Source organism: Myxocyprinus asiaticus, chromosome 32 (genome assembly GCF_019703515.2).
Source record: "Myxocyprinus asiaticus isolate MX2 ecotype Aquarium Trade chromosome 32, UBuf_Myxa_2, whole genome shotgun sequence".
NCBI lineage: Eukaryota > Metazoa > Chordata > Actinopteri > Cypriniformes > Catostomidae > Myxocyprinus > Myxocyprinus asiaticus.
The window spans coordinates 44,875,550-44,947,638 of NC_059375.1; the positions used below are offsets into that span (position 1 = coordinate 44,875,550).

Here is a 72,089-nt window from a genome sequence, read left to right on the forward strand (position 1 = left end):
TTTATTGTTAATTATTACTCATTTTGCCATTTTGTAATTTTTGTTCCTTTATGTTGTAAATAGTTCAGTAGTTTAATGTTATTCTGAAGGTTTGAAGTTTTATTTCTATTAGTTTTATCACCTTCATCTAAAACTTTTATGTGGTATATAGTTCAATCATGTATGCATGACTCAGTTGTAATTTTTGTGTATTGTACTTAATAAATACTTGTTTAAAATTTTAATTGCAAAACACCATTTTTTTTATTTATTTATTTTTTTTATTTTTTTTACAGTTTCAAACTAGGACTAAAAACTTATTTAAAAAAATGCAGTCTTTCCAAGCAGACATACAGCTATCTATTTTATCATTTATTGCAACACGTGTATTTTATCTGGCATTTTTAAAGAAAATATATAACTCAACTTGTCCTTACCTCAGTGCAACAGGAAGTCTCTGCTTGGGTTCAATGGACACCTGGTAAGTTGTTGTTTGCCTTGTGAGGTCGGCTCCAACCAGAGAAAAACATGATCCATCTGCTCTGCACTCATCTTGAAGTACTTCAGGTACCGGTCACGGTCAAGGCAAAGTTCTGAGACAAGATGGTAATATGCACCAAATTCTCTCCTGCAATGGTTGACTGAGTGAACTCAAAGTCTGCATCTCATCCTTCTCCATAACCTTCTTAGCAACAGATACAGCGTGATAGCCTTTCGTCTGTCAACAACTCGCACTAGACGCAAAACAAAGAGAATCACAATACTGATAAAGCCTTTTCAGTAACTTAAACAACGTTTGCATTTAAAATCAAAATAATGGCGAACTACTTACCCATTGTTGTATTTGTGGTATACAGAAGCTACAGGTTCAGTTGCACACTGCAGACACATCTTATGTGAATGCACAATCAAGCGCATGCTGCTTCCACTCCGCCTAAGCACCGCATCTGCACTGCTTACGCATTGCTACGCATCTAGTGTAAAACGGGCATCAGTCTGTACCTCGTCAATGGCAGGGTGAGAGGGGATTCTCTTGGAAGATGCACCTACAGTTAATTTTGCTCACCAGTTGATTACATGATCACAGATTTAGATCTATTCTCTTTCAAAGCATTCATGGTCAAACCAATAACACCCCTATCTGATCATAGCCAAATTACAAAAAAATATTAACATGCATCCACAACCCAGTAAGCTGTATAACATTAAACAGCATTACAGATGGGTCCAAAGCAACACTGAAAAATACCTGACAGCAACTGGCCACCCCAAAGTATGTTCACTCGTAGATAACCTTATAGAAACCATTTATCCTCACAATGGAGATGGCGTAAAGCTGGCTGTAGAAAATATAAATTAAATTTGATTATTTGGCAACAATATCTATCCTTAAAACTACTAAGAAAATTCATAAGCAAAAACAAAAGAATGAAAAATGATTTGATTCGGACTGTAAAATGATGAGGAAAAATTTAAGACAACTCACAAACTCCAATTCATTATTGTGAAAAACTTAAAAAGTATAAAATTGGGGGGCCTGGGTAGCTCAGTGGTAAAAGACGCTGGCTACCACACTTGGAGTTCGCTAGTTCAAATCCCAGGGTGTGCTGAGTGACTCCAGCCAGGGAGGGTAGAGTCACATGGGGTAACTTCCTCGTGGTCGCTATAATGTGGTTCATTATCAGTGGGGTGCGTGGTGAGTTGAGCGTGATTGCAGCGGTGGATGGCATGAAGCCTCCACACGCACTATGTCTCTGTGGCAATGTGCTCAACAAGCCACGTGATAAGATGTGCAGGTTGACGGTCTCGGACGCGGAGGCAACTGGGATTCATCCTCCGCCACCTGGACTGAGGCAAATCCCTACACAACCACAAGGACTCAAAAAGCACATTGGGAATTGGGCATTCCAAATTGGGAGAAAAAGAAATGAAAGTATAAAATTACACTCAGAAAGAAGAGAGAAGAGTGCATCCAAAATCAGATCAAAACAATTGAATAATCTATACATTCAAACAGCTTCTGGGACAGTTGCAATCTCCTGAATAAAAAGCACCATAAATAAATAACCATACAAAATGGCTAATACAAACAAAAACTTCATAGCAAAATAAACATGAATACAGAACAAACCCATATATATGAAAAACTAAACCATATGGAATACACAATTGGAAAGTACCAAAACCCATTAGACTACCCAATCACAGAAAAATTATTAATTGATAAAATACTGGCCCTGCCAGCCAAAAAGGCAAGTGGACCAGATGGCATTCTAAACGAAATGCTCAAAAATACAAACCACAAATTTAGATTGGCCATTTTAAAACTCTTCAACTTCGTTCTGAGTGTTGGTCATTTCCCTGACACCTGGAATAGAGCACTCATAATGCCCATTTTCAAGAGTGGAGACAAATCTGACCCAAACAATTACAGAGTTATCCGTGTAAGCAATAATCTGGGGAAGCTGTTTTGCAGCATCATCAACACAAGACTCTTACACTTCCTTACAGGGCACGATGTCTTAAGCAAAAGTCAGATTGGATTCTTACCAAATTATAGAGTATCAGACCATATCTTCACCCTACATACCCTGATTGACAAATACACCAACCAAAACAAAACCAAATTATTTGCTTGCTTTGTAGATTTCCAGAAGGACTTTGATTCAATTTAGCATGAAGTCTACTGTATAAACTTACAACATAATAAAAACAATGTATTCAAACAATCAATGTGCAATCAAAACATGGAAATAAATGAACAGATTTCTTCACTCAAGGGCGAGGTGTGAGACAGGGCTGCCCACTATCACCGACCCTCTTCAATATATACATTAATGAATTAGCGAAATTACTAGAACAATCAGCAGCTCCTGGCCTCACACTACATGACTCCACTATAAAGTTCCTCCTGTATGCAGATGATCTGGTCCTGCTGTCTCCAACAGAAGAGGGTCTACAGCAGAACCTGGACATCCTGTATCAGTTCTGTCAGACCTGGGCCCTGACTATTAACCCTAACAAAACTAAAATACTAACATTTCATAAAAGACCCAGATGTCAAGGAAAGAGACACAATTTCACCCTTGTTATGACTAAAATTGAACATTCCACAAACTACACATATCTAGGGTTGAAAATAAGTTAAACTTGAAACCTCAGCTTGGCCGTGAATTAACTGAAAGAGAAAGCAAGAAGGGCTTTCTATGCCATCAAAAAATCTTTACAATTTGAAATATCAATTAGAATCTGGCTCAAAATATTCTAGTCGAAGTGTGGGGTCCTCTGCTGAATCATGAATTTGACAAATGGGACAAAAACCCGATTGAAACCCTGCATGCAGAGTTTTGTAAGAGTATCCTCAGAGTGCAGAGGAACAACCAAACAATGCATGCAGTTCGGAATTAGGACAATACCCTTTATTGATTTGCATTGAGAAACGAGCCATCAAATTTTCGAAACATCTTAAAATGAGCGACCCCAACTTATTATTTTAAAGCCCTTAAAAACCATGAAATGAATATTGAAAAAAGCCCGTCCTTCAGATGGTCCTGAGGCTGCAAAAACAGACAAACACAACTAACATGATTAACAGCAGACTGCCTCATGACACTGACACCCTCATCCACAAAATTCATGCCCAGAAACACACACACACACAGAAATGTGAAGCATATAATTTTATAAAAGCACTTTTTTAAGTCGTTATGTCAATGAAGTTATGAAATTGTCTCTAACTTTCCACAGATGCGGTTAGCAAGTGATTTAATCACAGTAAAATCATGTTAACACACATATTATGTCTTGTGTCTATACTTTTGAAACAGTGAGTATTTTAATGTTTACAGATTGACCCCATTGACTTCCATTGTAAGTGTCTCACTGGAACACACATTTGTGCTTTTTTTAAAGAAACACACACACAAACACACACACACATACACACACACAATTCTACAACCCCAATTCTGAAAAAATTGGGACAGTATGAAAAATGCTAATAAAAACAAAAATGAGTGATTTGTAAATTATATTCATACTTTGCTATATTGAAAGCTCTACAACTACACATTATATGATGTTTTACCTTTTTTTTTTATGTACAATAATTTCAAATCAGATGCTTGCAACCCACTCCTAAAAAGTTTGGACAGTCGAGTGTTTACCACTGTGAAACACCACCATTTAATCTAATAACACTTATTAAGCATTTGGGCACTGAAGACACAAGTTTAAGATTAGAAAGAAGATTAGAAAGTGGAATTTTCCAGGTCATCAGCTGAGCAATTGTATGGGGTCTTCGTTGCCAGATGGTGTGCTTCATAATGCACCACATATTCTCAACTGGAGATGGTTAGGACTGCAGGCAGGGCAATCTAGCACCCGTACTCTCTGTTTACACAGCCATGCACTTGTAATCCAGGCAGTATTTGGTTTGAAGTTGTCCTGCTGGAAAATGCTCCAAAATTTATACATATCTGTCTGCATTAATGGTGTCCCTCACAGATGTGCAAGTTACCCATGCCATCAGCACTGATACACCCCTGGCCCATACAGACACTGGCTTTTGGACCTGACCCTAATAACAGCTTGGGTTGTCCATTTCCTCTTTGGCCCGGAGAACACGACGGCTGTGTTTTTCAAAACCTATTTGAAATGTGGACTCTTTGGACCAAAAAACATGATTCCACTGTTCTACTTTCCATCTAAGATGAGACCGAGCCCAGAGAATTCGGCAGTGCTTCTGGACAGTGTTGATGTATGGCTTCTCCTTTACATAGTAAAGTCTTAACTTGCATCTGTGGATGCAGCGGCGAGTGGTGTTGACTAACAAAGGTTTACTAACATTATCCCAAGCCCATGTTTCATGATATCAATTACAGATGAATGATGTTTTTTAAGACAATGACATCTGAGGGATCAAAGATCACGCACTTTCAGAAGTTGTTTTCGTCTTGCCCTTTATGCACCGAGATTTGACCAGATTGTTTGAATCTTTTAACTATATTGTGCACTTACAATTTGTCTTTGAGGAACATTGTTCTCAAAGTGCTGGATTATTTGCTCCTTATATACTATGACACGATTGCCTCACCTGTTTAACATCTCCTGTTTCACATCACCTTGTTATTTCAGTCTTAAATTGCCCCTGTCTCAACTTTTGACAGCAGCAAAGGGTGAATATCATTTACAAATCACTACTTTTTGTTTTTAATGTCATTTTTCAAAATGTCCCAACTTTTTCAGAATTGGGGTTGTACATTATATGTTCATTTATCTTTTATTTAGTCATTTTATAATTTGTTCTCATCTGTTCAAGATTCATTGTAAACATTGCAAATGCTTTGGCAATACATTGTAACATTTGTCATGCCAATAAAACACATTTGAACTGAACTGAGAGAGAGAGAGAGAGACAGAGAGAGAAACAGAGAGAAATAGAGAGAGACAGAGAGAGAAAGAATTTGGATTTTAACACTCCTTTATTAAAACATTTTTAACATTTTTAACAAAACAATCACATTATGGCAACAGAAACAAAAATCCTAAAAACAATAAAAAATAAATAAAATAAAAAAACATATGATTACAAAATTAAAACTAAATTGTGCTCTTCATCAACTGTACATAAAATTCCACCAATACCCCAAAAATCATTAAAAACAAACAGATTAATTGTCATTTTGTAAAAAGCAAACTCTGCTTTAATTCTAGCAGCTATTAGGGCTTTAAAAGTAAAATCAGGGTCTACTGAATTTCCCCCCCTTAATTTCCATTTTCTTGTCAACCATATTGCCAACTTTGCTTCACCCACTATAAAGTTTATCAGAGAAATGTTCTTTCTCTCTGACGCAACATATTTGGGTCCAAATATAAAATGTATTGCGCTAAACACTTCCCCAAATTTCCTAAACCATTCCCCCAAAGTCTGAAACAACCCTTTTAGTCTAAAACAGTTTAAAAAAACATGGTCTACAGCCTCTTCAAAAGTACAAAATGGACACCCCTTTTCCACAGTGGAATCGATGTGTGCCACACAGTGCGTTTCTCTATGGGAATCTTATACAGGGACTTCCAGCAGCCCCTAGGGGACGAGTCTGACCCAAATAGATCTAGCCATTTTGATTCCTTCAGCTTCTTTAGGGAGGCTTGATGAGACACTTTCACACGTTACATACATTGCTTTCTTAGAGGTTTCCTCAAACTTTGTTAGTTCTGGAGTTCTGAAATTGAGAATCGAGTCCTCCTTTGGTTGTTCCTCAATAGCAGCAAAAACCTTTATCTCTGGATAAAAAGACAGCCTTCCTCCTCCAGCTGAGATATCTTGTTGGCCTCAGTAACTTGTCTAAGGACCGAAGGTAAAAAATAATACATTTCATTAAGTACCATCTTCATGAACCTGACAGACTTAATGCCCGTCAGGCAACACATCTCCTCAGGACTTTTCCAGGTTTCACCAGCTCTCAGATCTGATATTTTGGTACAACAAGCTTTTGCCATTATAGTCCTTAAACTCTTAAGGTATAACACCTTAGCTTCTATCAGGGGATTACTGAAAAGTGGTTCAAATTTTATCCAGTCTCCAAGATCTGAAAAGTCTTTCCACAATTTAAAAGTGGATCTCCATGCTTTTAAAAACGACTGATGGAAAAACGAAGTGCCACTCATATCCAAGTCTGTCAGCCTTTTTAAAAACAACTCTTATTTAAAAATGTCCATTTTTTGCAGCAAAGCGCAGGCTGTATCAATCCAATTTGATCCTCTAGAATATAGCAGTCTCTGTGCAGCTTGAAGTCTGAAGGTCATGAGTCGGCTTTGTACATCCATTAATCCGTGCCCACCTTCATGAATGGGCAAAAAAAGCACAGCCGCCTTCATCCAATGACATCCAGACCAAAAAAAATCAATTAGTCTCTTTTGTATCTCGTGAACAACATCCTCTGGTGGATTAAGCACAGTCATTTTATGCCAGAGCATGGAGGCAACTGGATTATTGGCAACCAAAACCCTTCCCCTATATGATAGCTGAGGTAGCACCCAGTTCCATCTAGACAACTTGGCACATACCTTTTCCACCATACCCTCCCAGTTCTTTCTCTGATACCCCTCCTTTCCTAAATGGACACCAAGAGTTTTTAGCCCTTCACTACCCCATTCAACTCTACCTGGAAGTATAGGGAGATTTCTCTCTTGCCAGCACCCTTTAATAAATCCTTCACTTTTTTCCCAGTTGACTTTTGCAGATGAGGCCTTTTCATAGATTTTTAAACTTTCTTTTAACACTCTTACATCATTATCATTTTTTATAAAAACCTATCATCAGCATATACAGATACATTAACAGGCCTGTTTTCAAACCCTTTAATAAAAAAACCTTGCAAATTTTTCCTTAACTGACAAAGCAAGGGTTCAATTGCCAGAGAATATAGTTGCCCTGATAAAGGACAACCTTGTCTAGATCAATTACATCTCTTAATAAAAAAAAAAGATTGTCCATTATAGTTCTGTTGGGTACACAGTAGGTCTGGCTTTTATGTACCACATACCCAAGGTATTGCTTTAGTCTATTTGAAAAACACTTTGCAAGAATCTTATAGTCTGTGCATAATAAAGCAACTGGTCTCCAGTTTTTTAAAAGACCAAGGTCACCCTTCTTGGGCAGTAAAGACAGTATAGCTCTTTTACAACTTGTTGGTAATTCCTTCTTTTCAAAAGAAACTTTAAAAACCTCTAACATGTCTTCTTTAAATAAGTCCCAAAGATGTTTATAAAATTCTGCAGAAAGTCCATCAATACCAGGGGCCCGACCAACAGAAAGTTGTTGAACTGCTTTTGACAATTCCTGTATTTGTATCTCAGAGTCCAATTTCTTTTGCTGCTCAGCACTCAATTTAGGCAAATCCTTAAGTAAAAAGTCCATACTAGGGCCATCACACTCTTGTGCTCCAAACAGTTCATTATAAAAGTCCATTGCAAGTGTCCGCATCTCTTTTGGATCAGACGTCAAAGTTCCATTAGTTTGTTTCAGATGTAGCTTCTTTTCTTTCTAGACTAAAAAGAAAGAACTAGGAGCGTCCATGTCCTGCAATGAGGAAAAAAGGGCTCTGATTAAAGCTCCTTTTGCATGTTCATGAAGAAGAGAACCTAAAGCATTCTTTTTTTCTTCAACATTCCCACATCTGCTAAATTATTGTTACTTACACTCATTTCAAGTTGTTCAATGTCTCTTTCAAGTTCTCTAATAGTTTTTTTAAACAAACTATTATTGTGAGCGGTATAATTTTGACAGAAAATTCTTATTTGGGTTTTCCCCACCTCCCACCATTGTACAATATCATCATATTCACTTTTTGTTCTCTCCATTCATGCCACAATAAAACAAACTTTTCACAAAAAAACCACATCATGCAATAATTTAACATTAAAATGCCAATAAAAACTAGAGCGTTGTGATTTTTTTCAAACTTATTTCAAATAAACACAAATGATGATCAGAAAAAACATTCGGAGAAATAATAGATTTTAAAACTCTATTATTCCTGTTTCTACTAATATAAAACCTATCTAAACTTGCTGAACTAATATGTGCATTGGACACTTTAACCCAGGTGTACTGTCTTGCCTTTGGATGCTGTTCTCTCCATACGTCAAATAAATCATAATCTCTAATAATATTACTTAAAACATTTACTGAGGGAGGGCAGGGTTCCTCTCCATTTCTATCTAAAGTAAAATCTAGGGTACAATTCCAGTCACCACCTAAAATTAAAAAAGCATTCTTATCAAATTGCCTTAAACCATCTTGTACTTTATTAAAAACCTAGTTCTCTCTGCTCCAATATTTGGAGCATAGGATATTAACAAGTACAAACAATTGGCCCATTATATCAACTTGAACAGCTAAACACCGTCCTCTTTCTATCTCACAAGAAGAAACAACAGTCATATTTAAATTTTTCCCAAATAAAATAGCAACACCCCCACTTACATTAGAGCCATGACTAAAAAAGATATTTCCTTCCCACAACATTTTCCAGTCTATTTCATTTGTCATGTCACTATGAGTTTCTTGTAAAAAACTAATATTAATGTTGTTAGTCTGAATATATTCTGATAAAACTGCCCTTTTATTTCTATCCCTCCCTCCATTAATATGAATTGTTCCTAATTTTAAGCTCTCCATGAAAAGAGGGAAAAGAAAAAGAACAAGAAGAGAGAAGGAAAACAATCTAAGACAAGACAGAAGATTTACCCCTTGTGACATTAACATGGTTTGGTTAGTCTTTTAGTTGAGGTTTTCCCTCTCCGTAAATTTGTGACAATGTTCTTCAATCTAAACCATTTCCTTCTACTAAGCTCATCAAACCCCACAGACTTCTGTATTTTTCCCACTGAAATCAAAAACTTATTGATGTCTGGGAAAAACTTTCACACTTCAACTGTTCTGCCAAAAGTTTCATCTAAGAAATCATTAATTTCTTTTACAGTGTAGAGCTGTTCATCTCCACACTGAGAAGGGATGTCCGACATTTCAGAAATGTTATCATCATCACCTATCTCTTCCATACCATCACTAGTTCCTGTCTCCTCTATCTGTGAAAGAGAAGACTGTTCTGCACTTGCATTCTTGAGGCCGAGATGATGTTCTCAAAGCCAATCTGTTCACCCACAGCCACGAGCACATCTTCCACAGACGCACCGGCATCAGGCACACACTTGACTCCATGACGGAGTGAAAGAGAAGAATTCCACTCACTCGGGTGAGGTTCCATCTCCACACCCCGCCACGAGGTCGGAAAACAAACAAACAAGCAAGCAAGCAAGCAAACAAACACACACACACAAAATAAATAAATAAAATAAAAATAAATAAATAACAAACCAACCCAAAAAAGAAATAGGAGAAAGAAAAACGAAAAAAAAAAAAAAAACAGTCGCTCTTCTCACCCGTAAAATGCTCACACACCCAACAATCCCAACATGCAAAGCAAGAGAGAGAGAGAGAGAGAGAGAGAGAGAGACAGGGCAGTTCACAGCTTCTATATTATTCTTAACTCAGAAGACTGCACACAGTGAAAATAATGTGGACGATGATTCAGATATTTCCATTATTACATGTAGTTTATGTATTTGTCTAATCAATGGATGTTATCGATAACTTTAGAACTGTATTTTAGTTGCATAAGAACGTTATGCGCACATTTATGTCTCAGAAATGCTGCCTAGCTTGGATATGAGAGTTTCAAGGTACTAAAAAATAATAAATAAATACAATAATGTATACTTAATCAAATGTGTTTATTCTTGTTGGAAGGTTTTTTTTAAATTATTTTTTTATGAAAATATATTGTAAACATGACAAAAAGAATGAAGACTTAATGTATCTACTGTATACACACAGTTTTTTTTTAAAGAATATCTATTATTATTATCTAAAGTAAGGTACAAGAAAGAAAAAAGTACATATGATAAAGACTCTGACAGCTTCTCAACATCCTTGCCAGTGCCTGAATTAGTGTTCACGACATTCTACCTGTGTCCCAAATGCCGCAGTATGCACTTACAATATACACTATGCACTCAGCCATGCAGTGTATGAATTTTAAAGTGTAGCATCGTCCCGAATGGAACACTTAAAGATTTTTTACTACACGGTAGCATTCGCTGTTTAACAGCTGATGAAAGTGATGTTTCAAATGCATGTGATATGTTGCCGTTAGCTTTAGCTTGTTAGCCAACCTCAGTTCACCACTTATATCTCAAATAACGTACATATACACACAGCGTGGTGAGGCATTCAACTTATATTTGTAAGGGGCTGTCTTCACTAAAGTTTCAGAATACATGACGACATTTCCGGTGAGGGGAAAATAGTGAGCAACGATGCTCCCTGGTTTTTACGGTGCATTGTGGGATTTTTTTTTAGGGAGCGAACCATTTTGCGCTTGAAACAGCCTTTAAAATGTCTGACTCACCTGAGCAGTGCCCTGACTACTGAACTATGGAGCTGATTGAGACGCACCCAAGGTGTAAACTAAAGCAGTGAATGTGATGATCAGTTAGTATTATGTAAGTTATGTCTGATTTCTTTTGAGATTTTAAAGTCAGACACACCTGCGACAGTGCAGATGTTGGCATTAGCTGGCTGTGGCCTCCTTTCAGGATTTAATCACCATGTGAACACAGATGGCGGACACAAGGATTATTCACTAATCTCACTGTCATCTGGCGTGTGAAGTCTCGATCTGTCCTCAGAATCTCTCAACAGCAAAAACAAAAACTGCCACTGACAGACACAGATTTACTTGTGAGAGTGTTTTTTATGTTATGGTATATCTGTATAAAAACGTTTAATGGTAAAAACCCGGTCCTAAAAGCTCAAAGAAAATGATGAAATGTTGAACTAGTAGATGATAATTAATTTTTTTTAAAAGTACATTTTGAGTAAAGATGCTGACTATCACACCTGGAGTCACAAGTTCGAATCCAGGGCGTGCTGAGTGAAGGTCTCCTAAGCAACCAAACTGGCCCGGTTGCTAGGGAGGTTAGAGTCACATGGGGTAACCTCCTCGTGATCGCTATAATGTGGTTCACTCTCGGTGGGGCGCGTGGTGAGTTGTGAGTGGATGCCGTGGAAAATAGCGTGAGGCCTCCACATGCGCTACGTCTCCACGGTAACGCGCTCAACAAGCCACATGATAAAATGCGCGGATTGACGGTCTCAGACACGGAGGCAACTGAGATTCATCCTCCGCCACCCAGATTGAGGCGAGTCACTACACCACCACGAGGACTTAGAGCGCATTGGGAATTGGGCATTCCAAATTGGGGAGAAAAAAAAAAGAACATTTTGATTCAAGTCTTTAATGTGTTACAATAAATTTATTTTGTAAAGAGATTAAGAATCAGCAGGTCAATCAACATCACTCTACTCATCTATAAGTGATATCTGTCAAGTTTTTCTGTGCCACAGACAGTAACAGTTCAACACAAGGTTGGTAAAATTTATTTTTAAAGTGGTGCTGTACTCATTTCATGTCTACTTAAATGTGGTAAACTGTGCAATTAAGATCTAGTAAAAGTAGATTCAACTGAAGTTTATTGAACCATAAATGTGAAACTGCAGGAATACCAGAATCTCTGTGACACAAGCGTAAAACTAAAGCAATGCACAGATCCTTAATGAACAGACTTTAGTAGCTTCACTTTCTGCAATAACTGGAGTCTGTAGTGAGCTAAACGCTTATTAGTAAAATAAATACAAATATTGTTTGTAATTACACAAGATATGGATAATAATAATAATAATAACAACAGCTTTTTACTGTCTGATGGTTTAAACATGTAATTGAGCTGAGAGCAAACTGAATGTTTTAACTAAATGCAGCTACATTTTCTTCTTGATGTTTCCCATCAAAACAGTCTCATGTCTCGATGTCTGCTGATGTTTACTTCTTTCGGTTTCCGCTGCCGTTGGCGAGAATCATCACCAGTCGCATGAAGATGTTTATAGTGTCCATGTAGATGCCCATACATCTGTAGAATAACAGCCACAAGCACATTACAGTGATGAAACAGTTGTAGAATTAATAAAAGATCACATTCAGTCACACTCTGCTGCACATTTAAATGATGGACAGAGTTCATGTAAACTGATTAGATTTGCTTCCACGTGTTCACAGAAAAAACATACATGTTAATGGGGTCGTATTTCTGAACACCGTACAGAGGATGCGTCTCAGCGTACTTCTTTCTGCGTGTCATACAGCAGGAACATGCTGAACAGAACCAGACCTCCATAAACCGCCACCGAGTACAGACTGGCCCAAGGCGCAGAGGTGGGTGGCAGGAACATGGAGCCTTTGGAGGAGAAACATCGTTTCATCAAACCACAAACAGATCAAAGTGCCTCATTAAACTGATCTGCTGGACTGCGAGCACTTTGTACCCAGAGAAGAGGTGAACACCACACCAAAACCCACAGTGAGCGGGCCGCCCATGAGAAACTTCTCACTTGGCGCACACATGGCCACGGTCTACAAACCGCCCACAATGCCTGCTGTGTACCAGGCTGCTCGAATCATCAGAGGGCCGCCCAAAAGAGTTAACGGAGCAATAACGGCTCCCATGACACCTGCACAAAAACACAAACAGTGCTGAACATTAAGCTGTGTTTGTTTGTCTAAGAGGATCAATAACTTTCATGTGAAAACAAGTTTCTCTCTTTTGAGATTTTCCTTAGAGCTCAATAAAGGTGAATGTTTCTTAACCCTTTCCTGGAGGACACATTTTGGCTGTGTCCTTTTTCTATCATGCCTGATTCTACTGATTAGCTAATCAATATGGTGCTCCATGATCTTAACTGGGTGTGTCAAACAAGGGAAACATATATGTGTTGCGTTAGTCCTCCAGGAAAGTGTTGAACAACAACTCAAGCGTGGACTGTGCTGCCATCTAGAGGCGTGTTAGAAAACTGCATCATTTCTGGCTTCTGAAGGTTCGACAGCTCTGATCAGACCGTTAAACACTTTACCTGCATGTAGCGCCCAGGCCAGGTGTTCGGCAGAGGACTGTGCTCGTACGAGATTGACCTCACCAACATTCCTGCACCGATCATGGCAGCAAACGTTGCCCCAATTGCCTGTGAACAATAAATAAGAGAATATTTGAGGAACTATTGGAAGTTCTAGCAAGTCCAGGAAACAATCCAGGAAACTGCACTTGAATGCTCAATAATAAACTCAATATGGATATTTCATTGAGAGATAGATCACTGCAATATAGAATTACAGTATGCGTTCACATCCACTTCATACAGCTGATGTTACTATATGTTACTATACTAGTTCATGCAGTAAGAAATGATTGTTATGAAGATTGTACTTAATAGGGAATATTTAAAATTACCAGCCAGGATCCCCTCATCATGAGTCCCATGAGCGCTGGCATTCTGCTAACGGCTACAGCAGAGAGCGCCGTCAGTCCCACGCTGCCTGCGAAATACATGTATGTGTACGTACTGCGGCCAGATGCTGGAAAACACACAAACACTTTCAGATTCTGCAGGCGTTCAGTTGTGCGTTTATTCCAGCAGAGAATGATTCTTACATGATAAACTGTAAACATGCATTTATTTACTGTATTATGGTCACAACTCAATACGATTCAGTAACTGCAGTGCAGGATATGAGGCCACATCACATACATGATCTAATGATGGTCAAATATCTCTAAACTAGTTCAATAACCTGAAACCACTGATGCCACCTCAACAGACACGTGCTGACATTGAAATAAAGTGTAGCTGACAAATGATCTGATTACAAGCTGTATTTTGAACAAGCCATCAGGATCTGACTGCACGATTCAATGAGAAGTTCAATCGTTACGTCTATCTGCACAGCTTGATGTAAACTGGATTTTGGTTTTATGTTTGAAGCTGAATGTCTTACACGGCTTTCTCGATGGCTCCCATCTCATTCAACATTCCGAGTCCATAATAACACAAAGCTGCCAATCCAACCGCCGCACCTCCTGCCACAATCAATCTGCCCATGTTGTCAACTGCGAATGAGAGACTCACATACGTCATTCATCACATACAGAACACTGTGATGTTCAGATGCTTTTAAAAAGGGCTCATAAATATTCACTCTTATTTTGTTTAGTCATTCTAATACACAGATATTTAAGTATAAATAAAAAGAAAAATATTACATTTACAATTAATGGGCCATATTCAGAAAACATGAGTATTTCAAGAAAGTAAATCCCAACCCATTTAATTAAATGTGTGACTTTACGTAAGAATGGTTTTATTGTCAAATTTACACAGAAATTCATTCTGCTTGTGTTTCATGAATAACGTCCAAAGTTTTATGCTGATTTACAGCCAAGTGCTTTAGATAAATCTAAATATATATTAATAAAAGTTTTCTGCGTCGAGGAACATAATGTGTTTGAAAGGAAATGATAACGTAACTCACTTTAATAGCTGTGTCTGTAGCAGGTTGAAACGCTGCATCCTGAAACTGTTCTTTTGAAGTCTTGCTTCATCTGAATCCAAATCTGGCTTTGGAGGAAAACCCCTGATAAACGAGAAATAACAGAACTGACCGGACACCGGACACCGACCACAGAGACGCTCCGCAAACACGACACACGGGAAAGAAACATCGCCGTTGATCTGTCAGAGAGACACATGAACACAACTGATTATAAACACAACAGCAAACGCTGCACTGTCATATCAAAACATGAAATAAAATAGTTAAACTCACCGCTCGGTTTGTTGTCTAATTCACCTCTGACGCAACACTAAACATTCATGTGACGTCACACGCAAGCGACAGTTACGCAATGCACTATTGGACTTGTAGTGTCACAGACATTAATATTATAGTCACACAGCCCGTTAAAGTATAAAATAATCTTTCTGAATATGTCATTTTTCACGAATTATTTGTTTAAGGCTTCTGTCATGCTTGTGTATATTCATTATATTGAGTCGTGGCGTATATTCATTAGATTGAGTCGTGAGTTCTATATGTCCGTATGTTGTAGCAGAGAGTCGCAGTGTGATGATGTCATCGGAGTTTATGTGACGCGATCCTCTCTCTCTCAGGAGTCAGAGGCGCTCACTGCGCTGGATGAGAGTCGCATCGTTTCTCGACAAGCATTTAGGATATTTATTGAGCTGCAGTTTATATACTACATTTGGAAGTTTCTGTCCATTTCCGACACATTTCAGACTTTGTATATTTTTTTTTGTATATATATATTTTATATTTTTTTATGTCTTACAATTCCGAATGATGGATTGATTGTTGGATTTTACACATCGTGAACGGGGTTTTTTCTGTGATGATTTGTCGAGGAAACACAATGGTACAGTATGATTACAGCAGACGTTATATTATGTTTATTACATTTGACAGTGTGACTTTACAAATATCATGAATGACTCGCCGTGTTTTAAGTGTAAATCATCGACTGTTATAAATACATTGTTTTGAATTAATGTGACACTCGTCTGTGATGATAAAACATCTGTGTCTCATCTGTGATTTCATTTCCACACAGAGCATAAAGATAATACAATCTTATTATTAAACTGTGTTATAAGCGATGATGGACTCAAAAACAGAATAGAAATGAGTTAATTTGGAGGATGTCCTCACACATTTAAATGCTCTAAAGATTTGTTGAAATGAGTCTGAAGTGGATCATGTTTTAGGGAATCTTCATGATTTTATTCGTGTGTTTGCTCGATTCTCTCGAGTGTTTGTGTGGAATGTCGCACTCGTGTGTGATCAGAGATTCAGCAGTAAATCATTCATACATGATGATCATAAATAATCTTTTACATTAAACATTATGATTGAAAACACAATATTATGTTAATATTTGTTTTCTGCTAATTACTGTCCTGAAACGGAGATTTCTGCTTGTATTTGATAGCTTTGGCTCAATATAATTGGGCAACATGCTTGTTTTGTATTGATTCGAATTTTAATGGATCAAATTAGATTCAGAAACGCTTTGTGTAATTTTATTTGATAGTACAGCTTCTGATGAGAACAAAATCTTGAAGTTTGAAGAGATGAGCAGAAGTGGAAGAGAGTGACAGCACACTTCACTAATGAGGTAAATAGATGTTAGTGTTTTTGTCTTGATGTTGTAAAAGTTTTTTGAGTCTGATTTGCAGCTCACATTAACAGAGCAAGACTAAACTTGTTCTCTAACCTCCTTCTCTTCCAGACTTGTACCTTACTGTGTAATTATCGGCCACAAGCCGACTGTTACAGGCTCAGAAATATCTCTCGTTCTTCCTGTCTCATCCCAGATAGCACAAGTACATCTCAGAGATGTCTGTTTAAAGGGACAGTTCACCCAAAAATGAAAGTTCTCTCATTTACTCCCCCTCATGTCATCCCAGATGTGTTTGACTTTCTTTCTTTTGCAGAACACAAATGAAGATTTTTAGAAGAATATTTCAGCTCTGTAGGTCCATACAATGCAAGTGAATGGTGACCAGAACTCCAAAAGCTCCAAAAAGCACATAAAGTCAGCATAAAAGTAATCCATAAGACTCCAGTAGTTTAATCCATGTCTTCAGAAGAGATCCAGTTGGTTTTAGGTGAGAACAGACCAAAATATAACTTCTTTTCACTGCACATCTTGCCATTGCAGTCTCTATGCACGATCATGATTTCAAGCTCGATTACACTTCTTAGTGCTTGACACATGAGCACAGTACTAGATGGCGCTATAGGAAGTGTAATCGAGCTTGAAATCATGATTGCCAAGGAGACTGCTGTCAAGATGTACAGTTAAAAATAAGTTATATTATGGTCTGTTCTCACCCAAAACCAATTGGGTCACTTCTAAAGACATGGATTAAACCACTGGAGTCTTATGGATTACTTTTATGCTGCATTTATGTGCTTTTTGGAGTGCTGGTCACCATTCACCTGCATTGTATGGACCTACAGACTTTTTTTTTTTTTTTACAGTCTAAAAATATGGTGATAAAAAATCTGCAACTATTTGACAGGATTAGAATTAAGCTTTAGTTTAGACAGGGTGGAGTTAGTTAGTTTTAGGGTTAAGCATTGTAATAGTTCATTTGAAACAAATATTGAGGGTGGAGAATGAAGGGCAATTTTTCTCTTTCCTAGTATCAGTTGGCATAAATAACCACTTTTGCTATAAAGTTTTGGTCTTGGTTGATTTTTATGAATGTTTAATAGCAGCTTATTAAGCTTAATATCCATCAGATCTGTTTAAACATACAACACATCAAACACATTTAAATTACATATTGTTCATGAGAGAAAGTACTCTGTGCCTGATGTACATCACCAAGACATTTATTTGATGTGTGTTTACATCTGGAAGATGTATTTTTAAGACTGTTTGTTCACCTGAAATACATCTATAAGACGTTTGCTGTCTCTCTGCTGTCAATAAGACATTCAACAGATGCCTTTGAGATGTTTATGAATCAGAATGTGTGTCAGTCTTAGATGTTTAGCAGATGTTAATTAGAACGTGATGTTTTTTTTATACGTGTGCTCTCTGGGTTCAGAACGCGTTTGATCTCCACTCAGAAATATGAATGAAGTTCTTATAATTAAATTAAGATCATCAGAGCATCACATTTACTTCAGATAACAGACTACAGATGGTTTGAACAGTCTGAATGTAGAAGTGTTGATGCAATGTGTCTCAGATGTTGTGATCTGTGCTGCCAAACCTCTTTTTTTACCAGTATAATTGTACATTTATTTAATTTATGGGCAGACACATGAAATGTTAAAACATTTGCAAGAAGTAGATGAGTGTATTTTTGAATGTCTGGTTAATTCACATGTAAACGCATGCTCGCTTAGTTTGTGTAATAAAGATTGTTTTAAAGTTGAGGAGATGTTTTCAGTCTTGCTGTATAGTGACAGTCTCAGTGTGTCTGTTTGCAGTTTCAGCTCTTTGAAAAACAGATTTACTGAGTAAATGTTATTTCTTAAAGTCTTTTTTCTTTTATGAAAAGGAATTGTTCACACCCATTTATGTGAGGCAATAGTGAACTTGTGTACTTATGGTGCACTCTGTATGTTTTTTTTTTTGTATTAGTAGTTAAACTTTTAAACACAAATTAATAGTATAAATACAATAGTACTTTCGAAAAATAGGTTTTAAATGATGTCCACTCACATGAGATGAAAGCTTTACTAATATCAGTCTTTCATTAATGAGTGTCATCATGTTGAAATCACATGACCAGCCGAATATTGCTTGCTTTCTGTCAGTAATCGCTTGTATTTGGATGCTTTTATTAGCGTAAATAAATGAATCATGGCTGACTGTGAATAGTTTTGCAACAACATCGGTAACTGAGAATTTCTGATTTTGCTTGATGCTGCTTTTATGAAACATTAACATCAGTATTATAATACGAACTGAACCCTTTCTGAGTGTTGTTCAGTTTGATCAAGAAACTGCACACCTGTATTAATCATATTAATCTGTGATTACAATAATGGTTAAAGTTTTTGTGTTGGTAATACAAATTTGTTTATTATTATTATTTCTTTATATTTTAGTTTAAAGAAACTGGACTTGCTTCTCTTTTTGCTGAAAGACATGAAATCACTGGGACGAATAGGAAATGTTTTAAGCTCTAATTGCTAATAATTAAAGTCCTACATCCTCTTTATAACTTAAATCATACAACCCAACATCTTCTATTTGAGTTTTTTATTGTACATGTACAGTGTGTGATAATTAATGATGTTTGCTAAGTCAAGAATCATTATTATTATTTTTTTTATATTAACAATTTTTATTGATTCCATTCAACAAATTAAATAAACATCGCAGAAAATGCGGAATCAAATTTTGTACAATTAAACCCTTCCCCCCGAACACCCCCACCCGACACAAACACTCACCCCAGTGGTCATAAATATAAAAATAAAAAAAAAACACGCACACACAATAAATAAATAAATAAATAAAAAGCATATTTTCAAAAAAACAATCAAATTGCACACACACATTTAAAACTAAAGATCCCTCTCCACTACCCCTCCCTGAAAGCCTTCCAAAAAGGCCAAATATCTGCCCCATTTCCTATCAAATAACCCCAGATTTCCCAGCCTTCTATACATCCCTTCCTCAAAGGCCGCCACCCTCCCCATCTCCGAGCACCACTCATGAAATGAGGGCGCTCCAACCGACCTCCAACCCCTTAAAATAACCTGTCTGGCGATCAAGACGTTCGTTAGGACCCAACTCTTTATGTGCCGATTTTCAACGTCGATGACCACCCCATCGCCCAAAATACAGAGTCTGGGGCAAAGTGAAAGCCGAATGCCCAATACATCACATATAAGACTCTGAACTTTCAACCAGAACTCCTGGATCTCAACACACCCCCAAAAGACATGAGTTATGTCTCCAACCTCTGATTGACATCGCCAGCAGGTGAATGTGTCTTTAAGACCAAGCCTATATAATCTAGAGGGGTCCAATAAAATCGATGTAAAATCTTAAATTGCATAAGGTGAACCCTTGCATCTCTAGATGCAGACTTGACATTTTTTAGGATCCTAGCCCACACCCCCTCCTCCAGTGTCAAGTTTAGATTTTCTCCCATAATTTTTTGAGAGAATTCAAAGTTCCATCCCCCAGACTCTGAATTAGCAGGGAGTAATACACTGATGCCTCATGACCCTTCCCAAAAGCACCAATCACCACTCCCAGAGTATCTGCCGCACTAGGGGGGTGTGTGCCACTCCCAAAAACAGTGCAGAGTAGGTGGCGCAGCTGTAAATACTTATAAAACTGAGATCTGGGAATGCCAAAATGTTTAACCAAATTTTCAAAAGGTGTCAATATAGGTCACCAAGTGTAGTAACCCCCCTCACAATCCACTCTGACCAGCAGAAAGGGGACTTATTAATACATAGTTTAGGGTTCAGCCATATGCTCGAGGCTACGTTTAAATAAATATCAGAATTAAACACTCTGGACACTTTTGTCCATATCGAGTGCAAATGCGAGATAACGGGGTGCAACTTAACCTCTCCGGCTAGTTTAATCGAAAGACTTTGCAGTGGCGAGATAGGGGCAAGAACTTCCTTTGCAATAAAAAAACCAGGGAGGGGCTCTCTCAGGTGGAAGCGACCATTGAGCCAAATGTCTAAGACCGAATGCATAATAATACAACAAAATCTTGGGTAGGCCTAGTCCACCTTTGTCAATTGGCCTATGTAACTTATTGAAATGTAATTTGAGACGCTTACCATTCCAAATGAAGGACTTCGCTATGCTATCAAATTGCTTGAAATAAGAGAGGGGGACATCTACAGGGAGAGACTGCAGTAAGTAATTGAATTTTGGAATACAATTCATTTTAATAACATTAACCTTCCCAATCATCGATAAATGTAATGAAGCCCACCTGTCCACATCGCTCGAAAACCGTTTTATTAAGGGGTCAAAATTAACTCTAACTAAATCACACAAATTTGCTGGAAATAAAATACCCAAATACTTAATGCCCTGTTTGGCCACTGGAAAGCACCCGGCTGGAAAGCCGTTACTGGACAGTACGCTGTCAGAGCCAAAGCTTCAGATTTAGACCAATTGACTCTATATCCTGAAAACTTAGAAAAGGATTTAATAATTCTTAGGAGGCAAGGCATATATCTACTGGGGTCAGAGACAAATAATAAAATATCATCTGCGTAAAGCAAAAGCTTATGCGCCACACCTCCCGGCATCACCCCTGGAAAATCATCCTCCTTTCTTATCGCGGCTGCTAATGGTTCCAGGGCAAGACAGAACAATAATGGGGAAAGAGGGCAACCCTGCCAGGTGCCCCTATCCAGAGTAAAATAATCTGAAATTAGTCCATTTGTTTGTACCGCTGCTACAGGGTATCTATAAAGTAACTTAATCCAACAAATAAAAGCATTCCTGAACCCATACATTTCCATAACCTTAAAAAGATAATCCCATTCTACAATATCAAAAGCCTTTTCAGCATCAAGTGAGATGGCAGCGACCGGAGATTGATCATTCGCTACTGACCACATGATATTGATGAAACGCCTAATGTTATCAGAAGAGCTACGGCCCCGAATAAACCCCACCTGATCTATATGTATAAGAGATGTCATAACTTTTCTTAATCGATTAGCTAATATTTTTGAAAAATGTTTTACACCTAACTGGATCAAGGAAATTGGACGGTAACTTTTACACTCGCTTGGATCTTTGTCCTTTTTAAGAATCAGACTGATCTGGGCTTGTGTCATGGTTGGAGGACGCTTTCCATTCTTTATTGATTCAGTATAAACTTCTAACAAAAGTGGAGTCAGTTCTGTAGCATAAGATTTGAAAAACTCAGCAGCAAAGCCGTCAGGCCCTGGAGCCTTGCCTGTAGGTAAGGACTTAATTACCTCGTCAAGCTCCTCCAATATTATCTCAGAATCAAGAGAATTTTTTGCTCAGTCGTCAGTTTAGGAAGATCTAATGGTTCCACAAAGTTTCTAATATCTTCATCAGCAGATGAAGACGTGGAACTATAAAGATCAAGATAGAATTCTTTAAAAGCATTATTAATATCAATGGCCGAGGTAAATATTTCACCACCAGCAGATTTCACTGAGGGATTGGTATAAAAAGACTCTCTCTGCTTTATATATCTAGCCAAAAGTTTTCCTGCTTTGTCCCCTGACTCAAAGTATGACTGTCTTGCCCTGAATAACCAAAACTCCACCTTCCGTGACAAAATAGCATTATATCTGTATTTCAATCTAGTCAATTCTCTGAGGCCATCAGATGACAAATGGCGCTTCGGCTCTGCTTCGACATTTTTAATATTTCCTTCCAACTCCAGGAGTTCTTGTGCTTTGGATTTTTTGGTGAATGAGGCATACTGTATGATCTGACCCCTAAGAACCACCTTAAGTGCCTCCCAAGCCACACCCACAGTGGATACCGAGGACCAGATGGTCTCCATATAAACATTGATTTCAGTCTTTAGCATTTGTTGGAAATCAGGATTTTGCAAAAGGGATACATTAAGGCGCCAACTATATGATTTCTTTTTCTCTATATGTGGCAACACCTCTTAACTCACCAGGGCGTGATCTGAGACTAAGATATTTCCAACTGAGCAATCCACAACAGATGAAATGAGGGACTTATAATAAATCTATTCTAGAATAAATCTTATGGACTGATGAAAACAATTTATAGTCCCTACCAGATGGGTTCAAAAGTCTCCAAATATCTGTAAGACCAAGATTTTTACACATCCTGTGAATTTTTACACATCCATTGTTGCTCTAGGGGGCTTACACACTTTTGCTTCACTATGATCAAGGACTGAGTCCATCAAAAGATTAAAGTCTCCTCCCAATATTATATCATGAGGGGTGCCAGCGGCTTGCAGCATCCCTTCAAGATCTATAAAAATGCCCTGATCATCAGCGTTAGGTGCGTAAATATTAGCCAAAATCAGACTTTGCCCCTGAATTTCAACTAAAACTATAATGACTCTTCCTAATTTATCTTTAAACTGTTTGAGACATTTGAATTGTAGATGTTTATTAATCAATATAATGACTCCCCTGATCTTACTTGAGCCAGCACTAAAGAAAACATGTCCACCCCATATCTTCCCCAATTTATCTGCTTCCTGCGGAGAAAGGTGTGTTTCTTGAAGAAACACTATATCATATTTCTTATGTTTAAGAAAAGAAATAACCTTCCTTCTTTTTATGGGGTGCTCCAACCCATTTACATTCCATGTGGAGAGAGATAGTACACTTATATTAACAACTGACATATTGATATAATAAAAAGAAATGTGTGTAAAAAATTTAAAAACAAAATTATACAGACCACATTCCCCATTAGTGAAACAAACAAACAGAAAAAAGAAAAACGTGCGCATTAACCCCGCGCACGAGAGCACCAACCGGCGACAATCCCTCTAAACTCAAAAGGTCCATGAACGCCCACGAGCCACACGACAACTTTGCCATCGGATTGCACAATTTTGCCTCACAAATTTGTGAAGCAAAATTACATAACAGAAAATACTTTGTAAAATAACCCCCAGCCAAAAGGAAGAATGAACACAAGGAACATGTAGATTAATTCACAGAACTGTTTTAAAGGTGTGATCTTCCACAAAACAAATTTCAGCTGATATAAAACCATTCAGTTTCACAGATAGACAAACAAATGTTCATTGAACCAGCTGTTATGAGTTCAGCGGATGACGTAATCATTCCAATGTCCCGTAAACGGATCAAGCTCCAGCCACTAGGCAGAGCCAACACAAAAAAAAAACAAAACCAACATCCCGGTTCCCCGGATGGTCAAGTCAATTCACTCAGAGGCCGCATAAAAGTATATACCATGACTTACTTAATCCGTCAACTTTATAAAAGACATCCTTTGTGTGAGCATATAGATATTTTGTGATCATCCATGGTGTCCACTCTCAATCTGTCCGGGAAATTCCATGCAAACGTAATCTTCTGTCAATGCAAAAGCTTCTTTAAGGAAAAGTGTTATTCACAAAACAATCTCCAGCCGGTCAGCGGAGCCAACGCAAAAAGCAAAAAGAAACCAAAATGACGCCCAGCTTCCTCAAAAGCCAGAGTAAGTACAGCGAGTCGACCCACTCACATGAGAAACATCCAATGGTTTACTCACCCATTGATTCAATAAAAGACATTGCCTGATTGGGACATGTAAATACTTTCCGACCGTCCTTCGTTTATATTCTCAGTTTGGCCGGGAACATCAATGCAAAAGTAATCTTTTGCTGATGCAAGAGTTTCTTGCATTCCCTGAAACGATCGCATTTCTCTCTTGTCGAACTCGCAAAGTCCGGGAACAAGAAAATATTATGGTTCTTCCAAGAAAGCTTTCCTTTGCTCCTCACCTGGCGCAACATGAGATCTTTATCAGATGATCTCAGAAATCTGGGCAGAATCGATCTGGGCCTGTCTCCCTCAGCAGATCTCTGAGCAGGGACTCTGTGAGCTCGCTCGATTTCCAGCTTGTGGCCTGTTATGTCGAGCAGACTCGGGAAAAACTTGTCTAGGAATTTCACCATATCTCTGCCCTCTTCATGCTCAGGAATTCCAACAATTCTGACGTTATTCCTTCGGCTTCTATTCTCAAGATCTTCAAGCTTTTCAAGAATACGTTCCAGATAACAGGATAATTCCCTCTCCGAAGACTCCAAATAGTTGAGCATCTGACACTCTTGTAACTAACTCAGAGAATTTTATTTCCATCTCCGTAATCGATCGACGTATTACAGCGAGATCCTCCAAGTCAGCAAGAACCTTCGTCATCATCACCGATATGTTGGACAACTGACGCTGGATCTCCTCTTCCGCCGCGCCATCTAAATCGAGTCCCCGGTCTGTAGGCCTGTCGGGGCTTTCATCCTGAACACATAAGTGTCTTTTAATGTCTCCAGAGCCCGATGATTTTGACTTCTTTGCCATGCTTTACCTCAAAGAGCAAATGTGTAACTGGGTGTATTGAATTTCACCAGATTATAACATAAGAATAATTAAAAATTTAGCAAAGTGTGCAGAGCTCGTCGTTCACACGTCTGCTTTTTGCACGATGTCACGTGACCTCCCCGTCAAGAATCATCATTATTATTATTATTATATACTGATTCTTCCAGACAAAAGATTGCCGTGTTAGTCGTCCTGAAGCGTTATTTGTGCTTAGAATTAAAATTAAAGTACATTTGGGAGAAATGTTGCACACATTTTTTTTTGTGCTTTCCCTTTTTAGCTCTTCATCCTAATGCAGTAACACACTGATGTAATGACTGATGTATGTCATCATGAAATCAAAGACACTGCTCTCGAAATCCCAATGCAAATGTACACAGGAGTCTCATGTTAATCCCCGGTGTAAACACTGATTTGGATCACCCAAAACTGATCTTAGAGTGCTTTCACACAAGCACTTTCAGTGCGCACCCGGGATCAAAATGACATCAAAGTTCAGTTCGTTTGGATGATGTGAACACTGAAAAAATGAAGGTATGGTTCATGTGAACTCTGGTATGGTTCACTGCTGATATGAACACAATCATACTAAATTGTGGAAGTGAACCACTTCTGATGATGTATAATTAGTGTCTTTGCAGGCTCCTGATTACACTTATAATGGTATAATGCATTTCTTATACCTGCTAGTGTCCAAATAAATCTTCTTCAGAGAGCAGCTTATATTCTTCACATCACTTGCAATGCATTTACAAGCTTATGGCAGACAAACGCTAATATTCATAACATCATTGCACATTCAATGCATCTGTAGAAGACAAACGTAAGAGTCCTTCTGTGCTTGTAAAGATCTGCTGGTAAATGAAAAGAGTTGTGTAATTTAAAACACAGTGAAGCTGATGTCTTCCATAGTAGCCGCTTGTGGTCATGTTGATGACATAATCGGACCGCGGTTCAGACCCAGATAATATGATGTGAACAGACACCAGCGGGGGCAGTGGGAGGGAGGAGGAAATGAAATCAGGTTCAGTCCAAACAATTGAACAAAGTCTGAAAGCACTCTTAATATCAGGTGTAAAAAGGGCCAAAGGGTTTGGGCTTTTTTGACTTGATCCAGTAAGAAAAAACCAAGAACATCTTGGTTTTGAGATTTGCACTGTTTGCACTGTTAAAATTGTTTTTTTGTTTTTTTGCATTTGACAGTCACTTGAGCATCATGAAGAGATTTAATAAGAGCATGAAAGAAAAGAAACCTGTCAGAATATGAACTTACACACAGAACATGAGATCTTTTGACAGAACAGCACATCAACTGACAGTGAGGCAGAAATAATCATGAGAACAGACAACTGAATTCAAGAAACTTGTGTTATAACTGTGTGTGACTCATGTCGTTTGTGTGTGTTTTTTTCAGAATCAATTCAAAGGAAAGAAAATGTACTAATGGTTTGAATGAGCGACTGATACATCTGCTGAACACGATCACACTCAAGAATGCGTATTAAATACACAGTTTCTGTCATCTTTATCGTGGCTCTGGTCATCATAGAAAAGGAAAACAACATTATTTCAAAGTAAGTGTCTCTCTTACCTTCCTCCTGGATGTGATTCATTTATTAGAGCCCAAGCACTGAAAGTGCGGAGGCCTTGTTGTTCTTCTAAGGATTATTATTATTATTTCAAGGTTTTCGATTCTTTTGGGGTACTTAACGTGTGAAAAATCTTGAAATTTTGCACACACATCAGAGTCGTTGGACATTAGGGCTGGGCAAAGTTGCAGGGGCAGGGGGTTATGTCTCTGTAGCGCCCCCTTGAAGATAGGTATGTAACGGGGTCTGTGTAGCACCCCCATTTTCACCTACAGTCACCAAACTTGGTACATATATAGTTCTCACCAAGCCGGACAACTTTCATAATTATAGTCATTAGCTCTGCCCAACAGGAAGTTGGCCATTTTTGATTTTTTGAATATTACAGTCTTTGAACTTTTAAATACTCCTCCTAGAGGATTTATGTGACTAGCACCAAATGTGTGCAACATCATGCCAAGACACTGTAGACGCTAAATTGCAAATGGATTTTTTACATTTTGAACGGTGTCGCCATGGCAAAACAATAAATTTATGGCAAAAAATGGAAAACAGGAAGTGTCTCATATCTTCTGTGTGATTTAGATGAAAATTGAGATATATGTTTAGTATTGGGGGCTAATCAGATCGATTTGACTATTTTGGGTCTTCGGTCATAGCACCACCACCTGGCAGAAGGAAGATTTGCTCTTACAACAGACCTTAAAATAGTCCTCTTATATTTACTCATATTGCTTCAAATTTGTTTAGAATAATGTCAAATGCCAAATGCATGCGTCCAACTTGCATTGTTTTTCGAAAGCCACCGGGTGGAAATGGACCAGTTGTGCTTGGGCCCATCATCGCTGCTTGCAGCAATATTTCATTTTGGTAATTTAGCCTAGTGGAGTGTTGTTACAGTATTATTAAAATGATGTCTCACAAAGTACTTGGGTGTATTTGACTCATAAATGTAGTGAAGTTTTCATTGTGGGAGAGATTAAGAAGTCAAGTCATTTTAATTTGTATATTGTTTTTTACAATACACACCGTTTTAAAGCAGCTTTACAGAAAATTATACTTTAATGTCATTAAGTCCTCAGTTTCATTGACAACTGTCATTAAAAATCATGCATGAATGTTTTTGTTTTTAATCCCTAGTGAGCAAGTTATAAGTGACTGTGGCAAGAAACAAAAAAACCAAAGAAATAAACCAGTTCTCCTCTGACTTTGTAGTATGAACATAATGCCAGTATTAGTTAGCTACTGGTAATACAAGTAATTTATTAATTGGGTAGATTAAATCATGCAACATGTTTTGTTAGTCAAGGGTTAGAACTGAATTAAACTGTAAAATAAATGATAAAGGGTGGGTTGCACCAATAAGGATTAAATTAAGCAGAGTTTAGAGTTAATCCAGTTTGTTGACCCAAGTTTTATTTTAATCTGAGTTATGTTGTGCACCATTTAATTATATATATAGTTTAACAGATATTAACATTTTAATCTATGATTAAAAGCTTCAACTGTGATTAATTTTGTCCGCCATGATGAATTCTGAACTCAGCTGTAGATTGTTAATACACAGGGCTGATCAAACAGATTGAGAAAGCCTTAAAATATGTAAACATAATTTAAGAAAAAAGGACAGAAAATATTAAACAAGACACAAGAGGCATAAGTCTCAGATTGACAGGGTTCCCATGTGTCCTGGAAAACCTGGAATTTTGCAATGCAGTTTTCCAGTCATGGGAAAGTCATGGAAATTGGGAAAAATACCTAAATGCCATGGAAAATAATTATTTGTCCTGGAAAATATTTTAATTTGTGTTACATGTGCAAAAACATGGTAATGTTCGGGACACTGGATGGGTGTCAAATACACAAATACATATCGTTTTGTCACTTTTGGCTGCTGTGCATTGTGAAACATCATTCTTGGTTTACTGTCATAATCAAAGCGCTGTCACGTACATTCTCTGCTCACCTGCTGTCATCTCTGCTTTGGTCTGGCTAAATAGTTTAAGTATATGCTTTTATGATTAATGTGATTTTTAAAAATATGATGTTGTGGGATTTTATGGCACCTTAAAACATTTGAGTTGTAATATTTAGATAATGAGTTGTAAACTTACGATAATGATGACGGTTGGAATGCTGCTAAATAAGGCGGAAACATGTCATCACAGTCTGTGAAAAGGGTCCATTAAACCACAGGCTACAATTTAATTAAATATGTAAATATATATATATATATATATATATATATATATATATATATATATATATATATATATATACACACACTGGCGGCCAAAAACAGATTTTGCTGTTTCGGAAGAAAATTGGTACTTTAATTCACCAAAGTGGCATTCAACTGATCACAAAGTATAGTCAGGACATTACTGATGTAAAAAACAGCACCATCACTATTTGAAAAAAGTAATTTTTGATCAAATCTAGACAGCAGTCATCACTCCAACAACTTATCCTTGAGTAATCATGTTAAATTGATCATTTGGTACTAGAAAATCACTTGCCATTATATCAAACACAGCTGAAAGATATTTGGTTCATTAAATGAAGCTTAACATTGTCTTTGTGTGTTTTTTTGAGTTGCCACAGTATGCAATAGACTGGCATGTCTTAAGATCAATATTAGGTCAAAAATGGCAAAAAAGAAACAGATTTCTCTAGAAACTCATCAGTCAATCATTGTTTTGAGGAATGAAGGCTATACAATGCTTGAAATTGCCAAAAAAAACTGAAGATTTCATACAAAGGTGTACACTACAGTCTTCAAAGACAAAGGACAACTGGCTCTAACAAGGACAGAAAGAGATGTGGAAGACCAGATGTACAACTAAACAAGAGGATAAGTACATCAGAGTCTCTAGTTTGAGAAATAGACGCCTCACATGTCCTCAGCTGACAGCTTCATTGAATTCTACCCGCTCAACACCAGTTTCTGTAAATGACAGAGATCAGAGTGCTCTGAAGTGTGCAGCACATACAAACTATATTTATTTAATTAAATCACAGCTTTTGGGGGTTTAATAATCACTGTGGGCCATGAAGTGAACTGCTTATCTAGAGGTGAGAAATTACCATCAAAAACACAAAAGCCAAAATAAAAGCTTGATTTAAATGGATGTGTGAAATGGGGAAAAGACAAAAATATTTTACTACTGTATAGTAATGTAATGTTTACTGTAATTAATAATAATAATAATAACAATTTATTAAAGAAATATATCACATTTGTGATGATCTGTTGTGTAGCACTTCATTTGACAAAAATATCTCCGATGTTGTTTCAGACTTTGTTTTGAGGATTTTGTAAAAGCACTTCATTTGATAAAAAATAATGCAATTTTATGTAAAAAAAAATATATATATATTTAGATAATTTTATTCCATTTGAATAAAATTGTAATGATTTCATTTAATTAGACACCATTTTGATGATTCAATTTAAATAAGCTGTCACATAAGAAAATTCTAAGAAGTTTTTGCTTAAATGTTTGTCACGGAATAGGATGTTTGAAGGAAGGACCCAAGCGCAGATAGGGAACAATGAGTATTTATTTCAGATTAACACTTTTTATTGATTCCAACAAATGAAACAGAAAAGCAAAACATATACAGTATGCACAGAATCAACTTTTAGCCCCCATTATTCTCTTCCCCCCCTCCCAATCCCCAACCCCACACTGACCCCCAACAAACATCCCTGTGGTCAAAGCCAAAGTACACAAAAACAAAAAAAAAAACAAACAAAAAAAAAATAATAATACATATATATATATATATATATATATATATATATATATATATATATATATATATATATATATATAATAATCACACATATTTACACTATAAATCCCTCTCCACTGCCCCTCCCTGAGAACCTTCCAAAAAGGTCAAATAGCTGCCCCATTTCTTATTAAATACCTCCAGGTTGCTTAGCCTTCTATCTGACATCTCCTCAAATGCCGCCACCCTGCCCATCTCTGTGCACCACTCCCGAAATGAGGACGCACCAGCTGACTTCCATCCCCTCAGAATGATCTGTCTACTGATCTTGACACTGGATAGGACCCAATTTCTTATGTATTTATCCCCTATACTAATGACCACCCCATTGCCTAAAATACAGAGTCTAGGGCAAAATGAAATTTGAGTGCCCAATACACACATAAAACTCTGAACCCTCAACCAGAATTCTTGGATCTTAACACACCACCAAACAACATGAGTTGTGCCCCCATCTTCTGATTGGCATCACCAGCAGGTGGGTATGTCTTTAAGACCAAGCCTATAAAATCAAGAGGGGGTCCAATAGAATCGATGTAAAATCTTGAATTGCATAAGGCGCACCCTTGCATCTCTAGAATACTAGCCCACACTCCCTCCTCCAATACCAAGTTTAAATCTTTCTCCCATAATCTCTTGAGAGAAGTTAAAGCTCCGTCCCCCAGATTCTGAATTAGCAGGGGTAATACACTGATGCCTCATGACCTTTTCCAAAAGCAGTAATCACTTCCAGAGTATCTGCCACTTTAGGGGGGTGTATGCTACTCCCAAAAATAGTACAAAGCAGGTGGTGCAGCTGTAAATACCTAAAGAATTGAGACTTGGGAATCCCAAAATGTTGAACCAAATTTTCAAAGGATCTCAACACTCCACTCTCATATAGGTCACTGAGCATATTAACCTCCCTCACAATCCACTCTCTCCAGCAGAAAGGGGACTTATTAATACATAACTTTGGGTTCAGCCATATGCTCGAAGCAACATTTAAATAAATGTCTGAATTAAACACTGGACACTTTTGTCCATACCGCGTCCAAATGCGAGATAACGGGGTGTAACTTAACTTCACCGATTAGTTTGATAGAAAGGCTTTGCAATGGCAAAATAGGGGCAAGAACTTCCTGTTCAATACAAAACCAGGGAGGGGCTGTATCAGGTGGAAGCGACCAGTGAGCCAAATGTCTGAGACCGAATGCATAATAATAAAACAAAAGCTTGGGTAGGCCTACCCCACCTATAATTCTACCTACCCCACTCTATAACTCTAGCTAAATCACACAGATTTGCTGGGAATAAAATACCCTAATACTTAATGCCCTGTTTGGGCCACTGGAAGGCTCCTGGCTGAAAAGCCGTTATCCAGCAGTACACTGTCAGAGCCAAAGCTTCAGATTTAGACCAATTGACTCTGTATTCCTAGAATTTAGAAAAGGAATTAATAATTCTATGGAGGCAAGGCATAGATCTAATAGGGTCGGAGATGAATAATAAAATATTATCTGCGTAAAGCAAAAGCTTATGCGCCACACCTCCCGCCACCACTCCTGGAAAATCATCCTCCTTTCTTATCGCGGATGCTAATGGTTCCAGGGCAAGACAGAACAATAATGGGGAAAGAGGACAACCCTGCCAGGTGCCCCTATCCAGAGTAAAATAATCTGAAATTAATCCATTTGTTTGTACCGCTGCTACCGGGTGTCTATAAAGTAACTTAATCCAACAAATAAAAGTATTCCCGAACCCATACATTTCCAAAATCTTAAAAATATAATCCCATTCTACCATATCAAATGCCTTTTCGGTGTCAAGTGAGATGGCAGCGACCAGAGTCTGATCATTCGCCACGGACCACATGATATTGATGAGACACCTAATGATATCAGAAGAGCTACGTCCCCGAATAAACCCCACCTGATCTATATGTATAAGAGATGTTATAACTTTACTTAATTGGTTAGCTAAAATTTTTGACAATATTTTAATGTCTAGCTAGATCAGGGAAATTAGATGGTAACTCTTGCACTCGCTTGGATCTTTGTCCTTTTTAAGAATCAGACTGATCCGGGCTTGTGTCATGGTTGGCGGAAGCTTTCCATTCTTGAATGATTCTGTATAAATTTCTAGAAAATGTTGAGCCAGTTCTGTAGCATAAGATTTAAAAAAGTCAGCGGCAAAGCCATCTAGCCCCGGAGCCTTGCCTGTAGTTAAGGCCTTAATTACCTCGCCAAGCTCCTCCAAGGTTATCTCAGAATCTAGAGATTTTCTTTTTTTGCTCAGCCGACAGTTTAGGAAGTTCTAATGGTTCCACAGAGTTTCTAATATCCTCTTCAGTAGACGAAGATACGGAACTATAAAGATCAAGATAGAATTCTTTAGAAGCATTATTAATATCAATGGCAGAGGTAAATATTTCACCACCAGCAGATTTCACTGAGGGAATAGTAGAAAAAGACTCTCTCTGCTTTATATATCTAGCCAAAAGCTTCCTTGCTTTGTCCCCCGACTGAAAGTATGACTGTCTTGCCCTGAATAACCAAAACTCCACCTTCTGTGACAAAATAGCATTATATCTGTATTTCAATCGGGTCAATTCTCTTAGGCCATTAGACGACATTCAGTGTTTCAGCTCTGCCTCGGTACTTTTAATATTCCCTTCCAATTCCACGAGTTCTTGTGCTTTGGATTTTTTAGTGAATGCGGCATACTGTATGATCCAGCCCGTAAGAACCACCTTAAGTGCCTCCCAAGCCATGCCCACAAAGGATACTGAGGACCAGTTGGTCTCCATATAGACATTAATTTCAGCCTTTAACATTTGTTGGAATTCAGGATTTTGCAAAAGGGATACATTAAAGCACCAACTATATCCATATGTGGCAACACACCAGGGCCTGATCTGAGACTAAAATGTTTCCAATTGAGCAATCAACAACAGATGAAATGAGGGACTTAGATATAAAAAAAAAATCTATTCTAGAATAAATCTTATGGACTGATGAAAAAAATGTATAGTCCCTCCCAGATGTGTTCAGAAGTCTCCAAATATCTGTAAGACCAAGATTTTTACACATCTGGTGAAGCATCAATGTTGCTCTAGGGGGCTTGCACACTTTTGCTTCACTATAGTCAAGGACCGAGTCCATCAGAAGATTAAAGTCTCCTCCCAATATTATATCATAATCGTCAACGTTAGATGCATAAATATTAGCCAAAATAAGACTTTGCCCCTGAATTTCAGCTAAAACTCTTCCTAATTTATCTTTAATCTGTTTGAGACATTTGAATTGTAGATGTTTACTTATCAGCGTAATGACTCCCCTGCTCTTACTCGAGCCAGCACTATAAAAAAAATGCCCTCCCAATATCCTCCCAAATTTTTCGGCTTCCTGCGGAGAAAGATGAGTTTCTTGAAGAAACACTATATCATATTTCTTACGCTTAAGAAGAGAAATAACCTTCCTTCTTTTTTATGGGGTGCCCCAATCCCTTCACATTCCACGTTGAGAGACTCATATTGACATTTGACATTTTGACATATATGAAAAAATAGATTGTGTGTCAAAAACAAGATTATAAATGTCACATATTCCGTTTTTGTGCTTAGAATTGTATTTTTGTTTAGTTCCCCATTCCTGTTTCCTGTTAGTTTTATAGTCCTTTGAAGTTTCCTTTCATTATTGGTTTTCCCCTGATTGTTTTCCCCAGGTGCTCTTCATTCCCTTGTTTGCCCTTATGTATTTAAGCCCTTGTTTCCCCTGGTTTCTTGGTCAGTATTCACATGTGTTGCCTGGTTCTCTGTGTTTTGTTTCCTTTTATTCTGAGTTACTTTGTTCATCTTTGTTTCAGTAAAAGCTGCATTTAGATTCTCACTCCTCGTCTGCCTTGTCACAGTAAAGACCACATTCCAACATTAGTGCAACAATCAGAACTCGAACATCCCCAGAACCAAACAAACATAAAAAGAAAATGTGCGCATAAACTCCGCACATGACAGCGCCAACTGGCGTCTGTCCATCCAATCTCAAACATTCCATGCATGCCCACGAGAACCACCGCGACAACTTTGCCGTCAGATTGCTCAAGTCCGGTGTTTCTATAAAAAGTTTCTCAAAAAATTTTGAGTTACACAGCAAAATATAATTTATAAAACAAACTCCAGCCAATAGGCGGAATAAGCACAAAGAGCTTGTAGATTCATCCATAAAACTGTCCTGAAGGTGTGTTACTCTACAAAATAAACTCCAGCCGCTAGGCGGAACAGCACAAAAAGAATGTTCAGATTCCTCAAACAGTCAAATGAATGTCCAGTGAGCCGGTCCACTCTGCCGCAACATGGGGGCAACAAATGACTTAATCACTCCAATGTCTTTGCAAGAAATACTCCAAAAAATAAACTCCAGCTGCTAGGCGGAACCAGCGCACAAAAAAAGCATGCAGAATCCTCAACAGTCAAACGAACGTCCAGTGAGCCGGTCCACTCGGCTGCAACATGAGTACGACTTACTCACTCCACTGACTTTATGAAGGACATCGCTTGCTGTGGGCATGTGAATGTTTTATGGCCATCCTTAGAATCTATTCTCAATTTGGCCATGAATATCAGTGCAAAAGCGACCTTGATGTAAAAGTTTCTTCCATTCCTTGAATCGATCACGTTTTTCTCTTGTTGAATTTGCAAAGTCTAGGAACAAGAAAAGGCTGTGGTTCTTCCAAGAAAGTTTTCCTTCATTCCTCTCATCGCGTAACACAAGACCTTTATTGGATGATCTCAGAAATTTGGCCCTAATTGATCGGGGCCTGTCTCCCTCAGTGGATCGCCGAACAGAAACCCTGTGAGCATGCTCAATTTCCAGCTTATGGCCTGCTATGTCGAGCAGATTCGGAAAGAGCCCATCCAGGAATTTCACCGTATCCTGTCCCTCTGCTTCCTCAGGGATTCCGATGATACTGACATTATTCCGCTGGTTACGGTTCTCCATGTCCTCCAACTTCTCTCAGACACTCTCCAAATCCACCTTGGTCACTAGTGGATTATCAGATAATTCCCTTTCCGATGACTCCAGATAATCGATCCATTTCTAGACATCCCCCATTCTTGTAACCACATCAGTGAACTTCGCCTCCATGGCAGTGATCGATTGACGTATCACAGCAAGATCCTCCAAGTCAGCAACGACCTTCGTTAGCATTGCTGACATTTTCAGCATCTCTCGCCGCATTTCCCACATCTCCCCGAATAAATCGACTCCCAGGTTTGCGGCCTGCTCGGGGGTGTCAGCTTGAGAAGTAAGTGTCTTTTAATGTCTCCAGAGCCTGAGAGTTTTGAATTCTTTGACATATTGTCCTCCTAGAACAGTTATGGAATAGAGTGTATCGAATCTCACCGGTTTATGTCATTAAAAGTATTAAAACTAGCAAAGTGCCCACAGCTCGCCATTCACAAATCAATCACTGAAACATCAGCACCAGCTTGAATAAGAAATTACATATATATTATGTGTGTGTACACGCATATAAAATACTGATAATTCACCATTGTTGATAATTCACTGTTGCACAGAAAGTCAACGTGATAAAGTATATATTTGTATGAATATAGTACTCATTTCTTTTGTAATACACAAAGAAATAGATATCCTGTGAAAGTAAACTTAAATAGATATGAAGTAATTATAAAAAATATAATTTATGGAAGTGCAAAAAAACAAAAAAAAAACAAAAACAAAAACAAACAAAACAAACAAAAAAAAAAAAACACTCTTACATACCTATGGTCTCTAATTACCCTATACACTTTTGGTACTTAAACCATTATACATTTATTTATGTATTTATTTTTCAATTTAACCCTAACCTAACCCTAACCTTACTTTAGAGATGTGGGCATAACTCCAAAAAATGGATGAGGTACAGGGGGTGGAATGAGTTCCCGGGTCTCTAAAGCCCCGAGGTATGCGTTTAAGGGTTAATGTCCATCCCACACTGACTGCAGGAGTGCAGGTAGATACAGGGTCCTTTGCTGTCTGGCTGGTAAAAGCTTTAGTTGGCAGTAATCTATTATTTATGTATTTTATTTTCAGGACTCTGTTTTTATTCCACACATAAGAGATTGTGACTACTAGCTTAATCTTCTCTTTATGTAACTGTTTGTGTGGGTCTGTCATCATGTTCTTCATTTCCTCTTTCTCTTTCAGGGTGTCTGATAAACTGACCCTAAAGCTGACCCCTCTGACCCCTGTGCTGCTGCCCAGCGCATCTATGTTCACCTTTCAGGAGCACAATGTGTCTGTGTCCATTTTCAGTCAGATGGACATGTTGCCCTATGAACACGTGAAACCTCATCTGAAGAACTTCAATCAGTTCAGCCGGGAAAGTGTGTCACCCACGTCTACCTCAGGAGGATGTAAACACATCCTGCTATTAGCTACGACTCGCACCGGTTCCTCGTTTGTGGGCGAATTCTTTAACCAGCAGGGATCAAATATGTTTTACCTGTTTGAGCCACTGTGGCATGTGGAACGCATGTTAACGGTTGAGACGGGAGGGACAAATGCTTCAGTGGCGGGGCCGGCGTATCGTGATGTTCTGCGTCAGCTGTTCCTCTGTGACTTTTCCCTGCTCGAGCGCTTCATCGAACCACCGCCGCAGCATCATGTCACCGCCTCGCTCTTCCGACGCGAATCTAGCCTATCACTTTGCGAAGATCCAGTCTGCACGCCGTTTGTTAAAAAAGTATTTGAGCGCTACCACTGTCGCACGCGCCGCTGTGGGCCACTCAATCTGACACTTGCATCTCAGTCCTGTGCGCAGAAGCAGCATCGCGCGATCAAGTCCGTCCGTGTGCGGCAGTTAGAGACGCTGCGGCCATTGGCTGAAGACCCCCGACTGGACATGAAATTCATCCAGCTGGTCAGAGATCCTCGTGCTGTGCTCGCCTCGCGTATGGTCGCCTTTTCTAGCAAGTACAAGAACTGGAAAAGGTGGGCCATGGACGGAGATGTTCCAGTGGAGGATGATGAAGTGAGGAAGCTCAGAGGAAACTGCGATAACATACGCATGTCTGCTGAGATCGGACTGAAGCAGCCAGCGTGGCTTCAAGGGCGCTACCTGCTAGTACGCTACGAGGACATAGCACGATTCCCCATGCGCAAAGCTGCTGAGATGTATGAATTCACAGGCATTCCCTTCACTGCGAAGGTGGAAAAGTGGATCTTAAAAAATACTCAGGCATCAAAGGAAGTGAGTGGAGTTTATTCCACTCAGAAAAACTCATCTGAACAGGTGGAGAAATGGAGGTTTAGCATTCCTTTCAAACTGGTTCAACTGGTGGAGAAAGTTTGCGGTCCCACCATGACTCTGTTTGGATACAAGTTTGCAGCGAACGAAGAGATGTTGACTGATAAATCAATAAGTTTGATTGAAGAGAAAACATTCTTATGATTATAAACTGACTTTATGAAAAAGCATACATATACATTTTGAAAGAATGCTGAGATTGTAACATGACTGAAACATTATTTTAAAGACTGTAAAATCTTCCATTGCTTGAAAAGCAGATATTAATTGTTGTCTTGAGAGGTGGCCAGTAAGTCAATATTGATGTCCCAAAGTTAATTTCCTTTGAGAAAAAATATTTAGTGCAGTTAGTAAATATAATGGATTTGTGAGATGTGGGATGGAAGCAGGTGTTTGAAGTATTTTCAGCTGTGTGTGTGAGTGTGTATGTGTGTGTGTGTGTGTCTGTTTTGGGGGGAAGTGTCTCCTGTGTTAACAGATGTTTCTTTTGCTCTGTGTGTTTAGACATTCTTACTGCAGCTGGTTTGCAGTAATGTATAATCGTAATTCTTACATCAGCCTGGTGAGATATTAGAAGACCAAAAGAATTGAAAACAACATTCATGCAATACTTTACCTTACAAAAATATTCCTGATCAATTGCATCATATCGTCTGTTTTCAAATGCACACAGATTTAAAATACTGATTTATATAAAAATGGATCTTTGTCAGAGAAAAGTAAAAATGTATAATTTTCATGCTAGTTCAATATAAGAAGAATCTGAAATCTCTTGATGTCAAAGCAAATAATAACCAGATAGTTTTTCAGAGGGTATTCAAGTAATTACAGCATGAGTGTATAAAGCCATAAAAGCTGGAATTACAATGAAATGTGGAAAACTAATTCATGTACTATCCATGAGCAGAATCTGTTTATAGTTGATCATTTCCTGAACTGATTTTTTTAGGAAAATTTGTGAAATGTTGTTAAACGGAGCGGAGAGTGGAAAACTACACTCTCATTGGTAGCTGAAATACTAATCAATTTAAATACAAATATTTAACGAACATTCAAGATGTGTAGATCTTTATGAATTATGAACATGCAAGATCTGCAAGGTTCCATGTGAAGAAAAAGTTTTTCAGTGCTGTTGCTAAATATCAATGGGTAACACTTTACAATAAGTTTCCATTTGTTAACATTAGTTAATGCATCAGGTATCATGAACAAACAATTAACAATATAGTGTTTACATCATTTATTAATCTTTGTTAATGTTAGTTATTCGAATACTGTTCATTGTTAATTCATGTTAGTTCATAGTGCATTAACTAACGTTAACATATACAACTTTTGATTTTAAAAATGTATTACTATGTTGAAATTAACATTAACTAAGATTAATAAATGTTTAACAAGTATTGTTCATTGTTAATTCATGTTAACTCATTCTGTTAACTAATGTTAATGAATAGAACCTTATTATAAAGGATTACAGATCCATGGATGCAAAGAAAAGAAATCAGCAATTAGTAATTAGTGTACAGTCCAGGAATATACAGTGACTGCAACGATGGCTCAGAGATATGAATCAGTGTGGCATCTCTCTGACTAAATGCTCTTTTTGTTTTCTTTGGTCTCTTGGTCTCATTCACATCATGTGCTAGTACTTACAGTACATTTTTCTGCCTTCGAGGAAGAACCTGTTTGCCGGAGCAGCGGATAATCAGCTGTTGTGTTTATTGAAGTGCTATTTAGAGCACCAGTGAAACTCTAACATGCTCATTTACTCAGAACCCCTCCTGTATGTGGTAGAAAATGGTTTATTCAAACTGACCCCACCCTTCTTCCCACACACACAGCGAGAGCTTTCAGACGCATGACTCCTTGCATGCATTCACTTAACTCAAGTGCAAACAATTATGCTTCATGCATAGAAATGCAAGCTTGAACCAAACACACACTATCTGAAACAGCCTTTGATAAGATCTATTTAAAATAAAGTATGAATCTATTTGCACAAATATATTGAAACTTCATGAGATTTTAAAAAGCCACATGGTTTATGTGGGTTGTGTGCAGAGGGTGGAGCATGTATATGGTCAAAGCAAATATAGAAAATCTCAACCACTTTCCACAGACTCACAAGCCCCTTTTTTCCTAACAAGTGAAATGAGGCCGTTAAAGGAATAATTCACTCAAAAATTTTAATTGTTTCAATATTCAAACTAATCCGTTTTACATTCTTTTTTCCATGGAACACAAAATTAAATAAATAATAATACAAAAATCTTCATATCTTTTCACCATATAATAAAAGTTTATGGTGTCATTAACAGCCACAAATTAACTGTGACAATATACACAAGAATACTAATCCCCCACCCCTCCTTTTACAGGAGTGCAGATTTTCCCGCAAGCTAAAACAAGTAGTTTTTGTAGTTTTAACCAGGGACTAAAAATGGTACAAGGAATGAAAACAAAAACCAAAAACTAACTAGATGTTTTGCAGAACGTTACTGAAAATGGGAACAAAATAATTTGCAATTGTTCCGGAGTGAAAATGTTATTTTTTTAATGCTGGTAACTGGTTATAACCAGTTAATTTTGTTCCGATAACTTTTTCATGCAACCAAAGGCTAAAGGATTTATCAGAGTACATTTTTGGAACTGCAACACATCATGTTGCCCAAAACATTAATCATCAAGAAAACTGCTGCATCACACATTTCTTTGCCTAATTGAAGACCTTTTTAACAGCTATGTATATTTACTACATACAGCTGCATCTCAATAAATTAGAATGTCGTGGAAAAGTTCATTTATTTCAGTAATTCAACTCAAATTGTGAAACTCGTGTATTAAATAAATTCAGTGCACACAGACTGAAGTAGTTTAAGTCTTTGGTTCTCTTAATTGTGAGGATTTTGGCTCACATTTAACAAAAACCCACCAATTCACTATCTCAAAAAATTAGAATATGGTGACATGCCAATCAGCTAATCAACTCAAAACACCTGCAAAGTTTTCCTGAGCCTTCAAAATGGTCTCTCAGTTTGGTTCACTAGGCTACACAATCATAGTGAAGACTGCTGATCTGACAGTTGTCCAGAAGACAATCATTGACACCCTTCACAAGGAGGGTAAGCCACAAACATTCATTGCCAAAGAAGCTGACTGTTCACAGAGTGCTGTATCCAAGCATGTTAACAGAAAGTTGAGTGGAAGGAAAACGTGTGGAAGAAAAAGATGCACAACCAACTGAGAGAACTGCAGCCTTATGATTGTCAAGCAAAATCGATTCAAGAATTTGGGTGAACTTCACAAGGAATGGACTGAGGCTGGGGTCAAGGCATCAAGAGCCACCACACACAGACATGTCATGGAATTTGGCTACAGTTGTCGTATTCCTCTTGTTAAGCCACTCCTGAACCACAGACAACGTCAGAGGCGTCTTACCTGGGCTAAGGAGAAGAAGAACTGGACTGTTGCCCAGTGGTCCAAAGTCCTCTTTTCAGATGAGAGCAAGTTTTGTATTTCATTTGGAAACCAAGGTCCTAGAGTCTGGAGGAAGGATGGAGAAGCTCATAGCCCAAGTTGCTTGAAGTCCAGTGTTAAGTTTCCACAGTCTGTGATGATTTGAGGTGCAATGTCATCTGCTGGTGTTGGTCCATTGTGTTTTTTGAAAACCAAAGTCACTGCACCCGTTTACCAAGAAATTTTGGAGCACTTCATGCTTCCTTCTGCTGACCAGCTTTTTAAAGATGCTGATTTCATTTTCCAGCAGGATTTGGCACCTGCCCACACTGCCAAAAGCACCAAAAGTTGGTTAAATGACCATGGTGTTGGTGTGCTTGACTGGCCAGCAAACTCACCAGACCTGAACCCCATAGAGAATCTATGGGGTATTGTCAAGAGGAAAATGAGAAACAAGAGACCAAAAAATGCAGATGAGCTGAAGGCCACTGTCAAAGAAACTTGGGCTTCCATACCACCTCAGCAGTGCCACAAACTGATCACCTCCATGCCACGCCGAATTGAGGCAGTAATTAAAGCAAAAGGAGCCCCTACCAAGTATTGAGTACATATACAGTAAATGAACATACTTTCCAGAAGGCCAACAATTCACTAAAAATGTTTTTTTTATTGGTCTTATGATGTATTCTAATTTTTTGAGATAGTGAATTGGTGGGTTTTTGTTAAATGTGAGCCAAAATCATCACAATTAAAAGAACCAAAGACTTAAACTACTTCAGTCTGTGTGCACTGAATTTATTTAATACACGAGTTTCACAATTTGAGTTGAATTACTGAAATAAATGAACTTTTCCACGACATTCTAATTTATTGAGATGCAGCTGTATATGGATAGTCCAGATACAAAGAAAACATTATTAGAAGTTAAAAGTACATTTCTCAGTTGTTTCCAAGTCTTCACTGAATTATTGTTAGATATGATGCATTATTACAGATTTGATGCTGCTGGATTTTGACTGAGAAGCAGATCTATAATTAAAAGTATACTATATTGTTAATTAACTGTATGATTGTTATTATTTCTATGGTGATAAATCCACCACTTTGGAAAAAAATTAAATGCTTACTTTTGCTTATTTTGGTGAGGCAAGTGGCTTATTTTGAGCTTGTTTTTCCAGACCATTTTGCTTGATTCTCTTGTGAGATCTGGCAACACTGCCCTTGGTATTTCACCCACCCTTAGCACAGAGTACTGTCATTTTAAAAAGAATGTTATTAACCGTTCTTTTATATTGTTCTTACCAGTTACCATTTGGAAAGGAAGCTTTGGAACTTCTGAACAGGAATGAAAAAGTAAAGTTTTTGCTCAGAATGAACCGAAATGAAAAACATTGAATTTTTAGTCCCTGGTTTTAACAAAAGAGTCCAAGCACTAAAAGCAGCCAAAGCAAATAACAGGTCAGACTGTCAGAAAACCTCAAATGTTTGTACCGTCTCAAACCCATCACATCAACATAATTTTGTTCTGTTTATAATTGTACTTTGTGCCTCCTTCCTCTCAGTGTCTGGGTTTGTGCAGGGAAGAGAAGAAAGAGTGAGAATCTAAATGCAGAACTTTAATATTATGCAACAGAAGAGTATGCTGGTAAATAACACACTACATACAATTAAGAACTGACAAAGGAACAAGAGGGCATATACAGTATACACACAAGAGCTAACAAGACGACGAGGAACACCTGTGATTCAATTAGGGCAAAGGAACTGAAGACAGAGACAATGGAGGGGAAAAAAGGAACTTTCAAACTAGAATGACCTGACGCTCAGACAGCTGAGGGTATTTTTATAGCTGCTTCCTTTTCACATTTTGTGGCTTTTCTGTTTCTTTCTCATTCACCACCATCTCTCTCTGTTTTTAGATTTTGTACAGACATCTCACATTCTTCCCTCTGTGTGTGGCAAATACTGTCACTGGTTGGTGTGCCAATACATAATTCATGCTTCAAGTTAGCAAACAGACTTCAGATATTCTTTCTCATTGTCTAACATTTTGTTTTAATAGTAGCATGGAACTTTTTGTTTTTATCTTTGCGTTCAATGTACAAGTTTGATTTTGAAGCAATTTGATTTAATTTGTAATATTTTTTTAAATGTTGAAAATGTATGTAGCTTATAAAAATCCCTGATTATCACATTTATTTTGAGACAAAATATTTATCATTTTCATTTTTGTGATTAAATCAAACGTTTTATTTATTTTTTTATTTTTTACTGTCCAATAAGTAAAAGGATAGTATATGGGTAAAAATGCCCCTATAAAACACATCGTTTTTCTTATATGGGGCAAATAGATTTGTTCTGAAGAATGTTTAAAGTGTGCTCACATTAACTGATCCAATTACAATGATGATTCATATGTTTACTGAATACTTGAGATGTTATGAAATGCCAAATGTGTTTGAAATTAACAGTAAATCGTGCACTCTTTTCTGAAGTAGTTATTTTGAATAAGCTTTATCTTAATTTGTTACTCAAAAAAGCATCTTACGGTCTAAAAATTATTAGCATTAGTTGACAAATTTTGCATTATAACTTTGGCCCCTGTATCTACATTATATATCACTATAACCCCCCTGGGGGCCTTTAACCTGAGTGTGGGGTAAAATGCTCCCTCACCACCTTTTTCAAAAAATGCATTTTAATCAAAACAACAATTTGTTTATTTTCACACAAATTATGTTGCTTCACCAATATTCAATAAAAAGAAATACATTTTTCGATCTTGATACATTTTGTGACAAGAACATTTTCCTTATGGTGTGCCTTTAGCCCCGTATTTGTTTAACCCTCAGAGACCTAAGCATAGAGATTGTTGACATAATGTATTTTTTCCTCCTTGAACATGTTTTAAGAAGCCACTGATTATTAAAAAAAAAAAAAAAAAAAAAAATCATTTTTTTTTTTAAAAACATATTTTGTTTTAGGGGGAATTTTGTGTGACTTTAGAAAACAATGGCAGCCCATGTAAAAATCAGGATTTTAAAGCACATTTAGCTTTTGAAGTGACTATTGTGTGACTTTAGCAAGCTGTGTCATTCAATATGCATTTTTTCCACAAGGGATGGTCTGATCGATCGAAAACTTCCTATGACTCAATCATTGATCTGATCATTTGGCCGATCACATAAACTGATCACCCATGTTGCAGAAGATGCACAGCTTCTTTAAGACACTGGCCGAATGTTTTAAGACAACAAACTTGATTTTTGCAGTGTTATAGTGTGAGGTATGGCCAATATGAAAAGCTTGTGTATATGGAGGTTCATATTTGACACGGTCCATCCTGTGAAACACTCTTTATTTTTGTCCATGGCGGCTGCCTCTCTGTCTCCGCGGGGCATAGGCACATTATCATTATAATAACGCGGGTTACAAGATAAAGTATAATTCAAACATCTTTATTAAATAACTCCCGAGGTAATTGTAAAAACAGCAGCATCTGTTCAGTTCACAAACATGTGCTCTTTCTCTGCTCTCCTCTCATCTCTTGACTCATGAGAAAGTGTGTTACCTTCATTAAAATTCTAGCAGGAACAAGTAAAAGCTAAATGAATATAGAGCTTATTCACAATAGTGCCATCTTTGATTTTTGACAGGAATGCAAATGAGGTTTTGAAAGACAGAATTACTGTCTCTTCAATGACATGCACTGTATAAAGCTGTCAAAAATCTCTAATTTTCCACAACTCATGTTCTCTGGAATTTTTTGTCTACTGAAATGTTTAGTTAGCAGAACGATCCAAAAACACTTGAAACAATTGTACAACACATTGAAGAAGCTGTATTTCTATCCCTCATAACCCTGGTGTCATTCCCATCAAAAAATAAGGATGGCGCTGCTGTGAATAAGGTCTATTATTAACATACAACAAGATGAAACGGCTGGGACGTAGTTATAAACTACAATATTTAGATACTATAATATGATGCATTGTTCAATAAAATAATGAATAACAACATTGAATAAATATAGCTGCAAGCAGCAAATATGGGCTCTGAAATGGCAAGCATTGCACCATAGTAGGCAGAACACAAAGTGCACATAAATTCTGAGATTGTGAGAATATGACATGCACAACAAAGTAAGACCAATTCGCAAGTTGCCTCAGTGCAGGATTGAACCTGGACACTTCCGCGTTACATTTCCACACACTATTCACTGCTGCACACAGTCAGAGGGCTAACAGCCATCAAAAGGAAAATGCTAAGCTAAGAATTTGCACAGCAGTCACCATTATCAACTTCTGTCATCTACTGTAATGTGTAGTTTTTTAGGGCCCAAGCACTGAAAGTACAGAGATCATATTTTTCTTCTAAGGATTATTATTATTAAAACCCAAGCACTGAAAGTGCAGAGGCACTATTGTTCCTCTAAGGATTATTATTATTAAAACCCAAGCACTGAAAGTGCAGAGGCACTATTGTTCTTCTAAGGATTATTATTATTAAGACCCAAGCACTGAAAGTGCAGAGGCACTATTGTTCTTCTAAGGATTATTATTATTAAGACCCAAGCACTGAAAGTGTGGAGGCACTATTGTTCTTCTAAGGATTATTATTATTAAAACCCAAGCACTGAAAATGCGGAGGCACTATTGTTCTTCTAAGGATTATTATTATTAAGACCCAAGCACTGAAAGTGCAGAGGCACTATTGTTCTTCTAAGGATTATTATTATTAAGACCCAAGCACTGAAAGTGTGGAGGCACTATTGTTCTTCTAAGGATTATTATTATTAGGGCCCAAGCACTGAAAGTGTGGAGGCACTATTGTTCTTCTAAGGATTATTATTAGAGTCCAAGCACTGAAAGTGCAGAGGCACTATTGTTCTTCTAAGGATTATTATTATTAAGACCCAAGCACTGAAAGTGCAGAGGTACTATTGTTCTTCTAAGGATTATTATTATTAAGACCCAAGCACTGAAAGTGCAGAGGCACTATTTTTCTTCGAAGGATTATTATTATTAAGACCCAAGCACTGAAAGTGTGGAAGCACTATTGTTCTTCTAAGGATTATTATTATTATTAAGACCCAAGCACTGAAAGTGCAGAGGCACTATTGTTCTTCTAAGGATTATTATTATTAAGACCCAAGCACTGAAAGTGCGGAGGCACTATTGTTCTTCTAAGGATTATTATTATTAAGACCCAAGCACTGAAAGTGCGGAGGCACTATTGTTCTTCTAAGGATTATTATTATTAGGGCCCAAGCACTGAAAGTGTGGAGGCACTATTGTTCTTCTAAGGATTATTATTATTAAGACCCAAGCACTGAAAGTGCAGAGGCACTATTGTTCTTCTAAGCATTATTAGGACCCAAGCACTGAAAGTGCAGAGGCACTATTGTTCTTCTAAGCATTATTAGGACCCAAGCACTGAAAGTGCAGAGGAATTATTGTTCTTCTAAGCATTATTAGGACCCAAGCACTGAAAGTGCAGAGGCACTATTGTTCTTCTAAGAATTATTATTAGGGTCCAAGCACTGAAAGTGCAGAGGCACTATTGTTCTTCTAAGAATTATTATTAGGGTCCAAGCACTGAAAGTGCAGAGGCACTATTGTTCTTCTAAGCATTATTAGGACCCAAGCACTGAAAGTGCGGAGGCACTATTTTTATTCTAAGGATTATTATTATTAAGACCCAAGCACTGAAAGTGCGGAGGCACTATTGTTCCTCTAAGGATTATTATTATTATTAAGACCCAAGCACTGAAAGTGCAGAGGCACTATTGTTCCTCTAAGGATTATTATTATTAAGACCCAAGCACTGAAAGTGCAGAGGCACTATTGTTCTTCTAAGGATTATTATTATTAAGACCCAAGCACTGAAAGTGCAGAGGCACTATTGTTCTTCTAAGGATTATTATTATTAAGACCCAAGCACTGAAAGTGCAGAGGCACTATTGTTCTTCTAAGCATTATTAGGACCCAAGCACTGAAAGTGCAGAGGCACTATTGTTCTTCTAAGCATTATTAGGACCCAAGCACTGAAAGTGCGGAGGCACTATTTTTCTTCTAAGGATTATTATTATTAAGACCCAAGCACTGAAAGTGCGGAGGCACTATTTTTCTTCTAAGGATTATTATTATTATTATTATTAAGACCAAAGCACTGAAAGTGTGGAGACACTATTGTTCTTCTAAGCATTATTAGGACCCAAGCACTGAAAGTGCGGAGGCACTATTGTTCTTCTAATGTTTATTATTATTAAGACCCAAGCACTGAAAGTGCAGAGGCACTATTGTTCTTCTAAGGATTATTATTATTAAGACCCAAGCACTGAAAGTGCGGAGGCACTATTTTTCTTCTAAGGATTATTATTATTAAGACCCAAGCACTGAAAGTGCAGAGGCACTATTGTTCTTCTAAGGATTATTATTATTAAGACCCAAGCACTGAAAGTGCGGAGGCACTATTTTTCTTCTAAGGATTATTATTATTAAGACCCAAGCACTGAAAGTGTGGAGGCACTATTTTTCTTCTAAGCATTATTAGGACCCAAGCACTGAAAGTGCGGAGGCACTATTGTTCTTCTAAGCATTATTAGGACCCAAGCACTGAAAGTGCAGAGGCACTATTGTTCTTCTAAGGATTATTATTATTAGGGCCCAAGCACTGAAAGTGCAGAGGCACTATTGTTCTTCTAAGGATTATTATTATTAGGGCCCAAGCACTGAAAGTGCAGATGCACTATTGTTCTTCTAAGGATTATTATTATTAGGGCCCAAGCACTGAAAGTGCAGAGGCACTATTGTTCTTCTAAGCATTATTAGGACCCAAGCACTGAAAATGCGGAGGCACTATTGTTCTTCTAAGGATTATTATTATTAAGACCCAAGCACTGAAAGTGCGGAGGCACTATTGTTCTTCTAAGCATTATTAGGACCCAAGCACTGAAAATGCGGAGGCACTATTGTTCTTCTAAGGATTATTATTATTAGGGCCCAAGCACTGAAAGTGCAGAGGCACTATTGTTCTTCTAAGCATTATTAGGACCCAAGCACTGAAAGTGCGGAGGCACTATTGTTCTTCTAAGGATTATTATTATTAAGACCCAAGCACTGAAAGTGCGGAGGCACTATTGTTCTTCTAAGCATTATTAGGACCCAAGCACTGAAAGTGCGGAGGCACTATAGTTCTTCTAATGATTATTATTATTAGGGCCCAAGCACTGAAAGTGCAGAGGCACTATTGTTCTTCTAAGGATTATTATTATTAGGGCCCAAGCACTGAAAGTGTGGAAACACTATTGTTCTTCTAAGGATTATTATTATTAAGACCCAAGCACTGAAATTGCGGAGGCACTATTGTTCTTCTAAGCATTATTAGGGCCCAAGGACTGAAAGTGCAGAGACCCTATTGTTCTTCTAAAGATTATTATTCAGGTCCAAGTACTGAAAGTGCGGAGACCCTGTTGTTCTTCTAAGGATTATTATTATTAGGGCCCAAAGCACTAAAAGTGCAGAGGCCCTTTTGTTTTCTAATGAGGCTTGATGCCACACTAACTGTGTCTGTCTCTTGCTCTCCCTGCCACAGTGGTGGAGAATGCAAGCACTTTTGTGGGCAGAGATGGCACAGTTGGGCACCAACAGTGACGTCACTCTTCCTCTCATTCACTGGTTAGATGGAAAGCCTGGAGTTGGACGGAGAAAACACAGGGATGGCCTCCCAGCTGCAGCAAAAGGGTAAGTGGCATTTAATAAGCATTTACCCTGTGGCTGGCTGAGGCTGTCATATTAATTTGTGTTTTTCCTCTGTTCCTACCTGGGTGAGAGTGAGAGGGAGAGCTGGCCCAGAGAGGTATCCCCCATATGTCCACACCGACCGTAGGGCCTGGTTGAGGAAGTAGCATTCCCGTGTGGGTGGCTAAAGAGTGTGCACCTCTGGCTCTGAACTCCATGGTTGGATTCGAGTGTGGGAGGAGGTGCCGACGGGGTGATGCTTGGGGGGAGGAGGGGAGATGTGGCGGAATGATCCGCCCCTCCGGATCATCATCGTTGGCCTGTCTCTTAGGGCCACCCTTCAGCCAGGCTCATGACAGAAGTTGGGCAGGAGAGCGAGAAGAGGTGCATAATTAATAAGCATTGTTCTGACAGCGGTGAATGAAGCACACCTGATGTGAATAATGCTTCATCAATGCTGTCTTTAAAACGCAGAGCATACCTCTTCTCGGGGAGCCGGCCTCAAATCTCCATGTGTGCACACACTGGCATCCTCAGATGCCCAGAACCAGAGCTGGGAGGGTTCGGATGAGTGGATGTGCCGCCGGACTTGCTCCTCGGACCCCTGGACGGATTAAATGAGTCGCTGGGGAGAACAGCTCACGACGATGCCGACGGGCTAGAGGCCGAGCCGCCTTCCCCTCTCACCTGCCGCAGACCTGGTAAGTCAGGCCGCCATGGACACCACCGCCCCTCGCGCTATGGACCCTGGAGAGGAGCATGAGTGGCCAATGGACCTAGCTCATGCCTGGGCCATTCCATGGACACTACCCTGCCCTTCACAGAGCTCCGTTTCACCGTGAGGATGCCAGGTTCCCCCTTTTGATATGAACACTATTCCACCTGGATACTTTATTATCCCCTTTATGGACATTTTACTTTTATTATTATTTCCAATAAATGCCTATTCGAGGCTTGACGCCACACCCACTGTGTCTCTTGCTCACCCCGCCAAAACTGGGACACCATGGCATTTATTAGATTACAGACTTTACAGTATAATTTTCTGTAAAGCTGCTTTGAAACCTTGTAGTGTGTAAATAAACATAAGTAAGAAACATAAATGAAACAATGTGGGGATGCATAATGTTTTCCAAGGTTTCTACACTGAATCAAAGCAAGCACATTATTTACTCCAGCTATGTGTTCACTGTGAAATGTCTCTCTGTCCATAATCTTTCATACACAGAATCTACTGTTAACATCCTACAGGACAAATATTTCACAAAGTGTGGCAGTCTAAAGACATCTGCACACAGAGACAGTCAATTAGTAATTTTTCTTGATTCATTGCTCAACGTTTATCTTTAACTAAAGATTTCTCCTACAGAACACCTCTACCAAGGGGGAGCATTTAAGGTTAACAAAACAAATCATAATGCGTGGGTAAACCGGCGAGGAGAGCATATGTCTTTCTTTTGTAATGGATGTTAATGGAGGAGATGTTTCACTACACTTTATAAACTGCTTTTGTGAGGAAACACCTCATCACTTAATGAATTTACCGCCTTTTCACTAATCTTCAACATGTTTCACTCTAAACAGTCCTTTTGGAGTGAACTATGTGTGAAGATGACTACAATTAAATTGCTGTTTTATAAGAGAAGTCTCAGAGAATTTGGCAATACATAGGTGTCAGTTTAGGGCTGATTATTCATTTGTATGGTATACACAAACAGTGACTTACTGTTGAAACAGTTATGCTCTGTCTAAGGGCAGAGCTACAGAGGTTTGTTATTTTAGTATATAAACGAATCTCTGGTTGCCTAAGGACAGATAATAGTCATTTGGCATCATGCCTCACATGGACCTTACAGCATTCTGAATGTGTCATTGTAAATCTCTTCACAGTATTTAATGAACTACTTTCAAACTATCAGCCAGACAACAATGAGCACTTCAGTGACCACTGCCTTCATCATATCTGTCTTTAGGATGGACTTAAACTGTTATTAACAGACAATAAACTTCTACAAAACAGCAAGTAACACTTCACTGACCGCTGCTTACTTTACATCACTACATGTATGTATGTAAAGAAACATGGTCACAATTCAGTATTTTAAAAAGTTTTCAGCTCACGCCTTATAACATTTAATTCAAACATGTCTTCTATTGTACCTAAATAAAGCATAACATCTAACAATCTTGTCTTCTATCATTGGTACTCAAATCTACCATACAAGTATTGTAAACTTATTTTAAAACAACTAGTGAACTCTTCACATCACCTCCTTGCATTTAACAAATCCTGTTTGTTATGTTGCAATCTCGAGAAAATTAAGTCGTGATCACGAGAAAAACAAGACAGTAAAAATTTGATAAACCATGGACTAAACGGGCTTCCGTACTCTTGTATGCAATGCATGGCACATTTAAATGGAATGCATAGCGATTTTGCGTTGAAAGAACAGAGAGTGGTGGACGGTGAGAAAAAATAATGCAAAAGTGATGTAATACATTATATAAAAATGTCTTTTTAATTAATTTAGTTACTTTTTTAAGTAGTAACACAATATTATAACAAGTTATGTCTCAACACTGGCAATATATATATACACACACACACAGGGTTGAGAGGGTTACTTTTAAAATGTATTCCATTACATTATACAGAATACATGCTTTACAATGTAATTTGATTACTCGTCATGAGTAACGCAATCTAAATATTTTGTATAACTACTTCTGCACTGGCAGATACATACTGTATATACAGAATATTAAAGAAAATAAGTTACATTAAAATGTTTATATTAAAACAATACTGACACTGCTATTGTGACATTAAATGAATAGTTCACCCAAAAATGAAAATTCTCTCATTATTTACTCACCCTCATGCCATCCCAGATGTGTTTGACTTTCTTTCTTCTGCAGAACACAAATGAAGATTTTTAGAAGAATATTTCAGCTCTGTAGGTCCATACAATGCAAGTGAATGGTGACCAGAAATTTGAAGCTCCTAAAAGCACAATTATTTATACAGCTGCATCTTCTTTGAATGAAGCCATAAAACTTCTGCAGGATTCCTTTCACTCATTGCAGCTTAAACTGCTAAAATTACAATTGGTCTTAAATTCCAAAAAAAACGAAATGTATGATTATAATTCGCTGTCGCACTAACACAGCTGATCCTTTTATTTCTACCAGAGACGGTATTTGTATAGAAAGAGTAACTAATTACAAATACCTAGGCATTTGGCTTGATATGTGCATATTGATAATCTGATGAAAAAGCTTAGACCGAAGCTGGGCTTCCTTTCTCGTTTAAAAAAAATGCTTCCCATTTGATGCCAGATAGAGGGTTGTGCAAAGCGCATTTCTATCTGGTGTAGATTATGGTGATTTACATGCATGCAACCTCATCATTACTTAAAGTTGGATTCTGTATATCATGCTGCTTTATGCTTTGGAACAAATGTTGGTTCATGTACTCACCATTGTATTTCATATGAATCGGTAGGTTGGTCCTCCTTATATCAAAGAAGAAAAATGTTGATATTTATTGCTAAGGCATTGTTAGGTAAACTTCCTACTTATATTTCCAGTGTTTTATCATACCACACCAGCAATTATAGCAATAGATGAACTAATGGTATTCATTTAAATGTTCCTAGGCTATACTCAGAGCTTGCTAAAATTGCTTTCTCTTCTTACGCTCCATGGATGTGGAATAATTTTATAATTATATTTATTTATCACACATTATACATTTGCACATATACAGTGAAATTCTTTTTTTCACATATCCCAGCTAAGCTGTGGTCAGAATGATCTGCAAGTTACCGTTACTCTAGAATCACCTCTTTAAATGTTTTTAAAAGTCTTTTAAAATCTGTACTGAAGGAATCATGCTGCTGTTTTTCATATTTTTGGAATGGTATGGCTTGTATGATTTTTTTTTTTGTTTGTTTGTTTGTTTGTTTTTTTACTATTTTGATGTACTATTTGTTGTTTAAAATGTGTAATTGTGTTTTTTTTTAATGTGAAATTGTCGGTGCAGCCATCTCGACCAGGACTCCCTGGAAGAAGAGATCTGGTATCTCAATGGGACCTTCCTGGTTAAATAAAGGATAAATAAATAAATAAATAAAAAATAAATGGAACACACACAGGTTTTATGTTTTGTATGTAGTCAATAAAAATCAAAACAATAATAAAGTTGATAAAAATAAAAGCTTGAATTAAATATCTTTATTTGTAAGGATCATAACGTGCACTTTAAACAGTGGAGGAAGTTAATGACAGTTATTTTGTAAAGTCATTAATCATTTTAATAGTCAATCTATAATTTATATCTGTTTATTTACATTGCCACTGAACCGCGAAAAAGACGCTGGCACTGTTGCGTTTTATTCTATTTTAGGCTCATCAGTGTAGAAGAGTTCTGGTTTCTTCGTCTTCTGTATTAGACGATCATCGATTTGTTTCAGCTTTTGTGATTGGTCAGGACTTAATTGCTCCCGTCATCCCGGCCAATCACAGCCCTGTTCTCTTGCAGCTACATTTATAAGAGCTGGAGGCACACCTGTAGGCTGTTGATCAAGAGAAATATCAGCGGTGGGTGAGTCGTTCCGAAAATATAATCCACTGTAGTTGAGATTACTAACATCTTCTCTAAAATCTCTTTACTTTTAGAATAATTTAAAAATTGTATATATAATTACCTCATCGGTTTTTTAAACTGCTCAATGAGAACTTTAAGACATTGCAGATATTACAGCATCATTTTCTGTGAAGCTGCTTTGAAACAATGCGTGTTGTGGAAAGTCCAACACAAATAAAAATAACTTTTATAAATGCTTTTTGTAAAAAAAAAAAAAGGATGGCTGGTTTTGAGGACGTAACTTGTTACTAAAAGTAACCATTTTTATATAATGTATTACATCACTTTTGCGTTACTCTTCTCACCGTCCACCACTCTCTGTTCTTTCAAAGCAAAATCGCTATGCATTCCATTTAAACGTGTCATGCATTGCATACAAGAGTACGGAAGCCCGTTTTGTCCGTGGTTTATCAGATTTTTACGGTCTTGTTTTCTTGTGATCATTGCACATTTGTTCCAAACTCTTCTAAAGAGACTGAAGGACTCTTGTATTTCCTCACAAATCCTCTTTTATTTTCTGAGGGAAAAATGTTTAATGTCTCACAGGTTGAGGCCAATTGTTGAGTGATTGCATTGCCACAAGGGCTATTTTTTTTCAGCTGTGTAAAAATGCAGCTTCCAGAGCAGAGGGGTTGAATTTATCTATTTTAAACTGCATATTTAAAATGTTTAAAATGTCAATTATTTTAAGATGACATTGGTTTTGAGTTTTCAGATTTACACGGAACAGAAGTTCAATACTGTTCAGTAAAATGTGAGAATTAAGGGTCTGAATACTTTTCCAAGGCACTGTGTATGTTTATTTTTCTGTTGAAGTTTTCACACTGGCACTGCTCATGCAAATGTTTTGTACATGCTTGAGTTTTACAGTATTTACCTCCACATACAGCCGTCTGGCGCCATCTTGTGATTTACTTTAGAATTACTGCAGGGACCGCAATATCCCATAATGTGGACCGATATGATGTTTTTACTGTGGTGTTTGAATGAAATGATTTGTATAATCCTATTTCAAACCTTTATTTTGGCAGAGTTCAAATATATGCACTAAATGCCTAAAGTAGACCAATAAATTCTGAACTGAGGATTCCCTCTCAATGTGTCAAGGTGAGATTTTGGTTAATGACATTTTAACCCATCTCTGGAAAACATTCAATTTTACTCACATTTTATTTTAAGTATCTAAATGTTAAAGGTGCAATATGTAACATTTTTCGTGTAATAGTTGCCTTTTGTCAATGTGTGAACGGCTTGTAACGCAACCTAAAAATGAGCCCTTCCCGGACTTCCTAGGTTGCCTATTAAAGCCTGTAGACTGATTTTCATGTGAAGGGAGCGGGTTGCTTTTGCTGGGAAAATCCAAAGGATGTGACATTTATGCACGCTCCCGAGAGCCTCAGTGCTTCCGCTATTCAACAGCGACAACAAACTGCAACGCTAGGTAACGTTATCTTAGAGATTGAATCCAGCAAATGTCTGGCTCCCAGCACAACACCGACTCCTACACAAACTCAAAGCCAAAAAACATTTATCTACTGAATCCCGTCTGACTAAGTGTGAATGTGATCGTGGTTGAGTGAAAACTTTCTAGAGTGAACATCAGCAGGGCATTTGATTCCTGGAGGGACCTTCGTTCTGTTTTGGGGATCAAAACTGACCCTGAATTGGCGTTCTTCTTATTGGACAGGTAAACTTCCATAACTGCAAAGCATGTGAAATATAGTGCCATAAGGATTGATCGGTGTCATTTTAGCTAACTTGATCTTGCCTGCTAACTCTGACGAATTGCAAGCTACCTTTGTAACTTTCAAATAATTTCGACGATATTCTCTTTATACTAAGTCAGATATGCTGATTCACAGTAACTGACAATGTTCATCTGTAATTATTCAGCAAGGTAAACTACAATAACACATGAAATTAATGCTAGACAATGTTCAAGAATACAGAAAGCTCCATTCATTAGTGTAATGTAACTTGGTTATACAGAATATACAATTTATTATAGAAAATAGTGCATCGATATATAAAAATGACAGTTGTGATCACATCAATACTGAATTGTCAACATTTATAATGTACAGTATTTTATAAATGGTTACTGTCATCCACCAAATTTAGCTAACAGCTATTGATAAAGCTGACTAGCTAGCTAACGCCGACATTGACTACATTTATACGTGTAGCCTATGTATCATACAAAGAAAAGTGATTACTTCAAACCACAGTCTCGCATAGACCAATATCCACATTTTATTTTAGCCCTGTTCCAGCACTGGAGAGTCAAACGTAATATACAGTCTCAAAGTTTGTAGCAAAACAATAATTTTGTAATTTTACTGTCGGCATGATGCCAGTGAATCGCGTTCAGTCTCGCTTCCCTATGGAGTCATGCTCGCGCTCATCCCTATACAGTGTGTGCACGATCAGGAGCAACAGGCTGCCGTTTACTTTAACTGCCACAGGTGTCATTAATAACAAGGGTTTCTGAAACTTACATACTGCACCTTTAATGGTGGCTTTGCTTCAAATGCCAATTAATGCTCATTTGTTTTATCAAACTGCTCTTTTCAACAAAACATGCCATCTATTTTTTGCTCTTTCATCCGTTCTCACTGTGGTCCCTTATGGTGTTTGATTTTAAGTTGATTCATTCCATGAGAATTGAGCTTCATGTTGAAAGGACTGTATATGTGTTGAACTAAATTTCAGATGTAAATTTGACTTTTTTTTTTTAAAGGCTCTTTTTTTTTTTTCCATTGTTTTGCAGCAAGCCTTTGGTTTTTCTAAATGATGGCTCTTGTTCTAAATCATAATTTCACTGCAAGCTTTTGTGTTCCTGTTCATGATTACACTGTGCTGTTTTGTTCTAATTCATGGTTTTGCAGCAAGCTTTTGTCAAGTCATTTTCCCAACACATTTCAAAGCAGCTTTGCAGAAAATTATGCTTTAACAGAAAAGGCTGTAATATAGTAATCGAGTCATAATGCTGTGGTTTGATGAGACTAATTTGTGCCTTAAGATTTATATTTAGACCACCAATGAGCAAGCTTAAGGCAACAATGGCAAGGAATGCAAAACTCCAAGATGTTGAGAATTTACTTTGGGGAACTGGCCCTGACAGGCTAAATGGCATGAATATAATGCCAGTATTAGTTATGTAGTGCAAGTCGCGATTTAGTAAACCAAGTGTTAGGGGCTGTTTAAACAAAGCTTTTGTATTAATTGCAAGATTAATGACTAGTCTTTTAGAAAATGCATTATTTACTGCGGAAGTGCAAACTGATTCATTGTCCTTTTTGTCATTTGGCTGAAGGCTGCAATATCTATGAATTACATTTTAAGAGTGTAGTCCATCCTTTGACCAAGGTGATGCAGGTAGAGGTCCGTAAGGTGCACTGCAGTTCAACTAAGCTTGTGGCAGATTAATCTGCGTTGAGTCAAAGTTTCAGGCAGTGTCCAATGAAGTATCCCATGTCTGATGGTTGGTGCTGGCATCAGTTCATCTTAAGTCCATCGTAGTAGACTGAAGTGATAGCCGCCTGTGACAGCCAAATATTAGGAGTTATCTCTCAGCAATACGCAGTAGTGGAAGTTGGACATCAGGCAGGGCAAGTGCTGGATCTGGCAGGCTCTGGTAAACTTGGGTATGTATCCTGAGGTTAAGACAGTGAAACAAATGGAATTATAGAATGAGATGTCTGCTGGAACCAGAAACCTAACTAATGCAGCATAATGAGTTCATAGATAAATTGTGTATGCCTGGCTGAAAAGAGTCTTTAGGCTAGACTTTAACTGAGAGTGTGTCTGAGTCCCGAACCATCTTCGAAAGATTATTCCATAGTTTAGGAGCCAATTAGGAAAAGGATCTACCTACTTTTGTGGATTTTTATATTCTAGGTATTAACAGGCCAGTATTGTGATCTTTGTGAACGTGATGGAATATAGCGTGGTAGGAGGTTGCAAGTACTGTGGTGCTAGACAGTTAAGAGTTTAAGTAGTTAGAAGTATTTTAAAATTAATAAGAAATTTTAACGGGTAGCTAATGTAGTGACTCTGAGATTGGGCTGATATAACTTCTTGGTTCTAGTCTGCACTCTAGCTGCTGTATTTTGAACTAAAGTTCATTTATGGAACCTGGAGGACATCCTCCCAGTAATGCACTACAAAAATCTAGTCTAAGTCATGAACGCATGAATTCGTTTTTCGGCATTAGAAACGGCATGTGTTGTAAATTAACAATTCTGGATGAATGCTGTTCTATAAACATTGGAAATGTGGTTTTCAAAGGGCAAATTGCTATTAAATATAAAACCCAAGTTCTTTGCTGTAGAAGATGACATGACCGTACATGGTACCTCAGTTTTGTTGGAATTGAGCAGAAGCCATCCAATTTTTATATATTTGATACTTTGCTAACTTGAAGAATTGTGAAATTTCATTGGGTTTGGAAGAAATGTAGAGTTGGGTTATCTGCAAAACAGTGAAAACTAATTCCACTATTCCTGATATCCCAGGGCAAGCATATACAGCTCTGGGAAAAAACTGACCACTCCATGTTTCTTAAATTGGCATCTCTGCATGTATGGCAGCCATTCCATTCCAGTGTCTGAATTCCTGCTTTAATTTGAGCCAGGAGTGGCATAAAATCATCCAACAGATGAAAGACTGGTGGAAAGCATGCAAAGACCCATGAAAGCTGTGATTTTTGAAAATTAAAAGTTAAAACCATATTGTTTAAATGAATATGAACTTGTTTTATTTGCATTATTTGAGATCTGAAAACACGGCATCTTTATTTTGAACAGTTATTTTCTGCAAATGTTCTTTTTATTTGGAATTTAGAAGTGTTGTCTCTTTATAGAATAAAACAAATGTTCATTTTACTCAAACATACCTATAAATAGTAAATCCAGAGAAAATGAACATTTGGAATTTTTTTTTTTTTTTTTTTTTTTTCCCCCCCCGGAGCTGTTTAAGTAGAAAAGGAGATGCCATAAAACTGATCCCTGTGGCACTACATGCTTTATTTTTAAAAATGTTTTTATATTTGACTATTCCTAATTTACACCGTGGTAGCTGTCTGCAAAACGGGACCTAAACCATGCTAATGCAAGTCCACAAATGTCAACAATTCTCCAGCCTATTCAAGATAATGTCGTGATCTATGATGTATAAGGCAGCTCTAAGATCTAAAAGAACTAGAAGAGAAATGCAGCTGCGATCAGATAAGAGCAAGTCATTTGTAACAGTGCAGTCTCTGTATTATCATGGGGCCTAAAAATTGAATGCGTCCCTGAACGGGGGGGGGGGTCAAAATTAAAAGTAACAGTCAGTATCTTGTGTGGCCACCAGCTGCATTAAGTACTGCAGTGCATTCCTGTCTTGCAGGAAATCATGCACAGAATGAGCAGTATGGCTGGTGGCCTTGTCATACTGGAGGGTCATGTCAGGATGAGCCTGCAGGAAGGGTTCCACATGAGGGAGGAGGATGTCTTCCCTGTAACCAACAGTGTTTAGACTGCCTGCAGTGACAAGCTCAGTCTGATGTGACGCGCCACCCCAGACCATGACAGGCCCTCCACCTCCAAATTGATCCTGCTTCAGAGTACAGGCCTCGATGTAACGCTCATTCCGTCAATAAACGTGAGTCCGACCATCACCCCTGGTGAGGCAAAACCATGACTCGTCAGTGAAGAGCACTTTTTCCAGTCCTGTCTGATCCGGCAACTGTTTTGTGCCTGTAGGTGACATTGTTGCCTGTGATGTCTGGTAAGGACCTGCCTTACAGGCCTACAAGCCCTCAGTCCAGCCTCTCAGCTTATTGCGGACAGTCTGAGCACGATGGAGGGATTGTGCGCTCCTGGTGTAACTCTGGCAGTTGATGTTACCTACCTGTCCCGCAAGTGGGATATTCGGAAGTACAGATCCTGTGCAGGTGTTGTTACACGTGGTCTGCCACTGCGAGGATGATCGGCTGTACTTCCTGTCTCCCTGTAGCGCTGTCTTATGCATCTCACAGTATGGACATTGCAATTTATTGCCCTGGCCACATCTGCAGTCCTCATGCCTCCATGCAGCATGCCTAAGGCACATTCACACATGAGCAGGGACCCTGGGCATCTTTCTTTTGATGTTTTTCGGAGTCTGTAGAATGGTCTCTTTAGTGTCCTAAGTTTTTATAACTGTGACCTTAATTGCCTACCATCTGTAAGCTGTTAGTGTCTTAATGACTGTTCCACAGGTGCATGTTCATTAATTGTTTCATTGAACAAGCATTGAAAACATTGTTTTTAAACCCTTTACAATAAAGATCTGTCAAGTTATTTGGATTTTTACAAAATTCCTTTAAAATAGTGTCCTGAAAAGGACGTTTCGTGGGGTTTTTTTTTTTTTTTTTTTTTTTTTTTTTTCCCCTTGAGTATCTCCTCCCAGTTCTGAGTAATTTTGAGCTTCTAATAATGCAGCAGATTCGGAATTAACCAAAGGTAATTTGAGACCATCAAAAAAAGACATTCTCCTCTGCCATATTAGGCACAATTTCAGAACTATATTGGATTAAAAACCGCGAAATACCTTACCGATGTTCTGTGTCTCCGAATGAATAATACCGTCTGGTGACTTATTTCGGTGTTCACCGCAACTGAATTTCATTAGATCTCATTTTAAGGGCTAAGAGACTACTAGGGTGGTATCCATTTTGCTGAGCTCTATAAATGAGAAATTCTGATTTCTAAGTAGATTAATTCATTTTGTTACCACTTCCCTTTCTGTGGTCAATTCAGATGTTTCCCTACCAGCCAAACTTATTTTAATTGACAAGTTTCCTTTTCAAATTCATTTTTATGAATTAAAGCTTTCTTTTTTTTTTTTTTTACTGGGAAAAGGATATGGAAAAATGTCAAACCCTTTAACTGCATCCCATAATATCCAAGGGTCCTTAAGAGTTTCTATTAATATTAAATTCATTAATGTTCTAAAAGTTGTCTGGAATTTAAGGAACCATGTTAAACTTCTAGAGCTGTTTTTACTTTATCTGACCACTAATCTATTATTGATAAAGCATGCGGTAGCATTTCTACGTTACGCACCTTAAGTAGATGCGGGGAAACAAAGTTAGTTATTCCATACTTAATACTCATAAGGCCTGATACAAAGGTGCTTCATATTCCAATGTTATCCCTTGTCTGTTCAATCCATTCTGATGCTATTAATATAGCATAATTCAACTGTATATACATTCTAAGCTGTCCGATGTTCTTTTGTTGACTCCCATTTCATATCTAGGGCTGAATACTGGAAATCCTGTTGCATCCATTAGTAGATCCTTTGACCCATCTGTAAATATTTGAATGCTGTTTTTGTACTTATAATGCTTGTATTTATAATAATCATGGGTTATATCTATACTTTAATTTTTAAAAGCTCTAGACCAACCTTCAGGTTTTTCAATAATCAAATTGGTTTATCAAGCCACACCAGTCTCAGCAAATTCTTTATCATACACTTCCATTTCCTTTGCTATTAAATCACCTGTCCAAGACTTTTTTTTTTCTCTTCTCCCAAAATTTCTGTAATACCTTTCTCGTTGGATGGTTATCTCCATGTCCCCTTAGATTGATCCAATAGTTGGTTATCAATTGCCTTTGTAACCACAACGGCATTTCACCTGAAGTGCACATACTGGGGAAGTTCTGATTGCCCATAAGCATATTCTTAAAGCATGTGCTTAAAATCAGTGTTAGCCAAATTGGATATTTTAGCTGCTGATCCATATACAGTACACCCGTAGTCTTAGACTTTGAAATATATATTATATATCTCTAAAGTTGTAGTAATTGCTGCTCATTCTAATCCTGTAAGACACAATCATATTTAGTACTTTTTTTACATTTATTAACTGTACTTTGTTCTCTCCACCTTGTCAAAATATTCCTAAAAATCAAAAACGCTATTTCTAATACTTCCATTTTCAACTTGCATTCCTTGCCCTTTTTATTTGTAAAGACCATTACTTTTGTTTTCTCTACAGAATACTTAAATCCCCACTTTGTTCCCCACTTTTCAACTTGCCCAATTCCTTGCATCTTCTTGATTTATATATTCAACATTTTCTTCCATATTGCTCCATCTGCAAATAAGGACCACCCCCCCCCCCATATCCACTAGAAAGTTTAAGTAAATATCATTAATTATGGAGAATAAAGTTGGACTAATTACACTCCCTTGTGATTTTCTGTTTTCCATTATATTGCCTTTTGATATAGCTGACCCTATCTTCACCTGTATATTCCTTCCATTCTAGAAATCCATGATCCAATTGAACATTTTCCCTCCAACTTCCATCAAGTGCAATTTATTTAGAAGTCCCTCTTTCCATAGCATATCCTATGCCTTCTCCACATCAAAGAACACCGCTATTACGGTTTCTTTGAGCTTTCCTTATTTCCTCTTCCAAATTTATCACAGGATCCATGTTTCTTTTCTAAATCCACTTTGACATCCAGCCATTAAATGTATTTTTTAGAGTAGAAATGTAGTCTTATGTGTTCCATTTTTATTTTACATATTTGATAATGCTATTGGCCTATAGTTCCCAGGTCTACTTGCATCTTTCCCAGGCTTCCTTATTGGAATAATTACTGCAGCTTTCCAGCTTTGTGGCAATTTTCCCTCCTCCCACACTCTATACAACATCAATAGTATCTCCTGGCTTTCTGGACTTAATGTTTTAACATACTGTAGCATATTTCATCTTTTCCCAGTGCAGTTTTTCTTATCCCGTTCAATGCTCTACAGTTCTCCCATGCTAAAAAGGACATCTTGTTCCCCATCACCATTATTTTTCCTACATAACGCATCCTCATTCTCTACTTTTTGTTCTTTCTCTACCTCTTCCTTCTGATAAGTTAAAGCTCTTAAAGGATTTTGCCATCTCTACCTGTCACTGCGGTTTCATTTTTCTAAATAACTGGATAGCACCATCCTCTCGCTATCATCACCCCCCCCCCCATATTTTTAATCATACCCCACACTTCAGTCTGAGTTGTTTCCAATTGAATCAATGTTTTCCAGAATGTCCTTTTTGTTTGTCTTGTCATCACTTCTGCCTGAGCTTTCTTATACTGAATCATGTTAAATTGTGTTCTTTTAACTATCCTAAATGCTTTTTCTATTTTTTTTACTACATTGCATTTGTTATCCCACCATGGTGGTACTTTTTAATTCTTCCTTTACTCTTGGGAATGGACTCTGCTGCCGCCAATATTATACCTTTTTGCTGTATTTAATGTTTCAATGTTCATTTCAACCTTTTGTTTTAAATATCTACTATCCTCCTGAAGTTTTCCTCGGTCTGCTTTCCCAAGATTCAATTTCTCCCTTATGTTCTCTGTATTCATGCTACCTCTTCCACCACAGTGGATAATGATCACTGCCTATTGTTCCTCCTTGATGCACTGAACAATCACATTGCTACAATGTTGTTTGATACTAATGTAAGATCCAGTACTGATTCTTTCCCTGTATTAACATCTATTCTTGTGAATTCACCATTTTAGCACTAAATTTTTCTAACATTTCTTCTATTTGACCATTATTGTCTATCACTCCCCCACAATGTATTATGACCATTTAAAATCCCCACACCACACTGTTGCTACAATTTTGTCCCTATCTCATCAAATTTCCTTAACTAGTCTTTTACAAGTATAACTTACAATCGCCAACTCTTTTCAACCCACACCTTTACTACCACACATTCTTGCTCATTTCCTACACCTAATACTTGGTATGGTATTTCTTTATAAATGTAGCATATCCTCTTCCCCGCTCTTCTATCATGTCTTACTACCACAATCATATAAAACAATCCAATTGAGGTTTTAACCGTCTCGAATGCAAACAATCTCTGGTTTTCCTACCCTACTAGCTACAAATTGTTTAAAATCTTGCCCATTAGCTATCAAACTTCTCGCATTCCACTGCAAGATAGCATTTAGTACGGTCACCCTACACATATCTCCTGACTTGTTTGCATCTTAAGTTCTTTTTACTTCCTCCCACTTCAATCCTATCATGTCCAAATGGTGTTCCGCCACTTTCACAATCACCTGAATCCTTTCTGTTTTTGATTTAATACATTTTATTACTCCTGCAATGAAAGTGGCCAGTTTCTTTATCCATGTGTTCCTCTTTCTATACATTTTTACCCATGCTCTTACCTCTTCCCTCATTCTGATTTTCTTGACCAGCCAACCTAACTGCTTCAGCATGACACCTTTTACCCTAATCTGCTGCACCTCCGCTTTAAGTGCCTCACATCCCCAGTTAGCTACACTGTGATTTTTTTTTTCCCCCACAATTATAACACTTTGGTTTCGTTCCCCTCCACATCTGGCACACATTCTTTTCCCTTTGCACATTTTGGCTGTATGTCAAAGCTCTTGGCAGTTATAACATCTCTTTGGCTTTACTACATATGCTCACATTTTAAACCTAACAAATCCAAAATATACCTCCTTTTAGGTATCTTTCCTCATTCATTCAATACAGACTCGGTCTCTTTTTGTCATTCTTACTGTACTCTTTCTCACTCAGGTTTTCCATTTTGTCTCTAACATTTATGGGAACCCCATATATCACCCCTTGTGCGATCATTAAAACCTCTTTAATGACCTTTTTTGGACCTTAACCTTTCCAACATTTGTCATCTTTCTACCCTTAATTTGATCATTACATTCAATTAGTAAATTTCCATCTCTTAGAATCCTTACATTTTCATTTCCCCTATCTGTCCTCCTGATTTGTTAATTTTAATTGGGTCTACTTAATTCTTCCCTCTCCAAATCAAACAACTATTCAGTCCCTTTTCCCCCTCTTCACTTCCTTCACTTTCTGATTTTCCTGTGCTAGATGCGTTTTTTTTTTTTTTTTTTTTTTTCCTCCTCCCAACTTTCCCCTTCCCTATGCTTTCCCACTCACTTACCCTCATCTTCCTCACTACAAACCATGCTATTACACTCACTATCCGTCTCTTTCCCTGCCATTTTTCCCTAGGTTTGCAAGGAACTTTATCGTTCCAGACCTATACAGGCTGTCGGTCGACAATCATTTTACATGTCTGCATTTGGCAGATGCTTTGGATAAAAGCGACTTAGTGCACTTATTACAGGGACAATCCCTCTGGAACAGCCTGGAGTTAAGTGCCTTGCTCAAGGACACAATGGTACTTTCTGCTTACCAGTTCAGTGCTTTAGTCCACTATGCCACCACCTAACCCACCATCCCACTCAAAGTTTCCCACAGTACCCAAATTTAACTTCACAATACCTTCACCGTCCTTTAGTCTTTCCTATTCAGTTGTTATGATTTAATTCCACGTTCCACCAGCAGACAGTCAAGCCCAGCCTCCATCCCCAGTTTGTTTTTCCAGTGTTGCTTAGTTTTTTTTTTTCCTTTCCCAGGTTTTTTGGTTCGTATGCTGCCCAGTTTTTGTTTGGTTTCTCAAATTATGATGGAGATCACTGTCCTATAATGTGGTGATGTTTTACTGTGTTTGAAGTATTCACAACTTGTATAGTCACACTTCACTGTCATTTTTGCCAGAGTTCAAATATGTCTTAAATACCCAAATTATTATTTTTTTTAAACTGCTAATGATTAAGGGTCGTCAATGTGTGACTGACATTTTGGTTAATGCAATTTAATCGGTCTATGGAAAACTGACTTTTGGTTAAATTTGACTTGCCTTTAAGTATCTAAATGTTAATGCTCATTGTCTTTGTGAACGTGATGGAATATAGCGTGGTAGGAGGTTGCAAGTACTGTGGTGCTAGACAGTTAAGAGTTTAAGTAGTTAGAAGTATTTTAAAATTAATAAGAAATTTTAACGGGTAGCTAATGTAGTGACTCTGAGATTGGGCTGATATAACTTCTTGGTTCTAGTCTGCACTCTAGCTGCTGCATTTTGAACTAAAGTTCATTTATGGAACCTGGAGGACATCCTCCCAGTAATGCACTACAAAAATCTAGTCTAAGTCATGAACGCATGAATTCGTTTTTCGGCATTAGAAACAGCATGTGTTGTAAATTAACAATTCTGGATGAATGCTGTTCTATAAACATTGGAAATGTGGTTTTCAAAGGGCAAATTGCTATTAAATATAAAACCCAAGTTCTTTGCTGTAGAAGATGACATGACCGTACATGGTACCTCAGTTTTGTTGGAATTGAGCAGAAGCCATCCAATTTTTATATATTTGATACTTTGCTAACTTGAAGAATTGTGAAATTTCATTGGGTTTGGAAGAAATGTAGAGTTGGGTTATCTGCAAAACAGTGAAAACTAATTCCACTATTCCTGATATCCCAGGGCAAGCATATACAGCTCTGGGAAAAAACTGACCACTCCATGTTTCTTAAATTGGCATCTCTGCATGTATGGCAGCCATTCCATTCCAGTGTCTGAATTCCTGCTTTAATTTGAGCCAGGAGTGGCATAAAATCATCCAACAGATGAAAGACTGGTGGAAAGCATGCAAAGACCCATGAAAGCTGTGATTTTTGAAAATTAAAAGTTAAAACCATATTGTTTAAATGAATATGAACTTGTTTTATTTGCATTATTTGAGATCTGAAAACACGGCATCTTTATTTTGAACAGTTATTTTCTGCAAATGTTCTTTTTATTTGGAATTTAGAAGTGTTGTCTCTTTATAGAATAAAACAAATGTTCATTTTACTCAAACATACCTATAAATAGTAAATCCAGAGAAAATGAACATTGGATTTTTTTTTTTTTTTTTTTCCCCCCGGAGCTGTTTAAGTAGAGAAGGAGATGCCATAAAACTGATCCCTGTGGCACTACATGCTTTATTTTTAAAAATGTTTTTATATTTGACTATTCCTAATTTACACCGTGGTAGCTGTCTGCAAAACGGGACCTAAACCATGCTAATGCAAGTCCACAAATGTCAACAATTCTCCAGCCTATTCAAGATAATGTCATGATCTATGATGTATAAGGCAGCTCTAAGATCTAAAAGAACTAGAAGAGAAATGCAGCTGCGATCAGATAAGAGCAAGTCATTTGTAACAGTGCAGTCTCTGTATTATCATGGGGCCTAAAAATTGAATGCGTCCCTGAACGGGGGGGGGGGTCAAAATTAAAAGTAACAGTCAGTATCTTGTGTGGCCACCAGCTGCATTAAGTACTGCAGTGCATTCCTGTCTTGCAGGAAATCATGCACAGAATGAGCAGTATGGCTGGTGGCCTTGTCATACTGGAGGGTCATGTCAGGATGAGCCTGCAGGAAGGGTTCCACATGAGGGAGGAGGATGTCTTCCCTGTAACCAACAGTGTTTAGACTGCCTGCAGTGACAAGCTCAGTCTGATGTGACGCGCCACCCCAGACCATGACAGGCCCTCCACCTCCAAATTGATCCTGCTTCAGAGTACAGGCCTCGATGTAACGCTCATTCCGTCAATAAACGTGAGTCCGACCATCACCCCTGGTGAGGCAAAACCATGACTCGTCAGTGAAGAGCACTTTTTCCAGTCCTGTCTGATCCGGCAACTGTTTTGTGCCTGTAGGTGACATTGTTGCCTGTGATGTCTGGTAAGGACCTGCCTTACAGGCCTACAAGCCCTCAGTCCAGCCTCTCAGCTTATTGCGGACAGTCTGAGCACGATGGAGGGATTGTGCGCTCCTGGTGTAACTCTGGCAGTTGATGTTACCTACCTGTCCCGCAAGTGGGATATTCGGAAGTACAGATCCTGTGCAGGTGTTGTTACACGTGGTCTGCCACTGCGAGGATGATCGGCTGTACTTCCTGTCTCCCTGTAGCGCTGTCTTATGCATCTCACAGTATGGACATTGCAATTTATTGCCCTGGCCACATCTGCAGTCCTCATGCCTCCATGCAGCATGCCTAAGGCACATTCACACATGAGCAGGGACCCTGGGCATCTTTCTTTTGATGTTTTTCGGAGTCTGTAGAATGGTCTCTTTAGTGTCCTAAGTTTTTATAACTGTGACCTTAATTGCCTACCATCTGTAAGCTGTTAGTGTCTTAATGACTGTTCCACAGGTGCATGTTCATTAATTGTTTCATTGAACAAGCATTGAAAACATTGTTTTTAAACCCTTTACAATAAAGATCTGTCAAGTTATTTGGATTTTTACAAAATTCCTTTAAAATAGTGTCCTGAAAAAGGGACGTTTCGTGGGTTTTTTTTTTTTTTTTTTTTTTTTTTTTTTTTTCCCCTTGAGTATCTCCTCCCAGTTCTGAGTAATTTTGAGCTTCTAATAATGCAGCAGATTCGGAATTAACCAAAGGTAATTTGAGACCATCAAAAAAAGACATTCTCCTCTGCCATATTAGGCACAATTTCAGAACTATATTGGATTAAAAACCGCGAAATACCTTACCGATGTTCTGTGTCTCCGAATGAATAATACCGTCTGGTGACTTATTTCGGTGTTCACCGCAACTGAATTTCATTAGATCTCATTTTAAGGGCTAAGAGACTACTAGGGTGGTATCCATTTTGCTGAGCTCTATAAATGAGAAATTCTGATTTCTAAGTAGATTAATTCATTTTGTTACCACTTCCCTTTCTGTGGTCAATTCAGATGTTTCCCTACCAGCCAAACTTATTTTAATTGACAAGTTTCCTTTTCAAATTCATTTTTATGAATTAAAGCTTTCTTTTTTTTTTTTTTACTGGGAAAAGGATATGGAAAAATGTCAAACCCTTTAACTGCATCCCATAATATCCAAGGGTCCTTAAGAGTTTCTATTAATATTAAATTCATTAATGTTCTAAAAGTTGTCTGGAATTTAAGGAACCATGTTAAACTTCTAGAGCTGTTTTTACTTTATCTGACCACTAATCTATTATTGATAAAGCATGCGGTAGCATTTCTACGTTACGCACCTTAAGTAGATGCGGGGAAACAAAGTTAGTTATTCCATACTTAATACTCATAAGGCCTGATACAAAGGTGCTTCATATTCCAATGTTATCCCTTGTCTGTTCAATCCATTCTGATGCTATTAATATAGCATAATTCAACTGTATATACATTCTAAGCTGTCCGATGTTCTTTTGTTGACTCCCATTTCATATCTAGGGCTGAATACTGGAAATCCTGTTGCATCCATTAGTAGATCCTTTGACCCATCTGTAAATATTTGAATGCTGTTTTTGTACTTATAATGCTTGTATTTATAATAATCATGGGTTATATCTATACTTTAATTTTTAAAAGCTCTAGACCAACCTTCAGGTTTTTCAATAATCAAATTGGTTTATCAAGCCACACCAGTCTCAGCAAATTCTTTATCATACACTTCCATTTCCTTTGCTATTAAATCACCTGTCCAAGACTTTTTTTTTTCTCTTCTCCCAAAATTTCTGTAATACCTTTCTCGTTGGATGGTTATCTCCATGTCCCCTTAGATTGATCCAATAGTTGGTTATCAATTGCCTTTGTAACCACAACGGCATTTCACCTGAAGTGCACATACTGGGGAAGTTCTGATTGCCCATAAGCATATTCTTAAAGCATGTGCTTAAAATCAGTGTTAGCCAAATTGGATATTTTAGCTGCTGATCCATATACAGTACACCCGTAGTCTTAGACTTTGAAATATATATTATATATCTCTAAAGTTGTAGTAATTGCTGCTCATTCTAATCCTGTAAGACACAATCATATTTAGTACTTTTTTTACATTTATTAACTGTACTTTGTTCTCTCCACCTTGTCAAAATATTCCTAAAAATCAAAAACGCTATTTCTAATACTTCCATTTTCAACTTGCATTCCTTGCCCTTTTTATTTGTAAAGACCATTACTTTTGTTTTCTCTACAGAATACTTAAATCCCCACTTTGTTCCCCACTTTTCAACTTGCCCAATTCCTTGCATCTTCTTGATTTATATATTCAACATTTTCTTCCATATTGCTCCATCTGCAAATAAGGACCACCCCCCCCCCCCATATCCACTAGAAAGTTTAAGTAAATATCATTAATTATGGAGAATAAAGTTGGACTAATTACACTCCCTTGTGATTTTCTGTTTTCCATTATATTGCCTTTTGATATAGCTGACCCTATCTTCACCTGTATATTCCTTCCATTCTAGAAATCCATGATCCAATTGAACATTTTCCCTCCAACTTCCATCAAGTGCAATTTATTTAGAAGTCCCTCTTTCCATAGCATATCCTATGCCTTCTCCACATCAAAGAACACCGCTATTACGGTTTCTTTGAGCTTTCCTTATTTCCTCTTCCAAATTTATCACAGGATCCATGTTTCTTTTCTAAATCCACTTTGACATCCAGCCATTAAATGTATTTTTTAGAGTAGAAATGTAGTCTTATGTGTTCCATTTTTATTTTACATATTTGATAATGCTATTGGCCTATAGTTCCCAGGTCTACTTGCATCTTTCCCAGGCTTCCTTATTGGAATAATTACTGCAGCTTTCCAGCTTTGTGGCAATTTTCCCTCCTCCCACACTCTATACAACATCAATAGTATCTCCTGGCTTTCTGGACTTAATGTTTTAACATACTGTAGCATATTTCATCTTTTCCCAGTGCAGTTTTTCTTATCCCGTTCAATGCTCTACAGTTCTCCCATGCTAAAAAGGACATCTTGTTCCCCATCACCATTATTTTTCCTACATAACGCATCCTCATTCTCTACTTTTTGTTCTTTCTCTACCTCTTCCTTCTGATAAGTTAAAGCTCTTAAAGGATTTTGCCATCTCTACCTGTCACTGCGGTTTCATTTTTCTAAATAACTGGATAGCACCATCCTCTCCTATCATCACCCCCCCCCCCCATATTTTTAATCATACCCCACACTTCAGTCTGAGTTGTTTCCAATTGAATCAATGTTTTCCAGAATGTCCTTTTTGTTTGTCTTGTCATCACTTCTGCCTGAGCTTTCTTATACTGAATCATGTTAAATTGTGTTCTTTTAACTATCCTAAATGCTTTTTCTATTTTTTTTACTACATTGCATTTGTTATCCCACCATGGTGGTACTTTTTAATTCTTCCTTTACTCTTGGGAATGGACTCTGCTGCCGCCAATATTATACCTTTTTGCTGTATTTAATGTTTCAATGTTCATTTCAACCTTTTGTTTTAAATATCTACTATCCTCCTGAAGTTTTCCTCGGTCTGCTTTCCCAAGATTCAATTTCTCCCTTATGTTCTCTGTATTCATGCTACCTCTTCCACCACAGTGGATAATGATCACTGCCTATTGTTCCTCCTTGATGCACTGAACAATCACATTGCTACAATGTTGTTTGATACTAATGTAAGATCCAGTACTGATTCTTTCCCTGTATTAACATCTATTCTTGTGAATTCACCATTTTAGCACTAAATTTTTCTAACATTTCTTCTATTTGACCATTATTGTCTATCACTCCCCCACAATGTATTATGACCATTTAAAATCCCCACACCACACTGTTGCTACAATTTTGTCCCTATCTCATCAAATTTCCTTAACTAGTCTTTTACAAGTATAACTTACAATCGCCAACTCTTTTCAACCCACACCTTTACTACCACACATTCTTGCTCATTTCCTACACCTAATACTTGGTATGGTATTTCTTTATAAATGTAGCATATCCTCTTCCCCGCTCTTCTATCATGTCTTACTACCACAATCATATAAAACAATCCAATTGAGGTTTTAACCGTCTCGAATGCAAACAATCTCTGGTTTTCCTACCCTACTAGCTACAAATTGTTTAAAATCTTGCCCATTAGCTATCAAACTTCTCGCATTCCACTGCAAGATAGCATTTAGTACGGTCACCCTACACATATCTCCTGACTTGTTTGCATCTTAAGTTCTTTTTACTTCCTCCCACTTCAATCCTATCATGTCCAAATGGTGTTCCGCCACTTTCACAATCACCTGAATCCTTTCTGTTTTTGATTTAATACATTTTATTACTCCTGCAATGAAAGTGGCCAGTTTCTTTATCCATGTGTTCCTCTTTCTATACATTTTTACCCATGCTCTTACCTCTTCCCTCATTCTGATTTTCTTGACCAGCCAACCTAACTGCTTCAGCATGACACCTTTTACCCTAATCTGCTGCACCTCCGCTTTAAGTGCCTCACATCCCCAGTTAGCTACACTGTGATTTTTTTTTTCCCCCACAATTATAACACTTTGGTTTCGTTCCCCTCCACATCTGGCACACATTCTTTTCCCTTTGCACATTTTGGCTGTATGTCAAAGCTCTTGGCAGTTATAACATCTCTTTGGCTTTACTACATATGCTCACATTTTAAACCTAACAAATCCAAAATATACCTCCTTTTAGGTATCTTTCCTCATTCATTCAATACAGACTCGGTCTCTTTTTGTCATTCTTACTGTACTCTTTCTCACTCAGGTTTTCCATTTTGTCTCTAACATTTATGGGAACCCCATATATCACCCCTTGTGCGATCATT

At 37.8% G+C, this 72,089-nt stretch overlaps 1 protein-coding gene and 1 pseudogene across 2 annotated transcripts; one reads left to right on the forward strand and one right to left on the reverse strand.

Moving 5' to 3' along the window:
* Positions 1-10,496: 10,496 nt before the first annotated feature.
* LOC127423549 (growth hormone-inducible transmembrane protein-like) lies at positions 10,497-15,380 on the reverse strand (annotated as a pseudogene).
* Positions 15,381-15,619: 239 nt separating this feature from the next.
* LOC127423527 (carbohydrate sulfotransferase 3-like) lies at positions 15,620-38,924 on the forward strand. 2 transcript variants are annotated; one of them, XM_051667912.1, is made up of 4 exons: positions 15,620-15,867; positions 16,543-16,626; positions 26,461-26,620; positions 36,628-38,924. In XM_051667912.1, exons 3-4 carry the CDS (start codon positions 26,541-26,543, stop codon positions 37,871-37,873), a joined length of 1,326 nt encoding a protein of 441 aa, XP_051523872.1. In that variant the 5' UTR covers positions 15,620-15,867; positions 16,543-16,626; positions 26,461-26,540; the 3' UTR covers positions 37,874-38,924. The 2 variants fall into 2 exon arrangements, with proteins under 2 accessions (XP_051523872.1, XP_051523873.1); XM_051667913.1 differs by having other exon boundaries at positions 16,548-16,626.
* The last annotated feature ends 33,165 nt before the right edge of the window (positions 38,925-72,089 follow it).

Coding starts and splice junctions, on each gene's coding strand:
- LOC127423527 (XM_051667912.1), top strand. CDS start 26,541: ATGCGTATTAAATACACAGTTTCTGTCATCTTTATCGTGGCTCTGGTC. Junction 26,621..36,627: donor GAAAACAACATTATTTCAAA/GTAAGTGTCTCT, acceptor TTTCTCTTTCAG/GGTGTCTGATAAACTGACCC.